Genomic DNA, 70,413 nt, shown 5'->3' on the forward strand with positions numbered 1-70,413 from the left:
CACTTGTTTATGTCTTCCCAGAAAGTGTTCCCCACAGCAGATGGTGACAACATCCTCTCTGCCTGCATGTAGTCAACTCAGATCCAAATCTTTATCCAGCCCTATTCTCGCCATCCGTGATGCAATCTCACAGGCTCTCAGCAAGAGAAACATACCTTAGTAGAAGGGCGTGGCTCTGAGTTTCCTTTCTACAGTATTCATTTAAAAATCACCCCCAACGTTTACAGAACCAGAGTTATTTTCCCCCCTCCCACCCACCTCCAGACAGGATTTCTCTGTATAACGGTGCTGGCTGTCCTGGAATTCACTTTGGAGACTAGGCTGCCCTGGAACTCAGAGATCCACTTGCCTCTGTTCCCAAGTGCTGGGATTAAAGGTGTGTGCCACCACTGCCTGTCCATCTTCATTTTTTTTTTTTTAAGATTTACTTATTTATTATGTGTACAGTGTTCAGCACCAAATCTCATTACAGATGGTTGTGAGCCACCATGTGGTTGCTGGGAATTGAACTCAGGACCTTTGGAAGAGCAGGTAGCAGCCCTCATCTTCATTCTTAAATTTAAACAAATACAACTATGGGATAAATTTAAATATAGTTGTTTAAGTATTTTTATTATTTTTCTGAAATATATGCCCAAGATGGCCTGTAACTCCTCTGCTCAAACTATGATGCTCTCTGAGAGTGAAGCATGGAGACACACCCACCTTACCTGGGGAGGCAGCCTGCCATTGCTGGGATGCATTTTTTTTTTTTTTAAATGAAAGGAAAAAGCAGACACAGAAAGAAATCACAAAAAACAAACAAACAAACAAACCAAAAAAACCCAAATGCATTGCTTTATTGCACCAAGATCTTGGCACTATCTGGGGGCTCCTGAAGAGGAAATGGAGAGTGTGGGGACCCCTGTACACATACAGATGCAGCCACACAAGGATTAGGATGAGAACAGCCCCCTAGCGACAGGCAGGTGAGCGAGAACAGAAACACCAGGGAGGTGGCCCTCTGCACATCTACTGCCAAGCACAGAGTTCAAACTGATGTGATGATCCAACCAAACGGCCACTTTTAGAAAAGCTTCAGTTATTTATGTCAGTACATGTCACCTAGACCTTTGATGATTTCTCCGGGCCCTATTCTACCCCTAGCCTGTTTCTAATGACTTCTAAGGAAGGAAAGGACTTGCCTCCACTGGCAGCAATACATAGAAGTCAGGATGTCAGTTGGGGGAACCATGCTACTCAAGACACAGTGGAAGAGATTTTGCAATGGATACTCTAGTAGACAAAGGAAGAAACCAATGTAGAGGAGACATGAGGGACACATCAGCTTCTACACAACTAGAGAATGTCACAGGAAATAACTGATACAGGAGCAAACGACAATCCCTGCCCATGAAGGTGCCTGCCTCCCTCCAAGACATGGCGCCTGCATATCCAGAACCCGGCCCACCCAACACTGATCACATTCAGCTGGAAGACTCAGCCAGCAGATCCACCATGGAACTGCTGCTCCCTCCCTTTAGAAATGAAGGGAGGGAAACAAACACCCACATGGAAACATGACCTTACCCCTCCACACAGAGAACAAAACTTTTTCCACATCTGCAGCAAGTGAGGCCCTGATTGGGCCCCTGGATAAAATGCTATGTGTGGAATTGACAAGGCAGTCCCTCCCCTCCCAAGAGGCCCAGACTGAGGAGGCCAGCCCAGAGCAGCCTAGACTCTGGGAAACAAGAGAGGCGCCTCATGAGGAAGAACCTTCTGGAACCTTCCATCTCCTGGGTGCTGTTCTGTCTTCCCTTGGAAACACCACCCTCACTAAGGAGTCTTGTTTGTTAAATCCTAAGTCTGCAAGGACAGTTTGAGCAAGACAGGAAAGGACTGTGAGTCGTACAATCATCTCAATTTCAAAGCACTCAGAAAATTGAGCAAATAAAGCCAGTATTTGCATATCAGGGAAACATATTGCTACTGGAAGCCACAGGCCTGGTCAAAAATAAATGCTTTATCATAAGTAGTAAAATAACGGAGAATTCATCTCCAAAGACCACCACCTTGACAGAGACCGGCAGGTTAGTGCAGATGCAGGAGAAGCTCATCAAAGCCACCTGGGCAGGGACAGCAGCCTTAGAAGCAGAGGCACAGAGTTCAAGGCCTCCTGTGTCTGCAGCTGCTGATCTCTAGAAGGTGTGGAGTCCTTTTGAGGAGATGCACTTGGCAGTGGGGGACAACACAGTCACCAGGGGTTCCTCCTCACTGCAGCTGACAGTCAGTCATACAGAGGCCCCTCTGAGGAGAGGCCCACAAGACAGCTCCAGCAGGAGAGCAAAGGAGGGCTCACCAGAAGAGGCACTAACATGCCACCATCCTGAGTGAAGGCCATGCTGGGAGATGCTGGCCCCAGTCTCTTGTCTCTGACAGCCCCAGACCAGTAACAGAGGGGTTTTCCTACCTAGACCCCAGGGTCTATGAGGATGTCTCCTAGGTTACTGTCAGCATGATACCACAGGCCAGGCTTTCTCTTGTGAGGTTCATTATGAATGCCACCAGAGGCCCTGAGCTGAAGCCCCAGGGCTTCTACATTGGATGTCTGTGAACAGTGGCACCAGGAGTCTCTGCCATGGCAGGTTCACAGTGCAGTGGAGCCTACACAAGGCTGCTCCTCAGATCCAAGTGGACAGTTCCCAGGATGTGACGTGACAGCTCTGGGGTGCAGTGGCGCAGGCACACTGGTCTTCCTGGTGAGAAGAGAGACCACGACAATCCTATGACATCCCTGGGTCAGTCACACCTACAGAAAGACACAAGACACACACATCAAACTCATGCACCAGACACACAAGACATTTACAAAACACATCACACATATACATCACATGCATTATACACACACACACCCCAGAACACATACTGAATGGTCACAAACACCAGACATACCACAGGCCACACATACCACATACATACCACAGACAGACAGACACCACAGACATATATATACACATATATATCTCACACTGCAGACACACAGGACAAACACCACAGATAAACACATACAACAGACCAGACTACACATGGTACACACACACACACCAGATAGACATGACAGAGCTACATACCAATGTACACACCAAATACACAGACATACATACCATAGGCAGATGCAGACCACAGACCACCACACACAGCAGACAGACACACAGCCAAGCTGACCTCTGACAAACTCAGCAAGCTCAGCGGCGATAGCTGAGGCTGGCAACTTTAGCAGGATGAGTCACAGACCAGAAGTTCCGTCTACTCTGGAGCTTCTGGAAGGCATTGACGTTTCTCTTCTTTTCTCTCTTGAACTTTTTAATTTTCTTTTCCTACAGGAGGAGTCACAGTGTCACAGTTCCCAGACAGGGCTCCTCCAAGCCTTGCAGGCTTCTTGCTGCCATACATGGCATTTGCCTTCCAGACACTAGTGCAGTTACCATGCATGGACAGCGCCCTCTGCGGGAGCTCCTGTCACCCTCACCTTCCTGAGGAAGAGACCCACACCTGCCCAGGGTACTGGATGCACAGGAGAAACAGACCAGCGGGAGGGAACCCAGGAGGCTGACTCCATCCTGGCCTCAACTGAACTGGGTGAAGCAGCATCACAAAACGCTTTCAAGTGGAGCCGTGCCCACCCATGGTCACAGCCGCACACCATACCTTCCCGCGATCGAACTCCTCATCCCAGTCGTCAAGCACAGTCTGGGTCCGGGCCAAACGGCTGTCTTTGATGGCATCCTGACTGACCGCTGAAGGCTCACCATCCCAGGTCAAAACTGTACAAGAGATGTTCTGTCAGTGCCCATGGGTCCCAGTCACCCTGCAGACTCTCCTCAGGGCTCCTTTACCACCAAGGCCCATCTACTCTAGCCACTGCAGGGTTCTGATGGCCCCTTAACAGAACAAACATGAGGGGGAGGACACATAACTTGTGGGTGTGATCACTGTGAGCTCCAATTCCAACTGCAAACTTCCTCTCTCCAACCTGTGTGCTCACTTCTTGTTCATGCTCCAAGTCTGCCTTGTAAAACACGGTCCAGGTCGGAAGTGCCAACACTAGAGCTGGCGGGCGTCATCCCCTGGCCCTTCTGAACTAGGCCCTGGGACATCCTGCTCAGCTGACCCAGGGTTTGAGCTCCCTACTTTGTCCTGCTCTTGGGCCTCCAATCTTCTGGGTCCATGGACACAATCTGCCTTTCTGCCTCTGCATGGGTCCCCTTAAAGCATATCCAGCAACTGTTTAAGTTTATAAACCTGAGCAGTGTGATCTCCACATCTCAGAGCACACCAGAATCCCCGCCCCCCACAACCTAAATGAGTCAGTCCTTAGGAAGCGACAGCCCTGCTCAGACCCATACCTTTTTTCCCATAAGCCTTATCAGACGAGTCCTGGAGCAACTCCTGAACCACATCGGGTTCTTGATCTCTGTTCCAGGCAACAAGAGGTGCTTGTCCCAGCCCTGCAATCAGAGGACACACTAAAACCAAATCACTGTAATGGCACCACAGAATGTGCTGGCAATAGATGCTCACTTCCCAGTGGTAATGCTACCCCACTGTTCAAGTCCATTCAAACAAAAAGCCAGAACCGAGACCCGATCCTCAGTCTGACAGAATGGGTGGCTAGCTCTAAGTGGAACCTACCTAGCCAGCCACAAAGGGTCTGCTGCAGCTGAGATCTTCAAGCCACTGGGTGCTTGCCCTCCCTGGGAAGAGTAGAACCACACCCACCCTTTCTCTCTCTCTGGCCTTCTGACTATACGTGAGCAGCTCTGCTCTGCCATGAGCCACTGATGACCTGCACTACAGGCCCAGAAGTGCAAGGTGGATGGAGCCTAGACTAGAGCCTGCCCTTCCTCCCTTCCTCCCTCCCTCCCTCCCTCCCTCCCTCCTCCCTCCCTCCTCTCCCTCCCTCCCTCCCTCCCTCCCAGATTGTACACTCATGACACCATGCCCAGCCATGCCCTTTCTCTGAGATGACTGTCTTAGGTATTATCGAGAGACAGAAAGCTGAACTGACATGTGATTAGTGCTCCCAGCAGCCTGACAATGAGGAACAGTACATTGCCACCTCTGTGACTGTCAGCAGGAGTCCTCACCCAGGCGGTCACTAGAAAGATGGCCATTCACTCTCAACTCAGGGGATGACGTGACACTGGGCCTCGGGCTCCTCTGGCCTTCTGGGTGCTCGTTTTCTTCTTCCTCCTGCTGTGACTCGTGTTTTCTTTTCCTCCTCTTCTTCTTCCTCTGCAAGTCTGTCCTGACTTCAGTTTCATAGTGGTCTGCAGGGGAGCAGCTGTGGGGAGCCAGAGGAGGGCGCCAGTCAGCCCTCCAGATACACCACAGGTGAGAGTTATAAGGCTGTGAGACAGCTCAGCTATTAATGGCACTCTGCACCAAGCCTGCAGACCTGAGCCTGATCCCTCACATGTGCCCATCATGGTGTGCCAGCATGCATGCTCACACGCGCACACACAGGTAAACAAACAAACATAATGTTCTGAAAAAGCTGCTGAGATGGCTCAGAGGCTAAACGTGCTTGCCATCATCCTGACAACTTGAGTTTACTCCCCAGAACCTACACGGTGGAAGGAAATAACACCTGCAAGTTGTCTTCTGATCTCTACATGCAGGCAGGCAGGCAGGCACGCAAGCACGCACAAATTAAAACAGAAAAATAAAGGACTTAGAAAGCAAAGCAGGGCTAGAGATGGCTCAGTGTTTAAGAACACTGGTTGCTTCCCAGCACACACATGGCGGATCATACAGCCTGTAACTGCAGTTCCAGGGGATCTGACACCCTCACACCAGTGCACATAAACAAGCAAACAAAGCCCCACCCCACATTCCTGAGACTGCTGGCAGTGTTCTGTGAATGGTGATTCACTCCACGCTGAGCTGAGGGAATCAGCTGCACTGTGAGGCTTGCTGTCCAGAGCGACAGCATGATACTACAGATACCACATGGTCCCTCTTACTCTATCTGGGGTATGTACACTGCACACACCGGATGTTGCTGCAACCTTATCTAAACACACAGGTGTCCCGGTGTGTTTAGCAAGAACCCTGTGTACTTGGCCTTTCTTATGCATGGCCTAGATATGGCTGTCCTCTTTCACTCGGAGGGAAACTGGCATACACTAACACAGGACACATTTTACCCCATGACAAGGCCAACCTGTATTGTTAGCCCACACCACCTGGGAAGGCTATGGGCACATCACAGCCATGCTCTTACCCATGCTGTAGAATGTTCTGGGTCAGGGTGGCTTCTTGGCTAAGTCCCTCTGATCTCTTCCTCTTCCTCCTTTTCTTGCTGCTCACATGGTGACTGTCCAGGATGTGACTCACTTGATGGCCATTTACCTGGGGATGTGTACCCTCTTCCTTCCGGCCCCTGGGACTGGAAGGCTGGTCCTGGGACGGGCCTTCCTGCTGGGGAGCTGTGTGAGCCACATCCTCCAGGCACTTCTTCTTTTTCTTCCTCTTCCTGCGTGCTGCTGCAGGTGCTCCCTCGAGGCACTGTGGGAGGTGTGTATCTATGCCCAGTCTCTGGGAATCTCCATTAGGGGTCTTTTTCCTCTTTCTGGAGGGGCTGTGCAGGGCCTTGATGGCCTCTGGTGGCTGGTGTAAGTGGGACACGACGTGCCCATTGACCTGAGGCAGGGGCATCGAGGCAGAGGAGCGGCAGCTCTGTGGCTCTGATGTCCCTAAGGGCTTGGCGCTACTACTGGACAGTGATGCAGAGTGGGGGTGGATGGAATGCTTCAGGAGAGTAGACGGTCGGGGAGCAGGTGTAACAGCCCTGTAGACAGCCAGCGGGTACAGGAGAGTCACTGTAGACGATCTGCACAAGTCATCCTTCTGCCAAACCACACCCCACCTCCCTTCACACCTTAGAGTTTGGGGGGCAAGGTGGAGTGTAAGGCCAGTTCTCTCTATGTAACTGGGGCTGGTCTAGACCTGGCTATGCAGACCAAGCTGTCCTCGAACTCAGAGATCTAATTGTCTCTGCTTCCTGAGTGCCTGAGTTAAAAGGTGACTACTGCCACACCCGGTTTACCCTAGAAATTTTTTAATTTTTTTTATTCATGAGTGCTCTATTTGCATATATGCCTGCATAACAGAGGAGGACATCAGACAGAACATGGTATCAGATCCCACTATATATGGTTGGGAGCCACCATGTGGTTGCTAGAATTGAATTCAGGACCTCTGGAAAAGCAGTCAGGGCTCTTAACTGCTTAACCATCTCTCCAGTTCTTACCCTAGAATTTTAAAAGGTTATTTTGTCTCTGTAATTCTTAGACACACAAACAAATTCCATGGTTTCTGAAGGCAGGCTAACAAAATTCAGTCCATCTAAAATCAAAGTTAATAAAAACAATACATATCTCAGTTTCTTGTTACAAAGCTTTTTTTGTAGTGCTGAAAACTGAACCTTGGGCATGCCAAGCAAGCACTGTACTACTGGGCTACACCCCCAGCACAGATCTGGGTATTATAAATTCTATTTTTTTTCCTTTTAATCTAGGCATGGTGGTCCGTACCTGCAATCACAGCACTTAGGAGGTAGAGGCAGGAAGATCAAGCAGTCAAGACCAGCCCTTAGCAGTTAGTGAGTTCAAGTGTAGCTGGTAACACTTGACAGACTGTCTTCAAACAGACTGACAGACAATAAAAAGTGTCAACACTTGCTTGTGATCCCAGAACTTAGGAAATAAGAGGCTGGAGGATCAGAAGTTCAAGGTCATCCTCCAATACACATCAAATTTGAGTCCTGCAAGGACTACAACAAAGCAAACAAGACCAGCTGGGCAACCCAACATGAGCCTCAGATAGCACTTGGGAGGCAGAGACAGGCGAGACCTGATCTCAAAACCAAACCCCAACACCCTCCCTTCCAACAATGAAATCTAAAGGCAAAACAAAGGAACCAAATCCCAATGTTTCAAATTTTCAACTCAAATGTGTCAAGAGGTGAAATAAACAAAACATCCTGTCCAGATCAATCCTCCAATCTCCAGAGGCCACAGGGTTCCCCCTTGGGGACTGAGCATTCCAACAACAGCAAAACAAGCCACACACCGTCCACAGTGATGGAGCCTGGGAACCCAATTTCACTGTAAGAAGAGTGAGGAGCGGCTTAGCACATGAGGCATGCATGCCTGTATGGTCACTGCAAAGGGAAGTGGATTTGTGGAGACTGCACTTGCCATCACCCAAACTAGAACAGACCAGCTGTGTCATCCGTACCAGTGTGACTCCAAGTGTCTGCTGGAGCTTTAAACAACATTTACACTGGGGCTGGAGAGATGGCTCAGCAGTTAAGAGCACTTGTTGCTCTTGTAGGTTCAGTTTCCAGCATCCACATGGTAGCTCACACTCCAGTTCCTGTCTTCTGACCTGTGGGCACCTAGTGCACACATGGTCAGACATACATGCAGACAAAACATTCATACACATAAATCTAAAAAGTAATTAAGACTGTTTATGCCAAGTGTGGTGGTGCACGGCTTTCACCCCAGCACTCAGGAGGCAGATGGAGGAGGATTCCCAAGTCTCAGGCCAGCCTGATCTATACAGAAAAACTATGTCTCAAACAAAAACCTGACAAGGAATCAACAATTCCGCCAATGTCTCAACATTTAAGAACATGCCAAAAATGTCATGTTGGAGGTGGAGGCAGCAAAGGAGATGCCACCCTCACAGCACCCTGGGATTGGAGGAGCCCAGCAGTGCCACAGAACCTCACTCTTGCCTCTCCTTCCTTCTTATCTCCCAGCTGCCAAGGCATTTGGGTCCCTATGAGCCCAGCTAACCATGTATCTTCTCTTGCCACTCAGCAGCACTCCCAGGGGACACAAGCACCTCACTGGACCAGGAAGATCATCTCTAGATGAGATTAAAGGGCCCTGAAGAATCCTATGGAGCCTGAGAACCCAGTCTCCCTCCTCTAGGCCTGGCATGAGGCCGGCAGGCAGTCTGGAGCCTCTGGTGCTTTGCAATGGAGCTTTGCAATGGAAGCGCAGTTGGAGACCAAGTCATGACCCTGGCAGGAAGAGGTCCCTGCAGGGGTTCACGAGCCTCTGGGCTCACAGAGCGTCTGACTTCTTGAGGGGTACAAGTCAGAACAGTGCACAGCACTCCAGGGTACCCTGTGCTGTGGCCGGCAGGTGAAAACTCAAAGACTTAGGACTATGAAGACTAAACCAGCTCTGACCAACTGAGCTTCCTTTACCAAACAGGGATGGACAAGGGGACCTCTGCCCTCGATGACCCGTGGCTCTTCACCAGCCAAGTACACCTGGGGGGCCTGTGCCCCAGCTCACCTGGTTTTACTGACAGGCCCAGTGGAGGCAACGACGGGGTGTGTGGCTTTCATGGGGTAGGTGAGGTCGGAGAATGCTGAGGGGGGAGGTGAACGGATGTCATTGCCGGTCGCCCTCCACAGGGTGCTGGCCTGCAGTTATTGACATAAATAAAAACTTGGTGGTCTAAAAAAGGTTTCCGTGAGGGAAGAGGGAAAATAAAATTGAAAAATAAATAAAAATAAAACAAAAGAGCCCAGAAAGATGAACAGGGACAGAAGGAAAAAAACAGGGAGGGGGGAGGTAGGTGGAGAGGGGATGGCAGAAGAAGAACCAGAGAGTGTTGTTGGTTAGAAATAAAGAGAAAGGAAGGACATTTCAACAAGTGTCCCAGCCCCACCCTCATCTCACTCATTGTCCTCCCCACCCTGAGCAGCCTGGTAGCCCGCAGGTCTTCCTCTGTGGCTCAACTAGCAGGCTCCATTTATAGAAAACTGGTTAGTACTCTTAGCTTAGTTTCCACCAGTAGCCTGAGATGCTGAGTAACTGGTGTCCCCTCAGAACCCACCACCTCCACCCTACACAGCCCCTTCTCAACGGACAAATTATGGGGACCCTCAGCAGGCATTCTGGCCCTCTGGACTAAAGGAGCAAAGGAAGCCATGGTCCTCCGTGATTTCCTATCTTCCTATGCTCACATCGAGTCCCAAGGCAATTCCAAAGAGGAGACCCCCACAGACCCACCTTCTTGGCCGACAGGGCCAGTTTTTTGGCTGGTGGGGGAGACATGAGGCTTGTGGGCTCAGTGGCGGTGCTGCTCAGGGCAGGGGACTTCAGCTTCACTATCTTGGGATCTACGCCATTCAGCAGAGCTTTGGAAGGGCCGGCGGTGGGGCAGTCTGTTCCCTGAGAATCACAGAAATGCGCAGCTCTGCCCTCCGTGGTCTGTGGGGCCTTGGCAGGGCCACGGCTGGCAGGGTGCTCAGGGCTCAAGCCACTCGAAGCCCCCTTCTCCAGGCCCACACCATTGCCTTCCCCCGTCAGCCTGGGCCCATTGGCAAAGGCTTTGGCCAGGAGCTTTGGTGAGGTAGAGAAGATGGTATCCCTGCTGGCCCAGGAGCCAGGCCGCTGGTTCCTGGATTCGCTGGTCCCAGGAGAGCCCTGAGAAGTGGTGGGGGGTGTGGTGAGGGACTGCGGGGGAGCTGGCTTCTTCACCTTCTTTCCAGGCTCATCCAGAATGGTGGGCATGTGTGTGGGTGTTGGGGTGAGTCTTGGGGAAGGGGACCCAGCAGGTGCCTTTGCAGGAACACATCCGTTCTGTAGCTTCAGACCTGGCATGGAGCCATTCCTGGACACAGGCGCACCAACCTCCTCAGGGGACTGCAGTCTTCTCATCACAGAGTCTTGTCGCTAAAGAGCAAGAAAGGAAGTCATCAGAGCCCAACGGAGCCCTGACTAGGGAACATGGTCAAGCCAAAGCAGGCAACCAATCAGGGGCAGCTTCTGGGAGCAAACCGGGTTCTGGCTAATGGTAAGGACTTTTGGTGCCTCAGGATTTGTATACAAAACAGGTCACACTTTATGAAAGCAACAGGGCTTCACCAAGATTTGAGAGAATGTTACAAAGCCCCATCTTGTAAGCACTGTGCTCCCCTGGGTCTCCCCGCACCCATTGCATCATGGTGCTCAAGCTAACCCTTCCTCACAGGGGACACCCTCAAAGTCTTCAGTGTCTACTGGCAGCTATGCATCTCTTGACAGCAAACAAAATGTTTGATAGTTTAGAGCCATTTTTCAAAGTTCAAGATGTCAATCTAAAACTCCTGGAAATCAAGAAGAGCAAGTTTTGAGGGCTGGAGAGATGGCTCAGTGGTAAAGAGCACTGGCTGCTCTTTTAGAAGCCTGGGTTCAATTCCCAGCATACACAGTTGGCTAACTCTCTGTAACTCCAGTTCAAGGCAGGCAACGCCTTCTGTGGCCTCTGTGTACACTGCGTGTGCATGGTGCACAGGTATGCATGCAAGCAAAACACCCGTGTGTGGAAAATAAAAATCTTTATTTTTAAAAATTAAAAAACAGGAGCCATTTTCTTCTGCTACCCAGAACTAAGGCTCACAATGCACCACAGCACACCGTGCCTCCAGAGGGCTTTCCTTCTCTACCCTTGGTTAAAGATCTAAACAGAGCGCCCCCCACCTCCCTTGCAGCCATGTCCATCACCAGAAACGATCCTGCGCTCTGCAGCAGTTTCCAAATCAAAATCTGCTTTTTGATACGCATTACTCAATGAACTAAAAAAATCCCTGCCACATCCTAAGATCAAGGACATATGAAAGCAATCCACTGTTCATAACCCTGTCATGATAGCCACTTCCTGCCTGAGCAAATACCTACTGCATCTCTCTCCTCTGTCACCACAGTCCTTACAGCTCATGCAAGGACTCACAGTCAGTACATCAAAAATAAACAAATAAATAAATAAATAAATAAGAAAATAAAATCAAGATTGTAGCCCTTTCTGTACTTAACAGCCATGTTAATAATCACCAGAAACAGGATTCCTGGGCCTTGGACCACCTTATGAACTTCAACTTATGTGGAAGGTACACATATCTCTACACACTGACAGGGCGTCCTCGGCTCTTCTCACTCTACCATCCCTACCCTCCACAGCGATCACTACAGACATGAGCTTCCTTGCACCTGTTACAGTTCTTTGAGCATGTGTGTGCTTAGGGGAAGGGGGATACACTGGGGTTGGAACCCAGGGCCTCACACAGCTAAGTAACACTAACCACCAAGCAACACCTCTCCAAGTCCCCTATTGCAAACATTTAAAAAATTTTACTGTTTTTTTTGTTACTTGTTTCGTTTTTTGTTTTTTTTAGTTTATTTATTTATTTATTTATTATGTAAACAACATTCTGCTTCCATGTATATCTGCACACCAGAAGAGGGCACCAGATCTCATAGTGGATGGTTATGAGCCACCATGTGGCTGCTGGGAATTGAACTCAGGACCTCTGGAAGAGCTCTTAACCTCTGAGCCATCTCTCCAGCCCTTGCTTCGTTTTTTTGAGGCAGGGTTTCTCTGTGTAACTGCCCTGGCTGTCCTGGAACTCAATCTGTAGACCAGGCTGGCCTCGAATTTGATCCTCCTGAGTGCTACAACTAAAGGCATGTGCCACTACCACCTTGCAATTTTTATTCTGTTTTATATTTATTTTATTTTACCTACAAAACTTTACGTTACACTTTAGCCAATTGCTACTTTTCTTACCAATTCAAAAGTTCCAAAGCCTTCTTTCAAAGGTTTAGTTACTTCTATATTTTATAATAATTTACTTTTACAAAGACTGTTTCCTGACAGGAACACATCTCTTAGGGAATGATGCTGGGTGTGACAGCTCACATCTATAATCTCTATAATCCCAGCACCCAGCAGGCAGAGGCAGAAGGAGCACTTCAAATTCAAGGCCAGCCTGGGCTATAGAGAACGGATCTGGTCTCTTTCTTCCAAAAGCTGCTTTACGAAAGTGCAGAATGGGAAGATGTGTGCTGAACTGGATCATGCAAGTAAAGCAGTCTTGCCCTCTTGGCTGTACCCGCCATTGCTTCTGCATACCCATGTTTGCCTCCTTCAACCAGGGGCAGCTCTGCAAGTGAGGCTGCTGGCTTCCCAAAGAGCTGTGATGACATCCAAATCTGCGGTTAATCATGAGGGTTAAAATCCACAAGTCCACAGATGACTAAGTTTCATTGTTGTGTATGTATATGTTTGTGTGTGTATATAAATACATCTACATTTCCACTCTGAACCATTTGAATAAACTGCAGACATGGCATCCCTTTACCCATGGGTATGTCTGTGTCTAGCACCAAAGAACTGTAAAAAACACAAGGTTGTGACTAACAACAGGACACCGGCTTTAACAGAAAACACAGTGGTTGTTTCTCTGGGAGCCAATCCAGCACTCCTGGGCAGCAACTGAGCCCTACAGTCCCATCTTTCCATTCCCAAGGCAGCTGATAACCAACGAGGCAAGGTCCCCCAGAGAAGACCCCCGAACCTCTGAAATACTAGAAGCAGAGCAGCTCTTCCACTTACACAGTACCTTTGCCATCAGCGGGGAGGAAACGACCCCATTGCCAGGGTTCTTCTTGGAGTGATCTGGAATGACACTAGGACGACTAGGAAGAGTGGAACCCACCCTGCAGACAGGGCCCTCAGGACTTTTCTTAGAGCCTGGAATTCTGCAGAGGGGAAAAAAAAGGATTGGGATTTCCCCACTCGTGCCAAGAATGCAAAACCCAGAAGAGCACTAGTGTCCCAAGGGCTTCTAGAGGCTGCCTTGCCCATCTACATCCTAAAGCCTTGGACATATGCCTGTGAGGGCACAGAGCCCTTCTGGAGCAGATCCTCAAGGAGCCAGAAAACCAAAGAGCCCCAAATCTGTCACCCAAACTCAGCAGGGTGGCATCAAGTGACAAGAACACCTCAGGGACAACAGCCTCTGCTAGTGGCTTCCCAAGGTCTGATGCATGCCCACCCCCAATGTGAGGTGGCTCTCTTCACCAGAGAAGTTGCCACACCAGGGCAAAGGCCTCATGAGGCAACAGCATAAGTAACAATTACCTGCCCATGGCTGTAGGCAGTCAGAGCCCTCCCCAGGACAGGAGCTCCTTACATGGTCTGCCCAACCATCTCCCCTCCAGCAAATTCCCAGGAGCTTAGAGTCAGGAAAGGGCTGCAGAAACCCCCTGGCCCAGGCAGAGTGTGTTGTAGGGCACAGACAACTCTAGGGAGATGGAGGCTCCTCACCGTAGGTAGAAGAGCACGTAGGCCTGCTGATTCAGAACCACCTTGACGTTGCTGGAATGGACCAAGGAGTCATTCATCTGGTACCACTGTCCATTGCTAGCCTGAGCAGAGCGGGAGACGATGGTTACAGAAAACAGCAGTCAACAGACAGGAACCAGCCACACTCTTCAATTTGGAGGCAGAGGCTCACTAAGTGTTTTCAGCCGAGCTCAAACTTTTGATCTCCCAGAAAACTGGAATTACAAAGGCATGGTTTACCATGCCCACTTGTGGACCTTAAAAAACTCCTAAAATTCACATTTATTTACTTATTTATTGGGGGGGAGGGCATGGGCATGTGCCTCAATGCAAGTGTGGAGGTCAGAGGACAATTTAAAGGGGTCAAATCTGCTCTTCCACTTTGTGGGCCCTGGGATGGAACTGAGGTGACAAGGCTTGCAGTGAGCATTTTCACCTGCTGAGCCATTCTGCTGGCCCTGGGACAATGATGGAAAATACATCTTTTATATACATATGTGGAAAGGAGGAACAAAACACAAATGCAAAGCACTGATGTTTCCCAGAAAAAAACAAAACAAAACAAAAAGTGCAAAGGACTCATTTAGATTTTATGGGTGCAGGCCACTTGCCCCAGAAGGCAGCACAAGCTCACCTCAGCTAAGCCCAGCAGTCAGGTCAACACTCACCTTCACGTAGCAGTAGTAGTGCCCAGCATGGCAGCTGTAGCCCGAGTGCACCAGGACAGCATAGAGCCCATACATGACAGGGTCACCACTGCTCTGAGACATGTATGGGCGTATGTTCAGGAACTCAGGATAGCCAACGTCCTATTTGAAAAAGGAAAGCTAAGTAACATGTTCTCAGGAGAGCAAGGGTCATATACATCCATAACCTCAGAAATGTCTGCTTTGGCCAGTGGTCACTATGTGCCCTAGGATAGACTCCAACTCTCTATGTCATCTTGTAACCTTCCCTTCCCATTTCCATCTCCCAGGTGCTGGGGTCACAGGCGTGTGTCCCAGATCCAGCTTTTCCTATGTCTTTCTATGACAGAATAAATAAAAATCTCATAAACTGATGGGGGGGGGTCCCTTCTATATACACATTTCTCTTACTGGTTGATGAATAACACACTGATTGGCCAATAGCCATGCAGGAAGCATAGGCGAGGCGACCAGATGAGGAGCAGTCTGGGGAGAGGAGGCACAGAGGAGCTACAGAGAGACACCATGCTGCCCAAGGAGTAACATACCAGATTACGAGTAAGCCACAGCCTCGTGGCAATACACAGATTAATAGAAATGGGTTAATAGTTAAGACAGAGCTAGTCAATAAGAAGCCTGAGCCATCAGCCAAACATTTATACTAAAGTAAGTCTTTGTGTGCTTATTTGGGGCAAAGCAGCTGTGGGCCCAGGCGGGACAGAAACCTCCATCTTCAATAAACCAATATATACACAATGGATTCATAGCCCTGATCCAACTTTGTTATAATACATACTCTTCAGAGTCTAACAGACCAGTGGTTCACACACTGGAGTCCTCTGAACTACTGCCCAGAAGACCTAAGCTCCTTAAGATGCTGGCACAGCACTTTCCCCAGTAACTGTGTGCATGTCCAGTTCAGGAGGATTTTGCTTGGTTCTTTTCATTACATTTTATCTACGGGGCTGTGAGCATGTACATGGCATGACACTCCTGTGGAGACCGGAGGACAAATTTCAGAAATCAGTTCTTTTATACCAAGTAGGCTCCAGAGATCGAGCCCAGGTCACTGGGCTTGGTGTAGGTGCCTTTACACACTGGACCATGTCACCACTCTAGACGACGATAATAAATCCTCTGAGAGAGTCAAGACTGGATACAGCTTCTATAGCAGGGAGGTGGTTCTGTGACCCTTTAATTTCAGCACCCAGGAAGCAGAGGGCAGGCAGTCTCTGTGAGTTTATGTCTAAGGGGACTGCAGAGATGGCTCAGCAGTTAAGAGCACTTGCTGCTCTCGCAGAGGACCCAGGTTCAATTCTCAGTACCCACATGACAGCTCACAAATGCCTGTAACTACTGTTCCAGGGAAATCTAACACCACTTCTGGCCTCTGAGGGCACTAGGCCTACAGGTGGTGCACAGATAAACCTGGAGGCAAAACATTCATATACATAAAATAGAAATTTCTAAAGATAGAAATGCAGATTCCCAAGGCCTCTCCCTGTACAGAGCAGCCTGGATGTCAGCAGGGGGCGCACTCACCTTAGTGATCTTGCCCCCACTAAAGTTGGCAAAGCGCTTGAGTGACAGAGTTAGGACATTGGATGTTCTATGGATGGTGAAGCGCTTGCTGGCTGGAACCTTCTTCTTACACCTAAGGGCGAACGGAAAAGCTTCTGGAGTGCTCGGCAGGTGTGACAGGAAAGGCCTGTGCCTACCGGCACCTAAAACCAAAATCCACATGCTGTAACCTAGACAGTCAAAAGTCCCAAAGCAAGAAGACCCCCCCCTCGACCAGGAGCCTAAGTGACAGGTGCAAAAGATTGTGAAACAGGAAAGAAGCACAGGGTCAATGTGGCCACACAGGAGGTGGGAGCACTATGGAGACAAATGAAAAACGGGCAGGAAGCAGACCAGAGCAAGCAAAGGGATAAAGAAAAAAAAAGAAAAAAAAAAATAAACAAAACTCAAAAAGCCCAATGTAGCTGGGCATGGTGGATCTCTGTGAATGAGGCCAGCCTGGTCTACAGAGCACGTTCTAGGACAGCCAGGGCTACATGGTGAGACTTGATCTCAAAACAAAAGCCCAATGCAGTGTTAATCCCGGTACTTAGGAAGTAGGGCAGGTAGCTCTGTGAGTGTGAAGCCAGTCAGGGCTACATAGTGAGACCCTGCCTCAAAACAAAAACACAAATTAAAAAAGCAGTACTGTGACAGGAACCCTGAAAAACAAGAGTGAAGGAACTTTTGGTGGCTGCAGCTTCAGAAAGATGACCCCAATGCCAGCACCCTAGGATGTGCCTCAGAGGACAACTGTTTGCACCAAGACAGAAAGATGACCTGACCCCTAAAAGCAGGAGCTATACACAGGTCTCATTTAAGATGCAAGACAGCAGAGTGGAGGGTTCTCCATTGTGTCATCTGAGGGGAACTACGGGTCAGACCCTCTGCCTCTCCATGACAGTTTCCACCATAGACAATAGGGAAAACAACACACTGCTCTTCAACATGCTAATACATGTGGAGCCTCTGTCCCCAGGACAGGTAAGGGGCAAGCAGCAGTTATGGACAGGTGCTATGGGCCTCAGGCTGCTGGTGGGCCAGTTCCATAAGCCAGATGAAGGACACTGAGGAAGTGTGAGCACTGGCCGTCCCTGAGGGAGGCAACTTTTCATTCAGGTACCCTGAATGGTCACTTTCTTGCAAGCAAACGACACTTACTTAGCACACATATAGGCGTTCTCTCCACTCAGGACATCTGGTTTCACAAAAAGTTCCAGTGCGCGCACGATATTTGCAGCTTGCTGAGGAGGACGAAAATGGAACAGGATGAGCAGCAAAAGAAAAAAGCCTGACTCGAGAAGCCCCAGATTTCAGGTCTCTCCAGGCTGACGGAGCAAGTGATAAAACCTGACTTGCATAAAAATTGGCCTTGCTAACCCAGCCCACCCCCACCCAACTAGCAGGAGCAGACAGTGACCTCTCTAGAGGTGACAGGTGACAGCCATGTGAGATCTTTCGCTGTGACTGCAGCTGGGGTGACTCAGAAACTCAAGGTCCCAGCAAAGGCAAGGATAGGCTGACAGCAAAGGGGAATAATGGGCTGTCTACTCCAAAGACTGTCCCCAGCATGTCACACATTTCTCAAGCCCCACTGTCACTGCTGATGCCCCAGAACACAAAACTCAGTGTTATTTTTTACTTTTTTTTTTTTTGCAGATGTTCTTTTTTATTTGAATTAGAAACAAGATTGTTTTACATGTCAATCCCAGTTCCCTCTCCCTCCCCTCCTTCCCTACCACCCCCCCCAGCTAAAACCCTGCCTATCCCATACCCTTTCTGCTCCCCCTGGAGGGTGTATTTTTTACCCTTTAACTGGAAGGGAAAGGCAAGACATCACAAATGTGGGCTTCTCCGTGCTCTGTGCAGCAGAGGCAAGCACACGGCAGCAAAAAGGCCACAGGAGAGCCCAGCGCCCTTATCCACTCTACTCTGACTCACACCTTTCTTGCTGGTGAGCCCTCTTGCCCCTCTCCCGTCACCCCAGGAACACAGAGCACTGCCCGAGCGTACCCGAATCTCCAGGGCTATGTCCAAGTAGGGGTCGTATGTGTCGGAGACGCTCTTGCACACGGAGCACTTCACTGCAATGGAACACAGAGGCAGTGGGCAGCGTGATCCACGAGAGCACCACCTAGGGCCAGCGCCTACAACATTCAAGTCATCTCTCACAAAAGATGACTGTCCCATCAATTGCAGACACATATGTGGATCAAGCTAGGTTCTTTTATCAGGCCTTGCCTGTCCATCTGTCTGGCCACTGCCACAGGACAGTGAGCAAGCCCTCTGCAGCAGAATACAGGCCTCACCCCAAGAACAGAGGAGAGCTAAGGAAGAGCTACATCATCACTTCACACAATGCGTCTCCAACTCCCTCAGCAGACAGTCCTACAGTAGACAAGGGCAGCCAGGCAGAAAGACAAGGCCTGGGACCTCCAGCCCCCACCACGTGCTCACATTCTCAGTTAGGGGCATGCCTCATCTATCTGGGGACGCTGAGGACTTCCTGGCTCAATGTGCAGATCTGCTTGGCCAGGGTAGAGAATGCATCTGCTTACCTCGGGACCTGAGATAGCCTCCAAAGATCTGATGCACCAGGGTAGTAGCCTGTGTCTGCCGATCCAACCTAAAAGGAAGTCACAGCCGTAGGAGGACGGTACAGCACAGCGAGGCAAGCTATTCATAGCCAGGTCCCCACCCCTCTAGTCTCCACAGATCAGCTGCCCTAAGCCCCCAGAAGCATTCCTAAACTCTTCATAGGACCTCTATCTACTTGGGCCCCCACTCCCACAACCGTCTCAGCAAGCAACTTCGCTTAACCACCCTACCCTCTCTCTTCTATGACACTGCTCACAAGACACTGGGGCAGCCAGCACTAAGCCACACTGACTAGCACCTTCTTTGCCTGGCCAAGACAACAGTAGTTCCTCCTGCTCAGCATTCTACTTGGCTGAACCTGCCACAGTCACTCTCCAGCACTAGTTATAGCCCTGGAGTATTCACTACAAGACTATGGCAACGGGAGGGTGTGGCCAGCTCCCAGCTGACTGCTGACTCCCCCCAGGTGCTACATCCTCAGCCCACACGTGGGGGCCTCCCAAGGCCATCTCCTATGGACAACACCACCCAGCCGGGTCCTAAGCTGAACAGTTCAATGCCCTTGAATGGATGATGGTGCCAGGGTTTACTGTGAACTAAGATGCTCATCACCAAAACATTTGGAGAACAAATTTTTGTTGTGCAATGATAGGTGATGAAGAAATATGAACCACCACTATTAATAAAAGAGCCAATCAACTGCACATCAACAGGTGCAACAGCCCTTTCATACACTGAGACTCATGGCAACTGCTCAGAGACTGGAGCAGAGACTCAAATGCAGCTCCAACCTGGCCCAGGGGCAGGGGCTATGAGAACTGAAGGTGTAGGCAGCAGGCTCTGAAAGCATGCGAAGACGGCAAAGGGACAAACAGACATCCTGACAGACAGGCATCTTGACACTTGGTGGGGAAGGGTAAAAAGGGGACATTCAGGATATCCCCCAAGCCCAAAACTATGAGCAGTGACATATTTGGGACTCTGGAAAAAGCCATCAATGCAAGAAGGCATACTTCACGCTGCCTGGTGCAGGCAAAGGACAAGTGGACTCCAGAGTAAAGACTCAGGCAGCTTCAATCTGTGCACAGGGGTTCTGCACTGAAAATGGCAACAGACGAAAAGGGGAACCCTGTCAGTGAAAACCACCCCCAGGTACAGGGAAAAAGAGTGACAACCAAGTCTAAACCGAACTGAACAGCCAGAGACACTTAGAGCCAGAAGAAAAATCCTGAACAGAAAACTTCAAATAAACCAACACACGCTAAAGACAAAGTAAGATAAAATAAGGATCTCCTTTTGGGTTGGAGAGAAAACTCAGTGGCTAAGGGAGATTGGCTGCTCTTGCAGAGGACCCTGCTTCAGCACCCGTGCCAGGTGGCTCACAACTGCCTGTAACTCCAGTTCCAGGGGCTCTGACAGCCTCCTCTGGACACCATGGGAATCCCCATACACCACATCCACTCACACAGACACACACACACATAAACATGATAAAAATAAATCTTAAAAAAAAAAAAAAGAAAGAAAGAAGAGGCACCAGGCATGATGGTGCACACCATAATCCCAAAAGGATCAAGAATTCAAGGGCTACTCAATACCCTGTCTCAAAGGAAAAAAAAAAAAGGAGCCAGGTGGTGATGGTCATCTTTAATCCCAGCACTGGGGAGGCAGAGATAGGCGGATATGAGTACCAGGCCAACCTGGTCTATAAAAAAATCAAAACAAAAACAAAAAAAAAGAGAAAAGAGCCTGTTCAGGTGAGACTGGACCTAGGCCTACAGACAGGAAAGCCATCAGAGACCAGAACTGTGGTAAAATGTCACAGAACTAACGAAAGAACCTGCAAAAAGTCAGCAACACAGAACAGCAGCCCCAGAGATCACAGCAAAGAGGGTGAGAGCCACTTCGGTCAGTCAGATCACCTTCCAGATACTCCAGAAGGATTCGGTTACAAGGCTGGTCCTTAGACTAATGCCACCTCCTATGAGTGAGCAACAGCCCCGTCCAAGGAGTACCTGCGGCACAGAGTATCCATCTAGGGGAGTGACCATGTGGGCAAACAGTGCCAGGGAGGTGCCATGCTGCTGGACTCCTTCTCTGGGAAATGAGGCAGCAGAATCAAGAGCTGGAGGCCAGGTTAGGCCACACAGACCCTGATACAACACCAAAAATGAAAAGAAAACCACCTAGCATCAAACAGAGTAAGATCTTTAAGAATTATAATTTTTCACATGCTGCTTTCCTCCATCCTTTCATTTTCACAGAAGTGTGAGCCCTCTCCTCCCTTCTCTAAGTGTGAGCCCCCTCCTTCTCTAAGTGTGAGCCCCCTCCTTCTCTAAGTGTGAGCCCCCTCCTCCCTTCTCTAAGTGTGAGCCCCCTCCTTCTCTAAGTGTGAGCCCCCTCCTTCCTTCTCTAAATGTGAACTCCTACCTCCCTTCTCTAAGTGTGAGCCCCTTCCTTCCTTCCTTCCTTCCTTCCTTCCTTCCTTCCTTCCTTCCTTCCGTGTGAGTCCTCTCCCTTCTCTAAGTGTGAACTCCTACCTCCCTTCTCTAAGTGTGAGCCCCCTCCTTCTCTAAGTGTGAGCCCCCTCCTCCCTTCTCTAAGTGTGAACCCCCTCCTTCTCTAAGTGTGAGCCCCCTCCTTCTCTAAGTGTGAACCCCCTCCTTCTCTAAGTGTGAGCCCCCTCCTTCTCTAAGTGTGAACCCCCTCCTCCCTTCTCTAAGTGTGAGCCCCCTCCTCCCTTCTCTATGTGTGAGCCCCCTCCTTCCTTCTCTAAGTGTGAACTCCTTCCTTCCTTCCCTAAGTGTGAGTCCCCACTTATTTCTCTATTTCAAAGTAATGAGTGGTTTTGGAGAGACTGGATGAGTTCACAGGTGAACTTAGCCCTTCCTCTCTGCAGAGCTTAACGGCCCAGGCTACAGGGCACCAGCTAGTCAGGTGCTTGAGCGCCAATGCCTTCTCAGAAGATGGCCTAGAGGGGAGGTGAGATACATACTTAGCACAGCCGTTCAGGCAGGCTTTCTGCATGGCATCGATGGTATACCGCAGGAATTCGTGCGCATCCTCCTGGTTCCCGAAGCGGAAGTGCCGGGCGATCTCTGGAGGAAGCAGGGAAGGATGGACGCTAGGTCAACTGCTTGAGGTCACCTTCCCAAGAGCCAGCACACCATGTCAGGGCGTTACAACCTTTCTGCCATGTGACTGGAAGGCAGGGTCTCCACAGCACTTACAGCAGCTCTGCTGTCAGCACATAGCTGCCCCCACCCCACCCCACCCCCAGCTTTCATGCTCACCTGCTCTCCACCTGGCTAAAACCCAACTAACTACTCTTCCAAGTAGTGCCCAGAAGAAAGCCTTCCTTCAGTAACAACATGGAGCCCATGTGTCTGCACCAACTACCTGCATCGCTGTATGGGACTTTCCACAAGCAAGGATTCCTGACACTTCATTCATGGCTTTCCTCCTTCCTGCAACCACAGAGCTAGCACCTGGCAGATACTTGACCGAAAAGACCCAAAACCCATGCTTACTTTTCAGGTCTCTGATGAAGGACACAGGCTTGATGGCGTTGCCGCTGTTGGCAAAGGCCTGGACCATGTGGTTTTGCATGACGCACAGCATGCAGAAGCTCCCTTGGTGACCTGTAGTGGGCAAGAGGCAGCGTGAGGGTGAGACACCCCTACTCCACGTGCAGAGTCAAAACAACCCAGGATTCGTATGACAGCAAAGACAAGTTCAACAGAAGCTTAGACTAGCACGCCACGGACCAGATGGCCTGCCTCCTGCTCTATACCCATGGCTCGGTTCTCATTAGACACTACAATGGAACAGGATACATTCCTGCCTTTGAAACTGTGACTTTAAAATAGAGAAGCTGCAACTGGCTCTGGGAGTCTCTTAAGTGAAACACTGATTATCACAATTCAACTCCCCACAATCCTTCACCCATGGGGGCCCTGACCTTGAATGAGGCGTGACTGATCCAATCTGTGTGCTTACTGCAACACACGAACAATACCATCACAGTCGGAGGTTAACACACTCAGCAAGGCATGCTGGCTATATCACACGCTTGCAATTTGCTTTCCTCGGGTCCATACTGCCCACCCAGCTCTTCCCCTGGCCCTACAGCTCAAACATCCCACAAATCGACAGACAGATCTGCTTACGGCGCCCACCCCTAGCAAACTGCCGTCTCACTTCTGCTGCCGCCACTGCTCTCCTTATGCGCTAAAAATAGATCTCAGGACCAAAAGAATCTGTCAACTTTGTGAGAACTCAAGTTACAACTCGGAATCTCGGTTACCTGGCACAGGTTAGCTGCCAGTTGCCCTGGTGGGCATACCTTCAACTCTGAGACAGCCCCCAAACATGATGTTTCAAGCCAATCTTGTCACACAAAATCCAACCCAAACCAATGAGTCCCCTCTCAGGAACTGAGACCAGTGTATTAGCCCCTCACCCCCAGCACTGGCTGTCCCTGGGTGGGCAGGTGCTGTTCTCAGGACAGGTGGCCCACACAGAGGACACGGACCACAGCTGTGGTATGCCCCGCTTGCCAACACCACAGTGCAGCTCATGAGGCAAACCAAGATGCAGTTATTCCACCATTTAACTAACTAAATCAACCCACAAAGTTGACAAATGGCTGGAAAAGACTCCTGTGGAACAATCAGAAATGGAGGAAGACTCTACAGGAAAAGAATGGATAAGAAAAGAACAGAAAAAAGCACTTAAGTAAGGCTTGGGTAGGAGGATCTTACCACCAAGACCATGAGGTCAAGACAACAGTCTGAAAACAATTACAGCACCTCCGTCCTTCCTTTCTGAGCTGCTAATATTTTTAGCAACGCTAGAGGTTGAACCATAGACCCCACACGTGATGGACAAGGACACAGTCACTCTTTTAAGTAACAGAACGTCCTTGAACTCATCATGCAACCCAACACCATGTTAACACCATTCCTATCCCCTGTCCACTCGCCTCTGGATCCAGCCTGACCTGACTCCTAACTGTTTAACCACCACCCTCCACCCGTGACTGCCTGCCTGCCTTCCTTTCTCTTTCTTCTTTTTATTTTCCTGAGACATGACTTCTCTGTGTAGCTCTGGCTGTCCTGGAACTCACTGTGTAGACCAGGCTGGCCTTGAAATCACAGAGATCCACCTGCCTCTGCCATTCTTTTCTTTTTCTTTAAAGTTTCATTATCTATGGCCTGGGGACATGCTTAGTGGGTCTGGGTGCTTGCTGTGAAAGCTAGAAGACCTGATTTCAAAGCTCCAACACTCATGCTGGGCATGGCCACCTATGCCAGAAATCCCAGCCTTGCGGGCACTGAGACAGGCAGACTGATCCCAGGAGCTTGCCAACCCATCATCCCAGCCTAGTGAGATCCTGGTTCAGTGAGCAATCCTGCCTCAAAAAACAAGCTAGAAAGTGACAAACATTCAGTGTACGCCTCTGTTCCTCTGCACGTGCTTACATCATCTGCTTGTGCATGTGAACACACACACACACACACACACACACACACACCTTGTGTGTTTTCTGCAACTTTCTTGCCCACTGGACATTATGTTACTAAGATTCACTGGGAAGCAGAAATATACTTACATGCACTGTTTTTTGGGTTTTTTAAAAAGATTTATTTATTTTTATTTTATGTGTAATGGGTATTTGACCTGCACGAGTCTTTATGTATCATGTGTATTCTGGCTGCCCTTGGATGTCAAAAGGGAGTGTCAGATCCCCTGTAACTGGAGTTACAGATGGTTGTGAGCCACCATGTAGGTGCTGGGAATTGAACCCAGGTTCTCCATAAGAGCAGTCCATGAGCCACTTTATGAGACTAATTCAGCTCCAGCTGAGGATGGGCTCTTGGTTGTTTTTCAATACAAAAATCTTTCTCCAAAAAAAAAAAAAAAAAAAAAAAGAACTTAAGTATTTGGGTTTAGTGATTTATGCAGGAATACTGTTTTTCTTTCTTTTTTGCTTGTTTTTCAACACAGAATTTTACTATGTAGCCCTGGCTGGCCAGGAATGCACTATGTAGACCAGGCTGGCCTTGAATTCACGAGATCTGCCTCTGCCTACCAAGAGCTGGGATTAAAGGCATGTGCCACCGTGCCTGGGTAGAACACTGTTTTGAGAGCACTCTCCTCCCCTAGCACAGTCTTACACAGAGGTGGTCACTCGGCCACCCACGCTACACTGTCCATTACAGCATACACTGTAGAGGATACCAAGTGGGCGTGGCTAGAGTACCCCTTATAATACACTTACAAGGTCACCATCTAGAATAACGCTTCACTGCTTTGTGTGCATTATCAGAAGGGAAAGGCCCTTCTCCTGCTACTCTAAGAGGTTCTGCTGTCATCACCATCCATTTTTCAGGTGAGCATCCTCTTTTACTCTTCCACTACAGTGACTTCTTGACCACCTAGATAGGAAAACTCACAGCCATCCCGTGCCAGGTGACATCACACCAGGCCTTTGACAGAATCCATTTCACCCTTAGAGCTATGTGCGGAAGTTGGTATTAGTCTGTAAAATAGGGACAGGAGGCAGAAGAAAGCCCTAGAACATTCTAGAGACACAGCTGTTTTGCAGCAGAACTGGGGCACAGGCAGGTGGGAGGCTCTCTCAGCACGCAGAGCCCACAGCATCTGTGGGAGGATTTCCTACACTGTGCCTGTGCTCTCAGGAGGAACCCAAGTTTCTCCATATGATTTCCACAGCTGCCCAAGGTGCTTTCGTTTTAGGTAACAAGTTCAGACCATCTCATTAGTAAGGCAGGATGGTGACAAGCTAGTGAGTATCACCTTTCTGCTCACTAGGAGAGCTACTGAAGGAATAACAAGAGCTACCTCTGGTAAGTCTCAGCGCTCCAGTTACTTCACCCAATTTTAATTTCTACTTTGGGGCATGTTTTGCCATGTATATGAAACATACCGGTTCAGTATACACATAAAATAGTTGGAACAGACACTGTGTGGAGGTATCTTTCAAAAACCCTTCTCTCTAGAGAACATAACCCTGCCTCAGTGAGACCCCAGGTGAACTTTCCCTCGCTGTGTCTGTCAATCACCAGGTTCCAATAGCTTCAACTGTCAGACAGATAGACTGACAGCCCCTTAGGCACAGGGTTTATCTAGCTGGTGTTAAAGTGAGGAAAGTGCTTGTTTCAGCTGACTCACAGCAAAGTCCCCCAGTAAGGCCCACTCACAGCTCCGGGCGTGCTCCTTGGAGAGCAGGTAGTTGGCCAGAGGCGGCGTGTAGGTTAAGCACTGAATGGTGGAGTTCAGGAAGCAGGTGTTACCCAGGTTGTGCAGCCCTGCACCAACACGGAAGACACGCTCCCACCTTAGCGATAGTCTTTCCATAGGGAAGAGCACTTTCTGTGGGGCAGGGACTCCATCGCCTCCACTTCCAGACACACGCTCGGTGCCTAGAAGAGAAAGATGAGACCAGGTCATCCCAGGGACCTTCCATGCTCAGTCCAGAGCTCAATGAAGCCCCCCTGTGGTCCCAGCTCTGTGACATACTGCGTACCAAGGAATCCACCCACTTCTGTATTTTCACCCCTCACTTTCTCGCCCCCACCCCAAATTAACTGTGCATAGGTGTACTCGAGAGTAAAATGGCATGTGTGTCGGGGTCAGAGGACAACTTTTAGGAGTCAATTCTTCACTCCTCACAGTGCTGAGGCAGAGTGTCTCCTACTCCAGGCTATCTGTCCCTGAGCTTCCTTCTGGTCCTCTTGTCTCCTCCCCCATCTCACTGAAGGTGTGCTAGCGTTACAGGTACACTGGAGCACCCAAATCTGCCATTTGTGTGGGTTTGAGTTGCAGGCTCCCGTAGCTAATGCTTTCAATGGCTGAGCTACTTCCTTAGACCCCAGGGCCTGCTTTCTGACCTCATTAAAGAAGGGGGTCACAGTCAAGGAATGTTCAAGTGTAGATACCCTTCCTACTCACCCTGTATGTTTCATGACATCTATTACCATAGCCCATTGACTCCTGGAAGCCCAAAGCTACTGCAGCTGCCAGCTCAGGGCTACCCACCTGTCCAAACACAGCCCCAGTACCTGGTTTCCTGGCCTGCAGCTCATCTCTGCTCTTGTGGTGACTAGCTCCCTCGGCCCTGGAGTTCAACAGCACGTATTTGCTCTTCAAGGACTCCAGCTGGAAGGAAAAGCTCTTGCTGGCAGGTTCAAACTCAATCCTCTGCAGAAGGACCTTCTTGGCAGAGGCAGCCAGCAGCTTGCCCAGGTCCCCATCCTCTGCTGAGTCCTTGCGGCCAGGCTTGAGAGCCTCCTTCAGCTTATCGACTATGGGCATGGTGCATTCCTGTAAGGGCGGGAAGAACCCCAGACCCACAAAACAGCTACATTCCACAACAAGCACACGGCTTCTGCTTGCTCACTATACACAGCAGCCACCAGGACAGCTACCCAAAAAGTACAGGAGCAGCTAAAGGCAGAACAAGCAACGCTGTCTGTGGCAATGGTCATTATTTCCTGAAACTATTTAAAAAATAGTGGATGGCTAATTCTCACACATTCTGGTTACAAGCAACAAATGTGAACAATGAGTTGCAGAGGGCCCAGTGCAGTTGCCAGCACTCCTGTCAACAGCTCACAACCACTATAGCCAGATCCAGGGAATCCAATACCCTCTTCTAAAACTCATAGGCACTTGCACTCATGTGTACATAAACACACATATGTACACTGAAAAACAAACATTAAAAAAGGGAATCTTGAGCTGGGTGTTGGTGGCACACGCCTTTAATCCCAGCACTCCGGTGGCAGAGGCAGGCAGATCTCTGTGAGTTCGAGGCCAGTCTGGTCTCCAGAGCAAGTGCCAGGATAGGCTCCAAAGCTACACAGAGAAACCCTGTCTTGAAAAAAAAAAAAAAAAAAAAAAAAGAAACCAAAAAAAAAAAAAAATCAATGTTACCTTTCCATTGTTTTAATGTAGCTACTGTGAACTTTGACCTTGCATTTTTGGCTATTCTGTTTCCACTGGCAGTACACATACAGACTGTCTCTCTTAGTTGGGCACAGCTTCTCAATGCTGGCATACTCCCAGCACTTGAGAGGTTGAGGCAGGCCTACTGAGAATTCCAGGCCAGTCTGGGCTACAGAGTATGACCATGTCTTAATCGGACAGACAGTCTCTCTCTCTCTCTCTCTCTCTCTCTCTCTCTCTCTCTCTATATATATATATATTATATATATATATATATTCTCTCTCTCTAATATCGCTGAGTGACAGCAGGGACCCAGGCTCCACGGGACAGATCTGTGTTCTCCATATTTACACAGCCCCAAGCTTGGATTCTAACTGGGAAGGTGGCTGCAGGGATTAGCCAGGGAGCCTGCTGCGCATAAGTCCCTAACAGAGGCACAGTTTGCCAGGACAACAGCAGACACTGTAAGGAAGAAGAGCCCCTCCATCACCATCATCAACTGGCACACGTGTCCCTCGCCCTGCCCACTGCCTCCCACCTCTCCACCCACCTGGCCACTGTTAGCTGTTTGAGTCACACTTAGAAAATTCCATCTCTGAAACTGCTCACTCACATGAGACAAATGGTACCAGCTACCCTGACTGTCCAAGAACCAGCTACACAGGTTTGAGGTACACAGGCACCCCAAAACAAATAAAATTAAAACCTAAACCCAAACCAGCAAGCACCAGTCCCCTGACACAAGAATCACAAAGCCTTCTGTGGTGGGGGCTCACGGAGCCACTGCCAGGCTCTGGTCACTGGAGGAACAGAGACAAGGGAAGCTCCGGGGCTTACCTGGGCTGTCTGAGCCTGGCTGCTGCTTTTCTCTGCAGCAGGGAATCAGGTTCTCAGGGGAGGGCCGGCACTGACCCAGCAGGTGCTCCCCAAGACTCCAGTCACCAACAATGCCCAAGTATAGAGTCCAGAAAAGGTACCAGTACCTGGAGGATGAACAGCAAGATTGTCACCCATGACAGGTTTCTCCTGCTGCCCCCTAAGTGGCTTTCTTGTGTGGCCTGTGACCTTCTACCAGGAAAACAGCACCACTAAGGTGAAAAGGAGCCAGGCACAGACAGATGCATGCCCGTAATCCCCAAAAAAAAAAAAAAAAAAAAAAAAAAAAAAAAAAAAAGGCATCTCTGTGCTGAATTCACAGTGATCCAGAGGACAACTGTGCTAACAGATTACTAAATTTATGTCATGAACATGCTGCCCTCTGCTCTGTGTGACTACCCTCTCACACTTCTCACACCCGTGGGGCAAAGCCATTCTGAGTATCATGTCCAAGGGCTACGGAGGCAATAAGAACAATGGATAAAAATCTCAAACTCTTTTGATTTCATTAGCCAGTTTTTTCTAAGAAAATAATCAAGAATTTTTTACTCTCATAACTATAAACCCTGTCTTCGGTTCCCACCTACAGTCAACTTGATCACATAAAGGTATTTTCCAACTACTCAAACACACACATCAAAAGGATGGCACGGTCAGCACAACGCACCACTGATGGGCTTAATAACCGTCTGTCCAATCTTGGCTCACCTCCCCATACCCAGGTTCTCTAGCAGAGTGCCTAGAAACATTTGTCCACTCCATCTAACCAATGCCCCCACCCCAACAGAGTGTTCTCACACTGCAGAAGGGAGATAGCCTGTCTTCTGAAACTCCATCAACATCACTTCCAAAATCACTCATAGGAAGCTTCCCAAAAGGAAGTGAGAACGTTGTCCTGGCATAACACAGTCCAAGGAAGACCAAATGGGAACGTTAACCCAAAGTCATCTGACATTAGCACCTTACACTTAAGTCAGGTTCATTCAGTCAGGATAGTTTTTGAAGTTATGGCAGGAAAGTCTCTACAATTCTACCTGAAAGATACAGCTACATGATGTAGGAAGCAGAAAAAAAAAGATCTTGTGATTCCCGGCAAGCCTCCTGATGTGCACACGCACGCAGCATGTGTGACTCGGAGGCTGAGCCATTCGTTCGCCTACCCAGGTCTCTTAAGGTCTAGGATACTCTGTGCCCTCAATTTACATACCTAATTCTCATTCAGACAGACACCATTCACACAAGGCATTTCCCTCTTCTCTTCAAAGGGTTTTCCAAGAAAACCTCACTTAAGACTTACGGGGTCAGTTACATGCTGGGGGAGAAGACGGGCAGGGCTGGGGGCCTCCAAGGCTGCCCACAGCAGAGCGTTCCGACCCAGGAACAGCTGAACTACACACACGTCTCTTTGGCATCCATCGCTAAGCCAGGCTATGCGGACGCCGGCCTCCCCCCTCCCCGTTTCAGGTGGCTGTTCTAACCATCTCCATCCCTAAGGGCGGCAGGGGCGCAGGCAGGCGCGCGCGCACACCAGAAGCAATGGGCATCGGGCTAGAATGCCGCCTCCCATTACGACCCGGTGCGGATGCGCGTTAAGGATCCGTCCCCGCCCTAGACCACAAGCTGGACTACAGACAGCTCGGCCTGGCCACCGTGAGGTCCGCAGCCCCGGGGACCTTCTGAGGAACAGCCCGCTCCCAGAGTGCAGCCCCGGGGTCACGCAGATCCCTGGAGCCGCAGGTTCCGGAAGAACCGGGATGCAGCGCGCCTGATGCAACGCCCCGGCCTCGCCGGTGTTCGCGGGCGCCCCTCGCTTCACCTGTCCCTTCCTCGGCCTCCCGCGCCTCTGTCCCTCCTCAGCGGTCCCGGCGCCGCCCGCTGTCCCCCTGTCCTCCCCGGGCACCCACGCCGGCCACGCACCTGTCAGCCTTCTCCGGAGTCCCCGAACCCCGCGGGTGGGAGCGCGCACCTCCCGGCCTCTCTCGTCCCAAGCCCCGCGGAAGCACCTGCGCTCGCCGTGCTCGCCCTCCACCTCACAGGCCTCTCAGCGGCCCGCCGAAGGCCCGCGCAGCACCAGCGTCCGCTCCGGGCCGGGCCGCACGCGCACCATCCGGGCCTCGGGAGCCTCACACACGTGTCACCACGGCCTTTAAAGGAGCCGCACTGCCGGGCGCGTCCGGAGGCCGCGCGCAGAGGTCCGGGTACCTTTAAGAGGCGGGACTTAGCGCCGAAACCTTTTCCCTGGACCCGCCCCCCGCCTCTGCTACTCGCGACGCGCACGTCACCCTCCCCTCCGGCCGCCCAGCCAGTCTACGCGATGACGCAAGCGCGCAGAGCCACAAGCTCCGGAAGCACCCGGGAGTCCAGAGACCCTGCCGCGGCCTGGCGTGGTTCCCGCGGAGTCGGTAGGGTGGCGTCACTTCCGCCCGCGTGCCTGACGCCGCGAGTGCGCAGGCCCGGTGAGCTGGTCGGTGAGGGGCGGAAGCTGGGTGCCGGGTGCGCGAGGTGCCGGTGGCTCTGGAGGGTGACGCTGCTAGGGAGGGAAGCAGAGCCGCGATGGATGCCGCAGGCTCAGTGCAAGCCTGGCTGGCCTCCGGGGATCGAGTCTCTGGGGACTGCGCCATTTGCTAATCTCTTGGCTGCCGGTGCCCTCTGGGAAAGACTGGCAAGCGGGGCCTGGCGACGAGGCCCGGGGTTCCACCCATCACTGCGTGCACCAGGCGCGGTGGCCCAAGAGTGCCCTTGCTGCAGTTCTGAGGGGTGGAGGCGGGGATGCACGATATTCTGTCTGTAGCTAATAAATATATCAATAAATAAAGCCAAAGTTAACCCATTCGCTGAGTGGCTGAGATTGTTTGATCATGCAGAATGTGTTATCCTGAACCACATAGGGGAATCACCTTGTTTTTTAAAAAAAAGTCCCGTTAGCCTCTGCCTATGTCTAGCTATAAAAACGCCCCTTTTAGAGTGCGCCACCAATGCCCGGCTAAATATCTTTTACAAAAGAAAAGTCCTGTCTGGTGGTGAAGGCACAAGCTTTTAATCCCAGGCAGATCTCTGTGAGTTCAAGGCCAAACTAGTCTACAGAACGAGTTCCAGGACAGCCACAACAACAACAAAAAAGTCCCTCACATTCTTCATCAATATTAGTGGAACAGCCAAATAGGTACCAAATAGAATCACATATTTAAGCAGGGTGTAGTGGTAGCACACACGTTAATCCCAGCACTAGGAGGTAGAGGCAAAAGGATCAGGAGTTCGGGGTCATCCTCAGCTACATAGCTAATCTGAGGTCAGCCTGGTCTACAGGAAGCCCAATCTAAAATAATAATACCATTCATAGCTCACCCTTGAATGCATGCATAGAGCCGCTTCCTGCCTTTCAAATTGACATTGGCCTCAAGACACTTCCAGTTCCAGATTCTTCACAGCCAAATCCAAGTTCTCCATCTCCACCCTAATCAGATAGATGTGCCTGCTCATCCTAGTCTTTGGCCTGGAGTTCCCTTTCCCACCTGCCTCTCAGCCTTGGCTTAGGCACTACCTACCTTTTGTTGTTGTTCAGTTGTTTTTTTTTCTTGTTTTTGTTTTTGTTTTGTTTTTTTGAGACAGGGTTTCTCTGTGTAACAGCCCTGGCTGTCCTGGAGCTGACTCTGTAGACCAGGCTGTCCTTGAACTCACAGAGATCCGCCTGCCTCTGCCTCCCCAGCGCTGGGTTTAAAGGCGTGCACCACCAATACCCTGCAGGACTGCCCACTTCTAGAAGTCTCCCTGGGTTCCCTCCTCCCCTGCTATTCTTTTGGAGTACTCTGTGAATTTCTCTGTCCCTGCCACGACTCCCAAGAGCCAGAGACCACTGCATCTCTGGAACTAGTGTGTTGCAGGCTCACTGTGGACAAATGTTTTGGAAGAGACAAAAATGCAAAGCAAGATGCTTTAGATGAGACAACTGAACAATCTCAGAGTCCTAAAAAGAGAAACCAAGAGAGAGGTTGAAAAGGAAGGACAGCTTTGCTGTTTCTCTCCATCTATAGGTTACACTGACATGGCAGGCCAGAAAAGGGCACCAGATCTCATTACAGATGGTTGTGAGCCACTATGTGGTTGCTCCCATTTCAAACTCAGGACCTTTGGAAAGAACAGCCAGTGCTCTTAACCTCTGAGCCATCTCTCCAGCCCGGGACAAGTTTGTTTTAAAGCTTTGGGGAAAAGATGTGTTGACAGAATAGTAATGTTGTTGCTCAAAAGTTACTTGGTCAGCTCCCTGCCTTGGAGGGATTCAGTTCCTCCCCAGCTTCACGCCCTGGTTGTTGGAAGAGGTCTCCAAATGTCAAAACAGGAACTGGGGAAATGGTTCAGGGGATAGGTACCTGCTGAGAACCTGATTGCAGCTCTCCAAGCACCCACGTAAAAGCTGCATGAGGTGGTGTGTTCCTGGAGTTTCTTGTCCTGCCAGGTCCTGCCACTTCAGCCCCAAATGAACACACAGAGACGCCTTACTTATTATAAAACTGTTGGCCGATGACTAAGGCTTCTTATTGGCTAGCTCTGTCTTAATTATTAACCCATAACTACTAATCTACATATTTCTACATGGCCTTATCTTACCAGAGAATGCCTGGCACATCTATCCTCCTGGTCTCCACATGGTGTCTCCTCGAGGTCTCCCTTTGCCTACCTTTCCCAGAATTCTCCTCTTCTCCTAGTCCCGTCTATCTTCCTGCCTCTATGGGCCAAACAGTGTTTTATTCATCAACCAAGAAGAGAAACAGATAGATATACAGAGGGACATCCCCAGCAGTGGTGGTACATCTATACCCAGCATGGTGGGAGGGCAGGCAGATCCCAGGGCCTCCCTGCTGTCAACCAGTCAAACTGAAATGCAACCACCAGGCTCAGAGAGCACCCTGGTCTCAAATATAAGCAACTGTGGAAGACCCTGATGTCAACCTCTGACCTTCACAGGTGAGTGCTCACCCATGCCTTTTGCAATGAGGCCTCTCTGCCTCCTGCTTGTGGATTGGATGGAAGCTCTCGGCTACAGTTCCAGCACAGTGCTTGCTGGACTGCTGCCATACAATGGTAATGGACTATAACCCTCTGGAACCACGAGTCCCCAAATTAAATTCTTTTCCAAATTGCCCTCGTTGTGATGTCTCTTCACGACAGCGGAAAAGTAACTAAGACCGCCCCCCCCCCACACACACACACGCCCATCCTGATCACTGCTGGTGCCTCTGCGTTCCAAATTACATTAAGTCTGCCAGCTTAGTTATAGGCCCCCTGCAGCTCCAGCAAGCTAAGGGGGCACCTTGTCCCTGAGTTGCCATAGCAACAGACTTTTCCAGCAAGCACAAAGCATCGTTTGACCTTCCATTGCCCTGCGGTTGTCATTCAGGGACAGAGTGACCCAGGCACAGGCTGCCGTATGCTAAGGGTGGAAGTCACCTCTGCTGAGCTTGTGCTCCATCCATGAGTGCCACTCAAGCCCCACACCCATCCAGATGATGTCAGCCCAGAGCCTGCTCCCTATAGCACCCTGGTGTGACAGCCTTGGCCACTGGCCTCTGACACAGAGTCCTCACTTTGTTTGCACAGTCCCCAGAGCCCAGGTCCTCAGGGACAACAATGGTACATGCCATCCTCACCAACCATGCAGACAGGACCAGGGATCAAGGTGGTTGTTGCCTATTTAGTGTTCCAGAAACCTGACTGTACTGCTGGGCTCAGCCACTTAGGGAAAGTGTTTCTTATGTCATTGTCACTTACTGGTTTCTGAAGTGAATATGTCACTCAGGCATTCAGCAGTCTTGTAACAACACCACCACCACAAATGCAGGAAAGTGACTTTCCTTTTTTTTTTTTTTTTTTTGGTTTTTCAAGACAGGGTTTCTCTGTGCAGCTTTGGAGCCTATCCTGGCACTTGCTCTGGAGACCAGGCTGGCCTCGAACTCACAGAGATCCACCTGCCTCTGCCTCCCAAGGGCTGGGATTAAAGGCGTGCGCCAACGCCCGGCCAGGAAACTGACTTTCCTAAATGATCTTATCTCTCGGCAAGGCAGGCAGAGGCCAGGACAGGGTCCCCAAGGACATGGGTGAGTTCAGGGATTGCTGTGGGACTCTTCCACACAGCCAAGACAAAGTTGTTCATAGTTTTACATTTTGTTTTGTGTCCTTCCCACAGGACGGTTAGGAATCCTAGCTTCAGTCATTTGGGGCTCCCTTTCTCTTTGGGATACATCAGTGTATCCCAAGGCTTAACGAGACTCCAAGTTGCCAGTTTTTAAAACAGGAAACTCCTAGGCTCCTATCTGTCCCTTGGGGCTGCCCTGGGGCCCTGGCTAGATTGTGCCCAGGCAGGCAGAGTCCTTCCCTGAAGGAAGCTGGGCAGGATCCACTCTCTCCATCAGTATGTAGTCATCCAGGGATTGCCACTGCCCAGACCAACACATGTACACTCCCTGTCATACTTCTGTTATACAGACCACACAACATTCATAGCCACGTGCTCTGAGCGCTCATTGCTCCCCCCACACATAGCCGCATGAGCTCCTGTACCACGCTCTTGCCTACTGCTACCTTCACAACACTGTGGCCTCATACACTCAACCACCCTCAGACGCCCACCTCACAAGTGGCTGCCACCTTGGCTGCGACCTTGCCTTTTTGTTTTACTCTTTGCTAAGTTGTACAGGCCAGTTTTGAATTTTCTATCCTCCTGTCTTAGCCTCCCAAGTAACTAGGGTTATAGTCCTGTGCCAAGCCCTATGCTCTTTTGCCTTTATATAGCTCTTCCCTGAAACCCAGTATTTATCCTCAGGAGGAAGTATAAGTGCTATGGGAAACTTGCTAACAGGATCCCCAACCCTGAGCTCAGGAGCCTCTTCCTTCATCAGAAGGTCCCAGTCCTTTGACACACAGCCTTCCCACTGTCCTAGGGTCATACCCCTTCCCAATGGCCCCACCCACAGCAATAAGCCACACCCCTTCCCAATGGCCCCACCCACAGCAATAAGCCACACCCCTTCCCAATGGCCCCACCCATGGACCTAAGCACAACCTTTCACATTCCATGATTGGTTTTTCACATTCCATGACTGGTCACGCCTACATCCTCCCCACAGGACCGAACTGCATTCCAGTAACATAATGAGGCTTACAGGTGACATCCACACCTCAGCCTAACGAGTGTGACACTTACTGTGAGAACCTGAGCCAGGAATGAGAACAGGAAGAAAGTTTCAGAGGGAGGGCCCCATAGAGGCCCAGGTCCAGGACAGGAGGGGTGAGCACTTTCCGGAACTCCAAGAGACGGTCATCTGGACAGAGAGCAGGTTAAGCAGGTGTGTCCCCACAACTTGCTTGAGGTTCTCCCTTAATCCTTCACAAACCTGTAAGCAAAGCCACACAGTGGTGGCACACACATTAAATCCTAGCTCTTAAGGAGACAGAGGCAGGCAGATCTCATTAGTTTGAGGCCAGCCTGGTCCACAAAAGAGTTCCAGGACAATCAAGGCTACACAGAGAAACCCTGTCCCGAGCTCCCACACCCCCACCGCAAAAACAAAAATAATGTGTATGCAGATGGGTCATGATTCATGATTTTTAATCTGATTTGGATATCTTGTATGTGTGTGTAGTATATACATGTGGGCACTCACACCTCTACACATGCAAAGGCCAAAGGAAGGCATCAAGTCTCCTCTATTGCTCTCCACTGTCTTTCTTCAAAAAGTATCTTATTTTTTAATTTTACAAGTGTGTGTGTGTGTGTGTGTGTGTGTGTGTGTGTGTGTGTGTAAGTGTGCATGCAGGTGTCCATGGAATCAGAAGAAGGTGTCCAACCCCCCGGAACTGAAGTTACATGTGGGTGCTGGGAATTGAACCCAGATCCTCTGAGAGAGCAGCCAGTGCTCTTAACCACTGAACCATCTCTCCAGCCCCAGCATATACCATATTCTTTGAGGCAGGGTCTCCCTTTTATCTGGAAGGAGAGATATTTTTTGGTAGCCTGGCAGCTGGCAAGCTACAGAGAGCATCCTGTCCCTTTCCTGAATAGCACGGGGGTCACAGGCACACACAAAAAACCTCATCAGGTTTGTTAATGAGTGCTGGGATTTGAACTCATGTCCTTATGGTTACACAGCAAGCACTTTCAACCTGAGCCATTCTCTGTCTGATGTTTTTGAGACAGGATCTCACTATGTAGTCTTGGCTACCTGGAACTCACTACACACATGAAGCTGGCCTCAAACTCAGAAATCCACCTGCTCCTGCCTCCTGAGTGCTGGGATTAAAGCGTGGGCCACCACCACCCAGTGGGTTTACTTTCTTAATATAACTTCAAGATGACATTATAAGTGAATTTAGAAAGTAGGAAATACTTGCTGGGCAGAGGGAAGACTTTCAAGACTGAACACCACATTTCCTGGATGATTTCTTGCCTGCCAGGGTTTTGCAGGGATGGGGCGGGACTGTATTTACGAGCTCGTTGCTGGGCATTAGGAATATCCCACTGGCTGTATAGCTATTTCCTCTGAGCTGACATGTTCCCTCCTGGAACTAGGAGGAGGATCAGAAGCCTCAGTCACAAGATTCACAAGACCCCTCCCTCTCGGGTTATGTAAGCAATAGATGAGAGAGAATTGGGTGGTGCTGCCTTCAAGCTGAGCAGGAGTTTCTAGGGATATAGCATCAGCTATGATAGGGCGCTCCTTTCTGGTGATGCGGCTGCCTTTGAGTCACCCTTGCCCCTGTAAATAACCCCCAAACTCATTGGGTCATCAAGGAAGACTATTGGGTTTTAGTTGTTGTTTTGAGACAGTTTTGTGTAGCCCGGGGCTATCCTGGAACTCACTATGTAGCTGAGGATGGCTTTGAACTCCTGGTCTTCATGCCTTTACCCCCTGAACACCAGGATTACAGTCTTGTACCACCACAGACAGCGTATTCCATGCTGGAGATCCAATCTAGGGGTTCATGCATGCAGGGTAGGGCAAGCCATGCCCCCAGTGTATCTCATGGTAGATTTGGGTAGACTGCTTCCCCGGTTTGTCACTGTTTCCTATCCAGAGTGAATAAACATTTGTTCACATGCACCTAGAAAAGTCCCACAACACACTGGTCTGGGACAGCACTTTTGGAACATTGTGCCTGGCTTCCCTGTGACTTCCCTTAAAAGGGGCTAAATGAGACACAGTGTGATTGACCTGGAAACAGTGTAGCAGCCACTTTTATTTCTAGGCAGTGCCTGTGGAAATGCTTCTGTACCCACAACCACACTCCACCTTTCTGCAGGCTCAGATTTGAGTTTACCCCCCTTTTGTTTTTGAGATAGTCTGGCTATGTAATCCAATTTACCCTCAAATTCATGATCCTTCTACCTCTACCTCTCAAGAACCAGAATTTTATATGCGTGTCACCATGCCTAGCTGCTTTACATTTTAAAAATTAAAGTCATGTTTATTTATTTGTGTGCATGCATACTCACTCGTGTGCACATATGGAGGTCAGAGGACAGCTTCTTCTTCTGTTTTTTTTGTTTGTTTGTTTGTTTTTTGTTTTGTTTTGTTTTTTTCCGAGACAGGGTTTCTCTGTGTAGCTTTGGAGCCTATCCTGGCACTCGCTCTGGAGATCAGGCTGGCCTCGAACTCACAGAGATCTGCCTGCAGAGGACAACTTCTAGCAGTAGGTTTTTGCCTTCCACCATGTGGGTTCCAGCAGCCTGGCTTGGGTCACCAGGCTTGGCAGCAAATGCTTTACCTGCTGAGCTATTTCTTCAGCCCTGCTAGACTTTTTTTTTGTCTTTGTTTTTGTTTTGTTTGACTATTTTTTATCAGGCAGGAATGTTCCCCTCGGTTATTAAAGAATGGACGTGTAGGGGCTGAAGAGACAGCTTGGCAGTTAAGAGCACTGCCTGCTCTTGTGCAGCACCCAGGTTTGGTTCCCAGAACTTTCATGATGGCTCACAACTGCCTCTACTTCCAGCTGCCCCTGGGACTCCCGTTCCCTCTAGCTGGTGGAGGTTTGGCCCCCATCCCACAGCTAAAAAACAGCAGAAACAGCCACACAGGGAGTCAACCTTCTCTTTGATAATATGGTTTATTGTCCATTGACAGAGCAATCACTCAAAAATAAAAATAAAAACTGATACAAAGCATCAGAGACACGTGCAGCCGGCTTGTTGACTTTTAACAACCCTCAGGTGTTGCCAGCATGGAGTGCAGGGGGTTCGTCTCAGATTTCATATTCCAGCATGAACACGTGCTTCCCCCCCCCAACAACCAAGAGTTCAAACGGAAACAAAATCAACAAAGCTTTAAATTACATGGCAAGCTCACAGATATGTCTTAATATTTGTCAAGCAGAGATTTGGGAATATATACGTGTAAACGTCATCTGAAAGACTTCGAGTTTGCTGGCATGATGGGAGTAGAGAGAGGAAAGCCCAGTGCTCAGAACACAACAGTGCCAAGTTAACCAATGCCAAGTGGACGCGTTCCTTAAACTACACATTTCGGTTGATTTGCTGCAAAGGCATCTGAATGGCTGTTGCTTAGCTGCCATCTGGCACTTTGTCCCAGTAGCTTGTGTGTTTGTTTGCCTGTCTCTCGTCTGCCTGGTGTGGCCACAAAGATCAAGGCAAGTAGGAAATATAAAGAGCATCTTTTAGAACCAATCTACTCAGAGATTCCTTCCTCTCAATGGTTCGAACCAGGCACAAAAAAACAGCGGGCTGGAAAATCAGATATTCAGAAAACTCAAAGATCAGAAGAAGGATTCCTCGGTCCCAGGCCAGCTGTCATGCCAGGCTTTTCCACTCTGGGTCAAGTGCTTCCTCGATGCCGAAACATTTTTGTTTTTAAAAAGTGCAAAGTTCTGATGCTATCAAGGGCATAAACACAGCACAAGAATGCTCACAGCGAACGTCAGAAACAAACCAGAACATGTCAAGAAGTCAGCAGAAATGGGCATTGTTACGTATGATACCACTGCACAGGAAGCAAACAGGCTGGGTGGGATAGACCGCAGGGTCTCGTGGGCTGGTCCATGACAGCATCCTGGGAAGAGCATCACTGCACAACATGAAAATGTCCTCAGGTGGGGCAGGCCGACTCCCCGGGGAAACACCCCTTCCCCCTGCAAGTCTGTCTTAAAAGGGAATAGAATTCTGAGCTGCTGGGTCCTGGTGTGGGGGCGTGGCTAGTGGGGGGCGGATCTTAAGAGTTGCTTTGGGGTTTCTGATGATTAGGACAGGGTAAGGACCACTCACAGGCTGCCAGACTTCAGAGTCTGTTTTTGTGTGAGCATATGTGTACATGTTTGGATAACATACCAGTGTGTCCTCGGGACAGCTTATTTTTAAGACTTAGGTAGGAGGAAGAGCTACTATCTGTATTGTTAGTGACAAAGTTCTGCCTGTCTTAACCCCTATCTTATTGCCATCAGAAAATCTTTTTTTTTTTTTTTCAGGGAGCAAGTAGGTGCCCCAGTTCCCTATAAGGGCCTTAAATGGGTAGCCTCTGCGACATTAAGAGACAGACGCAGAATTGAGTGTGCTTGCCTCTCAGCCTCATAAGGTATCTTAGGAGAATGAGATCTCTCTAAGAGCAAGCCACGGCACCCTGGGAGCTTAATAAGACAAGATGCTCTCAGGCTCCTTCACTGCATAGGTTCACGGGCTTGGTTAATAACACTACAGAAATCCACACACAGTAATGATGGCCAGTCTAGCAGGGAAATTTCACTAGAATTTTTCTGTTGAGGCCTTACAGGACTGGCCTCTTAGCCTTCAGTTTGTGGGAAAAAGAAGGGAATGCCACCAGCATTCCACCAGTGGGGTGTGATGCTACAGAGAGCTGTGTGGCTCAACCCAGATACCTGAAGCCACTCAGAAAGGGGTTGACAATAGCTCAAGAGGCCTAAGAGCCACTGCAAGGACAGCCAAGCATCCCTCACCTCAGATTCTTGCCCCCAGCATGAGACCTCACAGATTCCCCAATAGGGGATGGGTGGAGACGGGGAAGGGTAGGACAGAAATTATTTGGCTGAAGCCAGAAACACGGCTCCTGTTCCCACGAGCGCAAGGGGCACCACTAAAAGTCTGTGGGTTCATGGGTGCAACTGGGCCTCCTAGACAAAGGAATCACTGGTTGGAGGGCTACTCTTGGACTCTGGTGCTCAGAGTCCATACCAGGTGCAGAGGAGATGGGGGGTACTTGCAAGGGGTGAGAGACTTAGACCTTGGGCCAGAGGGGTGGCCACTGCAGAAAACGAGGGACATGTCTCTCTCAGGATGAAAAGGACCTGGTAGGCCAGCTACACAGTCTCACAACAACCGTCAAGTGTTTCTGCAAAATGCGCATTCCCAGGCTCTGCCCCAGCAGGGCCAGGGGACCCTTAAATATTGCCTGTCAGCTGTATGTGACAGTGCCCACGAGACCTGGTAAAAAGTCTGTTTTCCACTCCTGCCTGGTACCCAAGGATCAAAGACTGAGACACACAGTGCTCAGCCTGGCACATGGAGGGGGTTTGGCAGGGACTCTGGCCTGCCTGCCCCTCCAGACCCACAACCATGTTTAGGGAAAATGGGGGGTGCAGAATCACACTAGCGTGAACCCACTTGGATGATTGATGTTTTATTCATGCTGTTTCCAGGAAGGGATGTCAGAGCTGGACCAGTCTAAACCCTCAGAGGCTTTTCAGTTGGCCGCAGGGGCTCCATCAGCCTGCTTATGGGTCCTCGATGTCAAGAAACTCCTGCTTAGGGGGTGCCGCTCCGCGGTACCATGCGCAAGAGCCGTCACTTCTCTTGATGCAGGCAAAGAACTTGGCCTGGTGCCCGTTGATGCTCTTCTCTGTGACCCAGTCCATCCAGAGACACTCATCCGGGGAGGAGATGTAGCATGGGATCATGGGGCAGCGTGTGATCTGGGGGATACATGCAGGCACATTTAGTTGGAACCAAGGAACAGTTGGGGCCAAGGGCACTTGGTTCATCTCCAGGACACAACCTGCTGAAGGTGTTCAAGAACCGTAGTCCTACTGAGTCCTTGGTCCCCACACTGTAGCTGAGGACAGGCCTGGAGGGAACTTGTGCATACACTGACCTCTGCACCCACCCACTTAGGTAATCCTGGTGTGACAGTGCACTTCTGCTTTGGGCCATCTGGTCTACCTTTTTTAAGGGAGGGTTTCAGCTTAGGCCCTTTTGCAGCTGCAGCTACCACAAGGGACTTACACTGGAGACAGATTAGAGCCAAATAAGAATTCCCATGCTTGTTCTTAATTACCTGCTTTGATCAATGGGTCAATAACTTTTTGACAAAAGAAATTATGAAGCTACAAGAGTGTCCACTTCTGGCCACACAGAGATGGAGAAAGGAGCTTGGGTTTTTGTTTGCTCTTGAGTCTCATGTATCCGAGGCTAGCCTAGAAATTTCTAGGCAGCATAGGACAACCTTGAACTTGTGACCAGACCACCTGCTCCCAACTCCTGAATGATGACATTACACACTTAGTTTATGTGGTGCTTTGCGTGTCCCAGCAAGCACTCCACCAACTGAACCACTTTCCAGCCTGCTTTTCCTTGTTTTCTGAGACAGAATCTCACTCTAGCCCAGGCTGGCAAGGACCTCACTGTACAGCACAGGTTGATTCCAAACTCGGCAGCCCTCCCATCTCACCCTCCCAAGTGAGGTGTATAAGCAGGCCCAACTAGAGTTTGCTTTGATATGCTAGGCACAGAGGAGCCATGCTCAGCCTGTATTTGGCTGGACACCTGGCATGGGATGATGCCTTTGATAGCCAAGTTATGGGAGCACCAGTCAGAAGGGGAGCAGGCATCATGAAAAAAAAGTGTCAGTTGGCACAGGCCATGGGACACGACTCTGCCGGCAACTCTCAGCCCCAGATTCACTCCTGGTATCACGAAGGAATGCTGGCTACCGGTACCGGTGAGGGAGAAAGCATCTGGGTCATGGTCATGGTTCCCAAATCTGGGAATAGCGCTCACCCTTTTCTGTCACATGTAGGCACGAGTGCATCTACAACTCTGCTTGTCGCCATCTCTAGGCAGACTCATGGAGACCCGTGCACAGAGGTCTAGAATGTTGGGAGTAGTACCTAGGCTCTTGAACACACAATGCTTACACCTATACATGGGTAGGAAAATATTTAGAGGACCGTATTCTCCCCACAAAATCTCCTTTCCTGGGAGCTTTTCTCCTTAGAAAGCTGACAGTCATGTGAACTGATTTGTGAGCTTTGTCCCACCCCATATCCTCTTATCTTCCAAATATTCCTTGCCAAGGACACAACTCAAGGTTCTCTGGGGATCTGGGAACCAAAGGCTTTGTCTCTAGCTAGACAGTCTCACTCCCTTATCTTCCCAGAGTTTATTCCAAATCAGGACTCACTGTCCTGAGGGTCTGGGAAGTCAAGGGCATGTCCCCAGCTGTCCACCTGGAGACCTCGTGATGGCAAAGCCAGGGAGGGGATGAGGACACACATCCTGCTCACCTTGCACTCGCAGCCCATCTGGTACCTGTGGTTCAGGCTCTTCTTCTGGGTGGTGCTCAGTGTGTCCCAGGGCACAATGAAGTCACAGAGGGTAATGTGCATCTTGCCATCCCCTTCTGCCTTTCCTGTGTGGAGAGTCACCAGGCTCAGTGGGAGGCTCAAGTCTCCTCCTCCTGCCTTCGTTCTGCATCTGGGTGCAGCTCTGGGTTTTGAAGGTCAGCTCTAACAACACCATGGTTGGACTACTCTGAGTTTTAAAATAGCTCATGTTGGGGCTAGAGAGATGCTGATCTTCCAGAGGACCAAAGTTCAGTTCCAAGTGCCTATGTCATAATCAGGCAGATTATAACAACTGCCTGTAACTCCAGCTTCCTGGGATGACGCCCTCTTCTAGCCTCGGTGGGCACTGTACCCCCTAGAATAAATCTCCCCCTCACGTAAAATAAAACAAAACATGCTCCCAATTTTTTGGTTATTGAGACAGGGTTTCTCTGTGTAATAGCCCTTAACTGAACTAGAGCTCATTTTGTAGACCACACTGGCCTTAAATTCACTGGGATCCATCTGCCTCTGCCTCCCGAGTGCTGGGATTAAGGGCAGGCCGAGGACTCTGGCTTGTCAGGTGTTGGCCACCAGTCCAAATCCAAACAGGTGTGTTTTCAGGGGTGACACCTGGGCACACACGGACCACTTGCACCTTTTCACTGTACTAGTTTGTTCTCTTTGCATCTTTAGTTGCCCCCCATTGAGCCAATGAGATAGCTCAGTGTGTAAAGGCACTTGCTGCCAAAACTGTCAGTCTGAGTTCAATCCCAGGGACCTCATTGTAGGAGAGTGCTGACTCCCTCAAACTGTCCTGACTTCCACTCATAGGCCATCATATGTGTGCATGTGTATAAAAACAGGAAATCACCTGTCAGATTCAGTGGAAAAGAATATCACATTAAAAATTGATACTAATCTGAGCAGGGGGTGAGTATAAAACTCAGTACTAGAGCCCTGCCATAGCATGTCTAAGGCCTTGATTCCATCCTTAGCACCACCAAATATGTGTATGTATGTGTGTATGCATGTGTATGTGTCTATATGTGTGTATGTATGCATGTATATATGTGTGTGTGTGTATGTGCACGTGTGTGTGCATGTGTGTGTATGTATGTGCATGCGTGTGTGCGCATATGTATGTATGTGAGTGCATGTGTGTGCATGTGTATGTATGTATGTGTGTATATGTATGTATGTGCACGTGTGTGTGCATGTGTGTATGTGTGTGAGTGCATGTGTATGTATGTATGCATGTGTGTATGTATGCATGTATGTATGTATGTGTGTGTGCACATATACACAAAAAGAGAAGCAATTCTTCTACCTGCTATAACATGGACAGACCCTGACAGCATGCTCAGTAAAATAAGCCACCACAAAGGCATATCTACCTTGCTACAGCCATGAGCTCCCTACAATAGACAAGGTCACAGAAAGTGAAAGCAGAAGGTGGGGGATGGGGCCCAGGAAAAGACAAGAAGTGAGATGCTCTTGGCCAGTGGACAGAGATATAGTTTGGGAAGATGGCACAGTCCTGGAATAGATAGTCATAGTTACATGCTATTGTAGCTATATTTAGTGTCACCGAATCCTATGCCCAGGCATAGATATAAAGGCAACCCTATAATATGTGTTTTCTGCAGGTTTTGTTACATTCACTTATGTTGTGTGTGTATAGGTGACTGGGTACATGGATGGGTGTGTACGTGTGGAGGTCAGAGGACAACTTAGTGTTATTTTTTCTTCTTCTATCATACAGATTCTGAGGATCAAACTCAGATTGCCAGGCTTAGTGGCCAGTGCCTTTACCCACTGAGCTATCTAGCTGGCCTAGATACTAGGTTTGTGGGGTTTTGTTTCTCAAAAACAAGGTCTCACTGTGTAGGCTCACAGAAATCCACCTGTCTCTGCCTTCCAAGTGCTAGGATTAAAGACGTGTGCCACCATGCCCAACTACACTAGTGCAGTTTTTAAAACAGCACGCAGTGTATTTAAAAGTGTCTTTTATTGATGTAATTCTCTGGGGCCGGTCAGGGCACTAAAATGTGCCCAAACGTCTGGGGCAGTGTGTGTGTGATGTAGTCTAAGTGACAGGCACATGGTACCTTCAATCTTCATCACACCTGGAGCTACAGTGGAGTCTTCTCGGGCCTAGGAAACTTGCGCTGTGCTATTTGTGTGGCTTTCTCCTTACTTAGAGGAGGAGGAGCGGCCACACATGGGTGTAGAGGGACAGTACAAAACAGATGCTACATGTGGGAGCCCTCCGATGGCCAGTGTGGAAGACAGGCATTCGGCACGACAGAAAGCGCTGTCCACATACACAGTCACTGAAGTAATCTGGTCTCCCATGGGGATTGACTTCCCAGGCTTTGTGTGGACCCAGAGCCTCGCTTGTGCAGAAGACGGGCAGAGCCAGAGAGAATGCCCTAACGTGGCTCCCAAGTATACAAAACAGAGCAGCCCCCAGCTGTGCTCATCACCCTGCTGCCTTGTAGGACTCCACCCTCCCCTTTGCTCAGGCATCCACAGCCTCCTGGTAGCATCAGGGCAAGAAGTCTGGGGCAGGAATTTGAGCCTGGTTGTAGCAGTCACTGTGTGTCAGGGCTCCTGATAGTAAGGCATGGCTTACCTATCTGTAAATCACCTGCCCAGAAAGAAGCCCCTTATTGGTGTGGTAGGCTGGTTTCCATCTCATGGACCAGAAAGCAGTGTCCATGCTTGAGATGACCAAGTGGTCAGCAGGGCTGACTGACAGGTCTGGCCCCAGGGGTTGAAAATAGAGTCCGTGTGCATGGCTACCGAGGCATATCCCTCCCAGGGGGCACTAGCCTGGAGAGACGGCTAATACAGACAGTTTCGGTATAGATGAGCACCTGGGGTGTCTCTGGAAGTAGGTGCTGGCCAGCAGTCCTTGTGCCCGTGCAGCTGGGCTGGCTCGCCCCTAGAGGGCAGTGTGGGAAGCTTGTTCCTCAGGGACCAGATGACAGGACCGCAGAGGAATTCTGCTAGGGTACCATGACCCAGTACTAAGGCTGAGCTCCTACACACCTGCAATTAGATACTCCTTCTTTCCTCCAACGTCCAGCGAGACCCCGCACACTGCTGAGGAGGGGGCTGTGTAGATAAACTCGATGTCTTTGTCAGGGCCTTTGAACATCTGCAAAACACAGGGGGGCAGGAGTAAGCCGCCATGGGGTTCCCAACCAAAGCATGATGGGAACAGGGGTACATGGCTGCACCCAGGTATGCCCCCCCCCCCGTACTCCCCATCCCAAGGTGCATAGAGGGTAAACAGGGGATTCAAAAGCCACCACTGTTTTCGAGATGTGTTCAGAGTCACACATCAGCTTAGGGATATAGGCAGATCTCAGTTGGCAAACACAGCCTGCCAAGGCTTTGTCCAAGGTAATTTCTGAGCACAAGGTCATCATTTCCAAACCTCCGTATAAATTCTAGGAGATTCTCACTTGCCACAGAGGGTCACGTCTCTGTCTTCTTCCCAGGAACCGGGTTCATTTGCTTGCTTGAAAAACAAAACCAACCAACCAACCAAAGTGTATGTGTGTGTGTGGGGGGGGGGGCGGTCTTTAATCCCAGCACTCAGGAAGCAGAGGCAATCAGAACTGTATAAATTCTAGGACAACCAAGGCTACACAGAGAACCCTGTCTCCAAAAACCAAAAAGCTAAAAACAAATAAACAAAAAACCACACACTCACAAAAAGATTGTTTTTAAATTTTTTTCCTTTTCTTTTGATTTTCTCTTTTTCCCTTACCCCCATCCCTATCTTTTGGGTCAAACCTGGAGCCTTGAGCCCAATAATTTACACCCCAGCCCTACTTCCACAATTTTTCTTTTTCTGAAACTAAATTCTCACTTTGTAGCCAGACCTGGATTCGAACTCTCCATTCTCTTTGCCTCAGCCAGGATGCTGGGTTTATAGGGTTTTACTACAGCAGGCTGTTTATTTCCAGGGATCTTGGCGAAGCACTGACTACCTGATGAGAACAAGGGGAGAAGGGCTCCCCCTGGAGCCAGAACATAACCCCAGAGTCACTGGAGGGTTTCATTTATTTCTCAGCATCTGACTCATTTCAGGGGTATGCCTGCTCTTCAGGGGTATGCCTGCTGCCCCTCAGAGGAAGACACCTAGATGTGTGTGGGGGTTTCACCCCGCTCCCCTTTTACTCACACCCTTCCCGACACCCCAGAAGAGGGTTTTCGTTTGCCTCTTCCTTCCTTCCTTCCTTCCTTCCTTCCTTCCTTCCTTCCTTCCTTCCTTCCTTCTTTCCTTCCTTCGAGTTTTAAATATTTATTTTTATTTCTACTTCCATGGTGTGTTTGTGTCTGTGTGTCTGCTACCATGAGGTGCCCTCAGAAGCCAGATTCCCCTCAAGCAGGGCCGGCAGGCAGTTGTGAGCTGCCTGACATGGGTGCTGGGATCCTAATTCTGGAGGAGTAGTCAGTGCTCTTACCCACTGAGCCTTCAGGCTGCAGTCCCTCTCCAGGACAAAACGGCTTTGGGGAGCTCAGTTCTAACGCTGTAGGAAGGAAGGTTGCCAGGGCAACAGAGTCACTTCCTGGTATTAAGCCACGAGGAGGTGATGAGGTTACGCAAGCCCACCTGCTTCTCTGCCTCAGAAGGAGACTTTGGTATTGAGAGTTAGTCGTTCCTGAGGTGACACATGGGATGAGGAAGTGCTCGCTCCTCTGGCCTGTTGATAATATTTATTTTCAATTTTGGTAAATAAGGATGTCTACAACCACTACTGCATGACAAAGCTGTCCCTAACACTGGAGGAGCCAGCTGTCTTTCTTTGAATACCAAGTTAGTAAATGTCAACTACCAGAGCAGGCATGTACCACCCTACCTAGTTTTGTAATTCCAGGGATCAAACTCAGGGCTTCATGTGTGCTCGGTAAGCATGCTACCAACTGAGCCATATCCCCTGCCTCTCCCTTAACATCTCTCTCTCTCTCTCTCTCTCTCTCTCTCTCTCTCTCTCTCTCTCTTCGTGTGTGTGTGTGTGTCTGTCTGTCTGTCTGTCTGTCTGTTTCTCTCTCTCTCTCTCTCTCTGTCTGCCTCTCTCTGAGTATCTCTGTCTCTCTCTGTCTGTCTCTCTCTCTAACACTGGTTCTTCCCATTTGTCTCTGACACACAAAGTACTCTGAATATACTAGCAGACACCACCACAGCCACGACTGGGGCCATCTGCAGTTCCCCGACCACAGCCCTGTCCGCTCAATGGGCTACCTTCTCAGTAAATGGCCCACCACAGTCAGGAAGCTGCCCTCAAGTACAACTGACTGCCAGACTCTTCCTCTTATGACATGCTACCCCCAGGTTTATCACCTGGTAAAATCAAGCTAGTCTGTTTCTGGAATTAGGGTGACATGGTGGTTTGAATGAGAACGGGCCCATGGGGTCAAATATGCAAATGCTTGGTCCCCTAGTAGGTAGAACTGTGTGGGAAGGATTAGGAGGTATGGCTTTATTGAAGGAGGTCTGTCACTGAGGGTGGGCTTTGAGGTTTCAAAAGCTCATGCCAGGCCCAATGTCCCTCACTCCACCTGCTGCCTTAGGGTCAGGTTGCAAAGCTCTCAGCTACTGCTCCAGAACCATCCACGTCTGCCTGCCTCCCACCATGATGACCACGGACTCATCTTCTGAAACTGTAAGCAGGCCCCTGTTTAATATGCTTTCTTTACAAGACTTGCTTTGGTTCCTGTGCCAAGCATAGGACAGTGACTGAGGCAGCTGAAAACCTCACATTTCTGCCAGCCTTTCATGTTCTTGTGGCTTAAGGAGAACTGGGCTTCTTTGTGGCTTGACAGCTCAGCTTTCTGGCTTACGGTGGCTGGGAGGCGTTCCAGGACCCCATCCCTGCTTCCCCCACCAAACCAGGGGCTACCTTTATCTGCTTGATCTCATATTGGATCCTCTTGATGGGGTTGCCGTAGATGTCGTTCCCGGAATCCACCTCCTTCTCGCTTACTGCTTTGGCCCTGATCACTGCAAAATACAGAGACACAGATGAGGAGAGTCCCGGAGGACCAGGATTCAGGCTCTGCCCAGGGGAGGAAGGTGTCCCTCCCTACTGGAGGTACAAAGGGAGGTGGGTCTATTGCCCAAACACTGTAACCTGAGGGGGTCAGAGGAGTTGGGTTGGCACAGGAAGGAGAGGAGACTCTGTAGCTTGTTGTCCTGGGTTGGTTAGCAAGAGTTCTTTGCTGTGGCTGGGATGTGATTCAATTGGCCGAGTGCTTGACTAGTATGCACAAAGACCTGTGTTCAGTCTCTAGCACCAAGTAAAAGTGGGCGCAGTGACACACACTTTTAACCCCAGTCCTTAGGACATGGAGTCAGGAGGGTCAGAACTTCAAGGACAGCCTGGGCTAATAAAACCCTGCCTTACCAGGTGGTGTGTATATGTGTGGTGGGGGACACGCCTTTAAGCCCAACACTCAGGTAGATCTCTGAGTTAGAAGCCAGCCTGTTCTACAGAGTGAGTTTCAGGGCAGTCAGGGCTACACAGAGAAACCTCTTGTCAAAAACAAAAATAAAAAAAAACAAAACAAAACAACAACCACAAACCTGACTCAAAGACAAAATCAAAAACCAAAAAGCTGGCCAGGCATTGGTGGCACAGGCCTTTGATCCCAGAACTTGGGAGGCAGAGGCAGGTGGATCTCTGTGAGTTCGAGACCAGCCTGGTCTTCAAGAGCTAGTTCCAGGACAGCCTCCTAAGCCACAGAGAAACCCTGCCAGGAAAAACAAAACAAAATAAAACAAAATACCAAAAAGCTGGGTGTGATGACTCACACCTTTAACTCCTGCACTTGGAGCAGAGGCAGGTGGATCTCTGCGAGTTCAAGGCCAGCCTGGCCTACATAGTGAATTCCAGGACAGCAAGGGCTACAAAGTGAGACCCTGTCTCAAACAAAACCACCCCAAACAAAACCCAAACCAATGTATCCCAAATGAATCATTTGTTGACTAGGGCCATAGGCGGCTCTGTACAGCGGTAGGCTGTGGCCATGGGTCAGGTTCTTCCTACCTACTGGTGACTAGAGAAACAGTAAACAAATGGCCTAGCATATAGTCCTGCCCCTGCAGGTAGGGCTGGTGGAGAGGTGACTCTGTCATGCCAGCATCTCATCCTCAAACAGACTTTGGAGGCTCAAGAAGATGGGCAGCCATCCACCGCAAAGGAGCCTGGTTATTCAGATTTGGGGTCTCCACAGGGGTGGGGGGGTCCTGGAGCACAGCCCAGAGCAAAGCACCGGCCTAGCATTCAAGAGGTTCAGAGATCCCTCTCTAGAAGTTTCCGTGTGAGATGTCGTATGGGACAAGCGTGTGAAGGTCATGTATCATTTCTCAGGCGCCACCTGCCTTGGTTTTTGGGTGTTTTTTTTTTTTTTCTCCATTTTTATTTGTTGGGGGTGGGCAGGGTTTGCACATTGCCGGATACAGCCAACATGTCAAAGTCAGAGGACGCCTTATGGGAGTCTCTCCACCGAGTGGGTTCCAGGGATGGAACTGAGGTGAACAGGCTGTGGCAAGCAAGCGCCTTTACACACTGAATCCTGTCACTGAATTCCCCACCTTATTTTTTGAGACAGGATGTCTCATTGGCCTGGAGCTCACTGGCTGGCTTGCCAGCAAGCCTCTGCGTTCAACTGTGTCTTCCTTCCCAGTGCTGGGATTATAATCACAGGCCACCAGCCATGGCTTTGTGAGACATTCTTTAAAGTAACATGTATTCTGAGAAGCGTGACAGGCGTGGAGTCGGAATGCATATCATGCAGGCTATGGATCTGGTCAGTAGTGCTGTCAAACCTTAGACACAAATGGTAAGGAAGCAGGACATGCTCGAAGAATATCTAGGACAACAATCAAAAGAAGTGATGGGAAGGGATATACCAGGAAAGTTCCAGAATGTTCTGGAGCCTGGTCGTGCCTAGCATGGGTTTTTCTATCAGTAATTAAGCCCCTGGGCCCTCCCTGGAAACTCTACCACCAAAGCTTAGCAGATCCTCCCACAAGCGGGGCACTCCCTTTCATTACTTGGAGGTCATTAGCTGGGCCAGGGTCTGTTTTAATGGCTTTAAAAGCTTTGTCCTTCAAATGGCAGTGGCATAGGGTCACTCTGGGCACGCGTTCTGTCACTGTGCACATGAGCTAGATGGAGACAGGGGAGCAGACAGTGCCGGCTCATAGTCTCCAGCGGTCAGCTTGAGTCTTGGAAACTTCTGGCCAGGACTGTTTACCACAGAGGCAGGGAGGTCCAGGCACGTGGGAGTGCCATCTGCTGCTCAGACCCCAGCAATGTTCTCTGGATCCCTCCCCACTGAGTCTCACACCACAGCCCAGGCCCCACCCAGCTCGAGGCCCATTTACATTGGTCCTTCTGTGAGGCTGAGTCACTACTGGCCTGGCCACAGGTTCCTGTTTCCCAGCCCAAAGCAGGCTTCACTTCAAACAGCTACAACCTGGTAAAAGCTACCTGGCAGGTCACTCTAGAACAGAGGGCTCGTTTTTGGTTCTATGCCTTCCCCATAAACATTTCTTGCAAAATGCTTTCACTTAGTCGGGCGTTGGTGGCATATGCCTTTAATTCCAGCACTCGGGAGGCAGAGGCAGGCGGATCTCTGTGAGTTCGAGACCAGCCTGGTCTACAAGAGCTAGTTCCAGGACAGCCTCCAAAGCCACAGAGAAACCCTGTCTCAAAAAACAAAAACAAAAATGCTTTCACTTAAAATTCAAGCCAGGAGTGGTGGCACACACCTTTAATCTAACCACCAGGGAGGCAGAAGCAGAAGGAGCTCTGAGTTTGAGACCAGCCTGGTCTGTAGAGCAAGCCAGGGTTATACCTGCAACCCCACTTTTCCCTTGTTCTTTCCTAATCCACCCTGTTTCCCTGTCCCCCACATGCTGGGATATCTAGATATGTGCCATCTCTGAACAGGAAAGCTCTTCTCCCCAAATGTCACCTCCAGGCCCCTGCCTGGAGAACTTCCATTCATCCTGAGAAACCCTTCCTGTTTTCTTCCTGCAGCGACAGGTGTATTGCTCATCTCTAACATACTCTGCTGTAAATGTTTGTTCACCTGTCATCTGAGAGGTCATGACAAGTAGAGGCCATGTTACAGAAGACCCGGGGCTCAGAAAACAACTACCAGATGGAACTGGGCTGACTATGACGGCCTTGGGTTGACAGCATAGGCGTGCTGGCCCTTGGTCCCTCCTGTGTAATCTATACAACCATCAGCATTGCAATGTTTATGCAAATGTGTAAGCATGCCAGGTAAACTTTGGAGGCCAGGTAAACACTGTCATGTGTTTTTCTTTGAATAGCACTGTCACCTGCTCAGAAACAAGAGGGGACAGGGGTTCCAAAGGAATGGTCCATCTCCCTCTACTGGCCTAGAGAACTTGCTAGCCTTGCTTCAAGTAGTGGCCCACTATACTGTACAATGCTTCAATGTGTCTGCTAAGCACTGGGACTACAGCTCAGCTGGAGAAGGACTTATATAGCAAACATGAAGTCCTTAGCTTAAGTCCCAACACATACAACTGGACATGGCCCATGTTTGGAATCTCAGCATTCCCTAAACTATTATGGAGTTTGAGGCTAGCCTGAGCTACTTGAGACCATGTCTCAACACAAAACAACAACAAAAAGTTCAGTAAAAAAACAGCAGCATCGATCTGTTGAAGACTGGAGTTCCTGCTGATCACCAGGGCTTATCTGTAGGTCAGACAGACTCCTTGTGGTCTACATTCAAGGTTGGCCTTAGAAACCCCTGATCCATTGCTCATGGCTGCCGGAGCAAGGATTGGCTGCTGCATGGGTGCACGATTGTCAGACTTCAAGACAGGCATTGATTGGTGTGGACATGCCTCCGGGGCATGGCAAGTGTCTGCAAAATAGCTGCCTGCTTGGCTGCTGGGCCCTGGTAGTGACCAGGCAGAGGGAACAGTAAGGTGCAAGGCGAAGGTGCTTGACTCCTGACAAGAGAATTCCCCAGAAAATGGCCACTTCATGGACAAGCCTGTCCAGTATTCAAAACATAGCCCTGGTACTTGGAATCCCAGCAAGTGCAGCAACTGTCCACATCCTTTACCACCGACACAGGGAAAGCAGAGAAGAACGAATGACATTTCTTGGAGAAGATGATATTGAGCTAATGATGTGAGTTCCCCAGGAGGCTGTGAAGAGGTTCATTGGTTGACAAGGAGCATAAATACAAAGGTCTCCTGGGGAGGGAACTGCTGCCTCTCACCCTCCACTGCTGAGGTTGCTGAAGATAAGATTTCTCAAACAGTCCTTCGGTATTTCTTTATGAACTTTAGTTTAATACAAGTAGAAGAAATGGAGAGTCATCTTAGGAAATGTAAAATTTCTTGTATGTGTCTGTATGACACAAGAAATAAATATAATACAAGAAATAAAAAGAATGTACTTCTGAAAAAAAAAAGTTCAGTAAAATGCACCATCCACTTGGCAATCAGAAAATAAGCCCAGTGACTTCCAAATTCTCTCCCATGGCACTGAGGACCCAATACTACTGTCTTATGGAAGTCCCCGAGTTCCCACACACGCCCAAGTCCCTGATTCGATCTAAGACAAATGGCAGGTAAGGAATCTGGTGTAAGAATGTGTGTTAAAGGCATGGCGGAGAGGAGCGCTAACCTCGGCCGTCATCAGAGATCACTTGATGGCACATCAGACACAGATGTCGCCACACAGTGTCATAAGGTGGGGAGGGTTAGTGAGGCCCTGGGAGGGCACTCCGTGCAAGGAACACATCGTGGAAGAGTGAATGGGGCAGATCTCTCCACTCCTACATGACAAGGACCCAGAAAGCCAGCTCTGGTCTGGTGGCACAGCTGTGTACTCACTTGGCCTCAGGGCTGTGGGCCATATGCTTTCTTTTTTGAAATTTTCAGAAGGTCAGGGATGTTTGTAGGGAGTGGGGGCGGGGCAGGCTGCTTCTGGCCCTCAGACCCAGGCTACAGATACTTTAGAGTAGAAGCCTGGATGGTTTCCTCTCTGAGAGAGAGAGAGAGAGAGAGAGAGAGAGAGAGAGAGAGAGAGAGAGAGAGAGAGAGAGACACGGGGTTAGGGACTATCGACCTTGGCTGCAGCAGACACCTGTCTTAGCTGTAGCTGTCACCTGGTGAGATCAGTGGGTGGAGAAGGGGAAGGGGGGATGTCTTGCCAGTAAAAGCTTCTGCAGGCCTGGCCTTAGAGGGATGTCTGATCTAGAGAACCAGGTAGACAGATGGACAGGAAATCCCGGGTGGCAGACAGGAAAGGAAAGTAAATAAAGAATCCTCCAGAAGCATAACCCCACACACGGCAGTGGTCAGCAGTGTGACCTCCAGAGTGACTGTGAGGGCTATACAGGAAAATAGGCCATGTCACAGAATGGATAGCCTCTCTTTATCCCAGGCCATCCGAAGGACAGGGAAATCTAGACTCAAAGAATTTGGGATGAACTAGAAGCAAGGCATGAGTGCCTGTTGACTGGATACTTACATGCTAGGTTGGGGGCAGACACCAGGGTAGGACCAGCCACATTAGGCCCTGTCCCATTACCTATCCAAGGAGCTGGACAAGGCAGCAGGGGAGTCCTGCTTAACTGTTTTTGTTGTAACCCCCACCCCATGCAGCTCAAAATTTGCTTTTTCCTCTTTTCCTTTTGCTAACCCAACATCTGGGTTTGCCATCAAGAGTGCTACACTGGCTGATGAATTCACTGCCAGATGCTGGCTACTGGAATGCACAAGCGTTGACTTTAACTCAGAGCACACACAACCGCAGAGCCCCTACCCCCATCCCTCCGGCTGAGGACACCACATGATGTCACTTCCCCCTAGAGGAGCCTGCAAAAACAATCCCAGTGCACCCAGCCAGAAAGGGATGGGAAAGAGCTAGGTGTCTGGAAAGTCAAGGGCACTGACGATGAGCCAAAGATGACGGGCAGTGTTTGAACCTTGAGAAACACAACTGCCCCAGGACGCCAACAGAAGTAGGGCTGTCCTGCTATTATCCTATGAGGAACTTTCTAGAAACCTTGATGCCATGGTCGTGGCAAAGGGAAGCCGGAAGATTCAACACACTCCACAGATCCCAACCATGGCAAGCACAGCCTCGGTTCTCCCTCCCAGGGAGCTCCTGTCTGTCTCCTGGGCCACCATCACATGGTCCACTGAGTCCTAAAGACATGTTCATAAATTCAACAACTGTATGTATGTGTGTGTGGAGACAGGGAGAGGGGGAGAGAGGGAGAAAAGAGAGGGAGGAGGAAGGGAAGGAGAAAGAGGAAAGGGGAGAGAGAGAGAGAGAGAGAGAGAGAGAGAGAGAGAGAGAGAGAGAGAGAGGGAGGGAGGGAGGGAGGGAGAGGGAGAGGGAGAGGGAGAGGGAGAGGGAGGGAGAGACTCTCACTATGTAGTTTTGGCTGACTTGAAACTTACTGTGTAAACTTGAATTTGGAGATCCACCTGCTTCTGCCTCCCAAGTGCCGGGATTAAAGGTGTGCATCACCACACCCAGCTCAACAAGTTTTTAACTTTATGGTATCCATAGTAACATCGTGGAAGTTTCTTGAGGATCTAAAGACACACCATGCCCATAGTCCACAGAAAGGTCATAACCTGAAGGAGAGCTACCTGCAAGATTCCTCCTAGCTGTGGGCCAGCTACGCACGGGACAATCCCATATGCCCAGGGAATATTTACATACCATGGATGGATTCCACTTAGCTCCCTCTCTAAAGTGTGGGCTTCCCATTTTGAGCACAAATGAACCTAGAGGCATCAGCGTCTATTTTCTGAGGCTAAAATTTTTACTCAGGATTACCAGAGGATCACAACCAGGCCACCCTGTCCTTCAGGGTTCTGCAATGACCTGGGCCCAGCAAGGTCCTAGAGAAAATATGGGAAGTTAATTTGGGGGTGGTTCCTCCCTCTTGGAACTACGAGATAGAATGGGAGCCTTTGCCAAGACACTGTCAGCAACGATCGCCAAGGGATGGCAGTGCTCTGATGCTGTAGCTAGATTGGGGTCAAGCAAAGACACAGGGAGCTGCACCACTTTAAGGCCACTAACATCAAGGTGGGGGAGCCCCCCAGAGAGACCCCCGTCTCACAGATGCACGTCAGTAGCTTCAGGCCTAGTTGTAACCCTCCTAAGGTTATCTGCCCCATTTCTTCTTTTCGTGGAAGAGTTACATGCCAATCAGTTAAAAAAGAAACATCATTCTCTCCCAGAATCAACCCAACCTGTGAGGCCCCGGTGTCTTCTTCCAGTCTGTTGTGGGGCACATAAACTCTATTAAGCCCCCAGAAAACAGCATGACAATACTTTGCCATTCACACCCTCAACTCAGGTGGCAAAGTTCCAATTCCATCCATAACTAGACCCTGTGACTGCGAGTGGGGTCAGTTTCTTGTCCCCTTAGAGTGGACAGCAAACACCCACAGCTGGTCATCCCGGCCAGCAAAGACTACCTGACTTTAGGAGGTGTAACCCCCCACACTGCTGCCCTAATTCTACACCCTCAGCTGGGGACATAAGACCAGCCACACACAGTTCCTGGCTTTGTCCTAGGCAACTGCCACCACATGGTTACATTGTCCAGGATGCTGTCCTTGAAGAGCAGTGAAAGGGCCTGGGGAAGACTTGGATGGACCTCCTTTGTTCCTCAGAACTGGTCAGAGCCAGAGGCACCGCCATGGATGGTGATGGTGATGAACATTGGGGCTTAGCCCTGGGGCACTAAAACCTGCTCTGGCTCCCAGGCTTGAGGCCACACCTTAGCTTGTGGGGTACAGGCATGGGTGAGCAGCCTGGTGTCCCAAGGAACCAAAGGCAGGTTTGGTGTCCATAAGTCCTCGGGTACCAAGGACACCAGCTCTACCTTCTGTCTCTGGTCTCATGGTGCCGACCCCTCCCTCTGTATATGGGTGAGGTCATCCACTGAGCTCTGCCCTGCCTTGTCCCTTCCATGCCCAGCCACTCTGGGTTAGTGAAAAAGACCTTCTCCAAATCCCTTTTCTCTCATTTCCATAAAAAGGAAAGGGGCGGGGAAGGGGGGCCGCTGCCATTTGGTAATTAAAAGCAGTCCCGTGCTGGGTGCTGGTGAGCGGGATTTGGCTTCCTTGCACCAGCAGCTGAGACCAGCCCCTCCCACAGAAACTCCCAAATCCGATCATCGATCCCATCACAGGCAGCAACGGGGCTTTTGGGGGAGTGTGAAACCAAACAGGGCCCCAGCCTTAGGGTAGGGCTGAGCCTACTCAGGATGAGGTCAAGACCTGCTCATCTCTAACAACTCAGGCCAAGGCGAGCAGATGGGTGTGGCTGAGGGTGAGGCAGAGGGAAATGGGGTTGCAAGGCTATGACCAGGGGACTGCAGGGCGTTCAGCTCTAGGCCACACCACCCATGGACTGGTGCCTGGGAACGTGCCAGGCCTGCCTAGCAGCAGGCTTCCTGCCCACCGCTCAGATTCTAGCATGCTAGCAGGCACAGGAGGGCGGCTGTCCGCTAGATGCCCGTCTCCATGGAGACCAGCTTTCCCATCTCCATTTCCTGCCCATTGCTTTGGCTCTTCTCAGGGAGGGCGATGGCACATCTTCATGAGTAAGCAGGAGGCTGCAGCATTCTTGGTTCAGCTGCCTTGTGCCCCGGGACCCTGGCTCTTCGCTCTAGGCCCGGTGGGACTGAGCCCACGCCCTGCCACCCTCCCTCTCCAGCTGTGGACCAGCAGGAGCTCATGCCAGGGCTTTAAGCTCAGCCCTTCCCGTTCATGTTCACGTGCTGCTGAATCATTTGAAAAAAATGCATCCCGCTCCTGGGAGGGTTTGCTGAGAACAGTGTGGCTTTGTGGAGGAGGCTGCTGCTCGGCAGTTTCTCCGCCAAGGAGCCAAAGGCCTCGAGAAAGCTAAGCTCAGCCCTGTAAATCCCAAACCCGGGTAAGCTGGGCAGTGGCCTGATAGGGCTGGAGGCAGAGAAAGCCTAGAGAGGTCCCTGGGGTACTCTGCCAATCCCGAAAGCCGTCTCCACACAGCCCTGAGGAAGGGGCTGGGGGACAAGACAGCAGAGATGCATCAGGATTCTTTCTGCTCAGCAGCTATTGCTGCAGAGGGCCAGCAGCACCCTCCTTCATCCACTGGTTCCCAGAGCAAACCTATGGTGACTGGCCCTTTGGACCTAGGCTTCAGTGCTGAGTACTCACGCCCTGCCCACGAGTGGGACACGAAGGCACGGGGCTGTGAGCAGAGTCAATAAACCATGTCTGAAGGGAGATGGCAGGACATGGCTTCCTACTCCCTGTCCCCTCATTAGTCCAGTGTCCCCCTGCCATGCCATGGAGTATGGAGGACATTCAGGACAGTTCTCAAGTCCCAGCCAGATGGTTCAGGGCCTGCAGCTTCCCCAACCGGGCTCCTCTGGACTGACTGAAGGCCAGACCCTGTTGGGTCTCAGAGGTCTGAACTGACCTGGTGTCATGTTCTACTTGTTGGAGGGACACGGCAGGTTAGAGGGGGTCCCTGCCCCACTCCCAACTCCACACCCCATTTCTAAACCCATCTTCTCACAGACATGGCGTCTTGGGTGCTGCCTGTGCCTGGGGTTAGGTGGGGAGAGGTGACTGAACCAAACGTCTGACTCAATGGAATCACCATGGTTATAGCTGACTGGCTCAGCCAGTGTGGCAGTGAGCAGGGCAGGCAAGGGGATCCACCACACCTGCGCCTCTCGCCTGTTGGACACTCTGGGCATGCCCCAACCTGTGGGCAAACATGGTGCCTATCTGCCACTTGGTGAGCCCCAGATTTGAGTCCATGTAGTTGGGAGACTCTGATAAATGCAGTCCACAGTAGGAATAAAGATCCAGCACACCCCGCTAGGGTTCACAGTGCTCTGAGGTGGTACATGGAAAGAGCCTGGGTTCTCCTGCTTCCGGGTTGAAGCTGCACACACCTTTCAGTGGTGCTGTCCTGCCCCCGCCCCCATCTCAGTCAACTGGCAGCTTATAGGACTGGAGTGTGAATAGGGACCATCCCCTGACCCTGGCCAGCATGGCCGTCTCTGTGAACCAATGCTTCAGGAAGGATTTGAATGGTACCACAGGAGCCAAAAGTGTCTCCCGATGAATACTCGCATCAAGAACGAGAGAGCTGGTGACAGAGATGGCTGGAAGTTGGGCATGAGGGGAGGAGATAGTGTCAAGGCTGGGGCAGTCAAAGCGTTGACCCCTTGCCTGGCACCCAGAGTGGCAGAGCCTTACTTAGTTCCTGTCACTACGGAACACTGCTCCCTGTGGAGGCTGACAGGTGAGAGGAATGGAGAGGACTAGGGAGGCTCCAGGTTGCACCCAAAGACTTTGCATTGCCACTCAGAAGTTGCAATTGGAAGAGTGAAAATGGGGTCTACACAGACTCCTGAACCTCTGAGGATGAGGTGGGAGGCAGCCATGGCAGCTCCTTAGGGAATCATTGGGAAACTTTTTTTTTGTGGGGGGAGATTCTAGCGATTGGATTTACCACCCCCACCACTGGCCTGGGTCAAGGCTAGACAATCTCCCTTTAGCCTTCAATAAGACAGTAGGAGAGGACAGGGCATCTTCTCATGCTTGCTGCCAAGGGACAGTGTAGGTGTTACTGTCCGGGCAGAGATGAGTCACCTTCCAGCATGTCTCAACACCCATCCCTACACCTACTTTTAGCTCAGTGTAGCCAGGAAGGAGGGACTCCTTACTCAGAACATGGGCCACAAATACCATCTTTGTAAATGGAAACAAAAACAATGTGTCTGCTCATTGGGCTGTGGCTTCCAACTAAGTTGGGAGGTGAGGTCCAGTTGTGACTGCAGCTTTAAGCCAAGGGATGCCACAAGAGCTGCTCTACTCTTCGGGACAGAGGTGATGCTGTAGGGTGTTCATGCAACACTGAGCATCACCTGACAGGCACCAGCTGAGAACAAGGTATGATGATGATTGAGAAGCAAAAGGCAAATCTCAACACCCTGTGGGAAGCTATTAGAGTCCAGCCAGATGAGCAGTGGGCAGAAGGGCAGGCTTGGGTTGCTCAGAAACCCACAAAGGGTCGGTATCTCCCATCTTGCTGTAGGCCTAGCCCCTGGCCAGCACTCCTCACACAGGCTACTCATTGCTTGTGTTTCCAACTAGCCACAAGTTGCATGGCCTTCGTGTGCCGTTCACAGCTTAGCTCCTGGGACAGAGTTGGGTCAGTGGCGGGGACAGAGTTTGGCACTCGGTATAAATGAAAGAAAATATCAGGCAAGCAGATGGACCTCTTTCGGGAGAGATGGTGCAAACGGGAAGCAGAGGGGTGGTAAACGGAGCCCTCCCGCCCACACCCCAGCTGCACGTTTTCATTCGCAGCTTCCAAAAGCGCTCTAAACAAGAGCTGGTGCCAAAGCTGGGGTTAGACTATGAAAGCACTTCTCAGCGCCAGACCTGATCCACAGGCACTGGCTGCGTAGCTCTCTTTTCAGAAAGGGGCACAAACACAGCTGGGACCCTGCCAGGCAGGCTCTGAAAGCCCACAAGAATACGCCACGGTGAACAGGAGCAAGCAGAGGTTCTGTACTCCTGGCTGAACATCAGGAGCTAGGCTAAGACCTCAACCCCATGGGAAACCACCCACGACCCGCTGCCCGCCGTGGTCAACAACATCTATACGCTGCAGGGTTCAGCAGGAGCGTGTCTGAGGAGGACACACGGATGAAGAAAGAAAATCGACACACGGCAGCGGACCCTGCTTTTAGCTCCCCCTACCACCTGGGTCATGGATTTGGCTGATACACTTACAGTTGTTCATTCTATTATCTACAAAACACATAGGAGATAAATATGGCCATTTATGGACCAATATTCCCAATTTGTCATGATCAAATATGATCAATCAAGGTTTTTGGAAGAGGGCCATGAAAGGAAGATGAGAGGAAGAAGGGAAGAGATGAGAAGACCCTCAGAAACTAACAAGGAGCCACAGCCAGCAGTCTCTGCCTTAGCCAATCAAGTCTCATCCTACTTGGTATGCCTACTCATGACCACATCCTCTGTGGCAGACCCCACTCCCACCCCACCAATGCCCCAACTGTAGTGTTGGGGATTGAACCCTAAGCCTCATGCACCCTCCTCTACCCTGCTCTAAGCCTAGATTTCCCACAGCTGCTTTGGGGCTGCAAAAGTAGAGCTGAGCAGTGGCCAGAGGCTGACTGGCAACGCTCACCCTCTAGGCTCTGCAGAGAAAAGTATGTTGGTCACTGCCTACCTGGTATATGCTCCCCAAAGCCAGGTGGCTACTAGTTCAGAGTGATCCCCCATCTACCTGGCACGTGCTCCCCACATCCAGGTGGCTGCTGGTTCAGAGTTTGAAGAAGCTAAGGAGAAGGAAACTGAACACCCAGGTCTCCCCCTCCCACCTTCACCCTCCAGCACTGGCCCCACCATCACTGGGTGATGGAGTCACCCAGCTGGGCTGGGCTAGCTTGCCCCCAGCCATAAAAGTTCTAAGAATGCATAAATTGTGAAACAATGTTGGCTTTGTCTCTTTGTGTGTGTGCCTTCTAAAAGACAGAGGTTTTAGCTAATGGCTCTGACATTGTCTCAGCCAGAGGCCAAGCAAGCCATGATGTATCTCTTGAATCTGTGCCCGTCTGACCTTGAATACCCCTGCAAGCCCAGGGTTTGGGTAAACCATCTGAAGTGACGATTTTTACCTGGGGTTTCCATTAAGTACCCACAGCCCATAAAAACAGACTCTGCAGAACTTGAGCTAGATTCGCTCTCTGGACACCACAGGGATTCTGATTCTGCAGGAAGGAGTTTGCCAAGATGGCAAACAAACAGACTTAAGAGAGGCAGACACACAGGCATAGCAGTCATCAGGAATGTATTGATCTCGGGTGGGTCTGCCTTTAAAATGATTTTTGAAACTCTTGCAAGCGTTTCCTGGCTTTTTCCAAAAACTGCTTGTGTAACTTGTTTTGCTCTAAAATCTGCTGCTGAAGGTCACGGATCATCTCGCTCTGTTTGTCCTCATCGAGAAGGCTGCTGTCCAGGGAAATGGTTCTGCTAGGGGCTGGGACCTGGACCCCAGAGGAATAAGAAGTCTTAAGAAGAGCCAAGCGCAACCTCCTGCGTTCCCTGCGTTCTTCCTCTAGCTCGGCCTTGTAATGAATTTCCAAGCTCATGTCAGGGTGTTCTGTCATCTCCAACAATGTCTTTTGCCTTCTTTGCTCCAACTCTGCCTTCTGCTTTTGCCTCATAGCCATCCAGCTTGCTACAGCTTTTGCCTGTTCCTCCAGGTAAGGCTTAAGGCTTTCTTCGTCCATGGTGGCTGACTTGGGTGGCTCCTGTCCTGACTGTGGGCTTCCTGAGAATGCGTCGTCTTTCAATGCGTCGTCTTGTTTGCTAGAAGTTCCTGCCACAGGGACAGATACCAGGCTCTCACTCTTTGGTAGGTGCTTTGGCATCTGTTGGTACCTAGGGTACTCGGTCTCACCTAGCAACTGTTTCAAATCGGTTTTGGACCACGTTTCATGGGCCACCATGTCTGATGGGCTCCCAGGCTCCTCAGCCATCGTTTCTGCCTCCTCTGCATTCGCCTCTCTTGGGGTGTCGCTGCGCACAACCTGAGTCTCTGCTGGGCTCTGTAGCTTGTCTGGACCGGGGTCCACCTTGAGCTTCTGTTCGAGGTGCAAATTCAGGTGATTCTTCAGCTTTCTATTTGTGTTAAACAATTCTTCGAAAGCAGACTCAATGTCTTTGTGCCACTGATTCTTATCGCTGTACTTGGACGGCGCCCCCTGGGATGTGGCCTCCTGTCTGAAGGTGGAGCTGAGAGGCGATGTGGCCTCCTGTCTGAAGGTGGAGCTGAGAGGCGATGTGGCCTCCTGTCTGAAGGAGGAGCTGAGAGGCGATGTGGCCTCCTGTCTGAAGGAGGAGATGACAGGCGATGTGGCCTCCTGTCTGAAGGAGGAGGTGACAGGCGATGTGGCCTCCTGTCTGAAGGAGGAGATGACAGGCGATGTGGCCTCCTGTCTGAAGGTGGAGGTGAGAGGCGATGGCTTTTCCAAGTCAGCTGTTTTGCCCTGCAGACTCTGGTCTCTGGAGTTCTGATTTATGTTCTGAACAAAGTATGATGTCCCTCTTCTCATCCGTCGCCGCCCCTCCCTGGGTATTTCCTTCTGTACTTCCTCCACCCACTTAGTTTCCCCAGCACCAGCTAAGAGTGGATTGATGTCTGGCCCTCTGCTCACCCGTTGGTAGCCACCAGTGCTCTTACTTGAAGACACACGCTTCCCTTTCCCCTTCTCACTGGGGTTTGGGCCCCGGGCTTTGGTAGTACCTCGTCTCTCTGAGCACGTTGCTTTTTTCCGGGATTTGGGTTGTTGCCTGGGGTGCTCCTCCCGGCGACTCTTCTCTCTAAAGGGTGCTCTGTTTCTCTCCTTAGTCCTCATGTGTTTTGCTGAGCCTTTCCGGTTGTGTTCCTCCACAATGAAGTCATTTCCCATGGCCTGCCCTGTTGCCTCATCCAACAGATGGGCTAAATAGAGGTGTTCCATGTCTTTGAACTGCTGCAGCCGGGCCTCCTGCCACTCTGCCTTCAGCTCCTTAGCCAGGCGCTGCAGCTGCTGGGCTTTCCACTGTTGCAGTGTTACATCAGCCTTGTCTTGGACTTGCATCAGTTCAGGCTTCTGTCTCAAAAATAAGGCTTCCTCATCACAAGAGGTGCTTAGCTCAGTTGACTGCTCCATGTCTCTCTGCATTTCTGTTAGTTTTGCAGACATGCTTGCAAGCAAAGGTGGCTGTAGCCAAGGAGCAGAGGTCGCAGGGTCTGGGGCAACCGGAGAAGCGATGAGAGAGTCACAGAAAACCTACAAGGCCAGGAGGGCACAGGCCGCTCTGGACAGCTGGAGAAAAGTGTTCAAAGCCCTGGAGACAAGTGTACATGGGATTCTCAATGCAGGGTACACTCAAAAACACATCCACCAGGTCTCCCCTCTGCCCCTGCCTACTAGCACCCATTCCCTGACTCTTGACTTCTGTCCCAAACACCTTGGATAAGAGCCTGTGGGTACATCTGTGTCATAAGGTGTGTCTGCAGAGGACTTCTGTAGTGTCTGGAGATGACTTTTGTCATCACAACTGGAGGGAGGAGGTACTATCAATCAGGCTGGGGACAAGCCAGGACCGTTACTACATCCTGAAAGGCACAGGGTGGCCTCAGGACAAAAAAAAAATGACAGCCATACTGAAAGTGAGAACCCTCTACCTCAGGGGGAGGCTGCCAGAAGGGGCAGGTGAGAACAACCCTGAGGAAGGGGGTGGGAGCTATGGCTATGTAGCCTGCAACGAGAGAGCTGCTTATGTGTGAAGAGAGGAAGGGGCAAGAGAGGGAGCACCTGCAAGCAGTGTGTGTGCAGGGGCCTGTGTGTAAGGATGCGTGCTCAAGCATCTGTGTTACACACCTGTATGCACAAGAGCAGGGGTGTGTGTGAAAGGGATATGTAGAGACAGGCATGCTTGTTACTTGGGTCCAATACAACAGAGGTGCAGGCACACAGTCTAAGTACCTGTCTTTGAGGAGGAGGGAGGGACATATGCAGGCGTGTGTGGGGATGAGTGCATACTTGCTGCATGGCTCCAAAGCAAACCAAACAGAGGAGACATGTATGTTATGTTGCATCACGATGCCCAGCTTGTCACCGTGAGGTTATCAGAGGACTGTTGTGTGTCCCTGTGGCATCAGAAAGAAGCCCATGCCTTTCTAGAGAAGTTGTGCTTCCTAAGGGGGACAGAGTCCCGTGGCCTCTTGGACACTATGGTCTGTATCAAGAGCCCCTGCCTTCCCTTTCTTTTAGTCCCCATAGATGCAGGCTGACCAGCTTAAGCCAATGTCCATCATGGCAACCAGGAAACAGTTCCTCGTGTCCATCACAGATAATGCCATAGTTCAGGCTCCTCTGAGCACTGGGCAGCCATCATGCGGGGCTCCTTGTTGACTCCTCCCTATAGAGTCCAGGTTGACCTGGAACTCGTAATGGTCCTGTCCCCCAATCCCCACCCCCACCAAGTGCTGAGCTTTTAGGCATGTACCGCCACACATGGCATAGACCATTTTTTGTCTAGTAGCCTTGGGAGGTAAAGAGCTATTATCATCCACATTTCACAGATGGGGAAACTAAGGCAAGGCGCAAGGGGAAGAGCCAGATTACATAGCTGGAAAGAAGCTAACAGGCCCTCTCTGACTGGGTAGATCAAAAGGCCTTTGGCCAGCCATGGCCAGTCACACAATCACTGACATGGACACATATAACTTTGTGAAAGCGCCTTGCTCCAGACCAGGCAATTAGAAACAGTTTCTTAAAACAGCCACTGATATTATACCCACCAGTCAGCCAACAACCATGGTGGCCAAAAGAGAATGAAAGGAAGCCGGGACCCTCAACTCAGGGCCCAGTGTGGGGAAAAGTTGTCTCCTTCTTCTTCTTCTCCTTCTTCTCCTTCTTCTTAACAAATGGTTAACAAATGGTATTCACACTCAAAGGAGAGAGACCCACACCTTTTCCACACACCGTATAAAAAAACCAAACTCACAGTCAATCCTGCAGAGACCTAATGCCAGGTCTAAAAATATAAATGTTTAGAAGAAAAACAAGTGTACACACACATGCGCGCACACACACACACACACACACACACACACACACACACACACACACACACACGGCCCTGGCTGAGGCCAAGATTTCTTAGATGTACCAGGAAAAAACCAGGCAGTTAAAGATGCTGATGACGCCACGAGAAGGAAAGCAGCGTGTTAGGAGACACCTTCTTCTGCAGAAGCCGAGGTTTTCAAGGCCACAGATCCAGGAAGAGACTCTCGTCCACAACACTTGAACAGCTCCGTAAGAAGACAACCTAACTGTAAAGGAAGCTGCAGCAAGATGGCTCTGCAGCTAAAAGAGCTCGATATGTAAGCCTGACAGCTTGAGTTCAATCCCCAGGGTCCCAGGAAGAAAAGCACCAAAGCCGCGAGTCGTCCTCTCACTCTGCATACACGCCGAGGCATATGCCCATTCATAGACCCACAAAAATAACACAAGAAATATTTTTAAGAGATACAAATAGAACTGGAGAGATGGTTTAGCACCAAGACCGCTCTTCCAGAGGACCTGGGTTCGATTCCCAGCACGCATGTTGGGGTGGCTCACAATAGCTGTAACTCCAGCTCCAAAGATCTGACACCTCTGGCCTCCATGGGTCACGTGCACATCTCGCCACCTTACCCCTACTCCCCACCCACCCTATCTTCCATCCTCCACCATCCCCCACCCAGCCCCCTTCCCACACGTCCCCATCCCACTCCTGCCACAACATAATTAAAAATAATCTTTTTGAAAGAAAAAGATACAGATAGGCACTTCACCAAAGAAGACAGATGCGTGGCTAAGACAGCGCGCATGAAAAGATGGCCAAGAGCGGCATGCACCAGAGAAAAGCAGGCTGTTACTGCTTTACGCCCTGGAGGGTGGCTACAATCAGGAGGAGACAGGGAAATGGGAACCCTGCACCCTGGTGGGGGTGAGGTCTGGCAGTTCCTCTGAGTCTGTCTAGGTCGGTTGAGTGACCTGGAATTACCACTCTTCAGCCAGGAGAAATGGGAGCTCAGAGGGGCTGGATGACTCAGATCCCAGAGCAGCTGGGTGTAAATATGCATTGCATACCAAATCCGGAGCTTTACCTACACAGGGAATAGCCGCAGGGGTGTTGCAGTGGGCGGGGAGGGTCTGTGTTGCTGTTACTGTCTCTTGGATGGCACCAATCCCACCTAAGGTTTGAAGTCTGTTTCTGAGCCTGGAGCTTCTGGCTCCCATACATTCGAACAGGTGACAATCACTGAGACATGCCATGTCTCTGCCAATCAGTGGTGCCCCCCCCACCTCACCGTCTCAGTCAGTGACCCTCATCCTCATGGAGAAACCTTTGGGATAAGCTTTGAAACGTTAGAGCTAGCTCCATAGTTCATGAATCCATGGGCCATGACAACTGCCCACCACATATTCAGTGCCTTTCTGCTCTTTCCCAAGCTCCTCTCCCATCCTATCCTGTGAACAGAAGATAGGACTCCCCCTGGATTCATGGAGGGTCCTTGCTGAGCCTGAGATGGCTGGAGAGAAGCTCCTGTTGTTCACCTGTTGCCCCCACCAATAAGTTCCCAAGTGTCATCTATGGTCACCAGCAGCGCACACCTGAGCCAAGGGGGTTCAGCCACAGCTGCATGGAAGAGAACACAATGCCTTTGGGCAGTTGGGTAGAGGAACGCCCCATGCTGGCCCCAATGAAATCAGAACCAAAGTAATATAATGAGAAACCACATAAGGAGCCTTAAGATGGCCTCATGCCTGCCAGCCTGATCCTGGTAGCAGGACATGGGGTCCTGCAACTGACCTGTGTAAGGTCTGTCTCACTATGCAGAATTATCATATTGCCCGCACCATGTGGATGCCCAGGTCTGCCTACTCCACATCTACAAGAACAGTCACACAGTTAAATAGTGGCCATCAGGCCCTCTACTTGCTGGGGTCTGTTGTGACAATGCTGACACACCTTCCTACTTGGAGCTACACAGTGGCTACAGGGATAAACCCTCCCATTGTAGGTGACAATTAACATGACATGAACACTCACTAAATAGTGAGCACAGCATATACCACTGCCTTCCACAGACACAAGTCAACAACAGCCGAGAGCTACTACCTCTAGGGATGCCGGGGGACCATGGACGCATGTGCCATGGTCCCCTTTTAGAGATGCTTACTCAGGCCAGGTGATGCTTGTGAAGACAGGGCCAAGGGGAACTAGCTGGGTGAACTCAGCGTCAATAATCACAAAGCCATAAAGTGGGATGACTTCCTGTCACTCCCAGGCTTCACACATATCTCCTCATCTGTCTGGAGACGCACTTTGGGGGAGCTGAGACCCAGAGAGGTTAAGTAACTTGCCTAAGGCCATCCAGTCCAGATCTCAGCAGACAGACTCAGGTCCAGGTCCCTAACCTGCAGGAGCAGGAGCTACCTCCAAGATGAACATCAGCTTTCATCTGGGCTGCATCTGTTTCCTGGTTGCTGAGGCCTGAGACGAGCTTGTGAGCTTTCTGGGTGTTTCTATGAGACACAGCAGTGCCTCTGAGTTGACCCAATGTTCCACCTGCTGTCTTTCAACAGGCGGCCTTGGCTCTCTCCCTCCCCCCAAAGCAGCTGAGCCCCTAGGATTTCTTACAAGCCTTTCTGTCTCCCACCCACCTCTCTGCCTGCACCCTCCCCAACTACAGCACACCGAGCCAGCCTACACTGGTCCCCTGTTGTCCTGACCATCAAGTCTCCATATACCATCCACAGCCAACAGGCTCTACCCTAGGGAGATTGCTACCCCAGCCTGTAGGACAGCAGCAGGGTCACGTCATGCGTCCCACCAGCTCCAGCCCCAATGTCCACTGCTGCCCAGAACCTTAACTGTGCCCGTGTGTGTTCTTGAGCTAGACATGCCCTCGCCTTCTCCATCTGTATTGCAAACTCCTGCAACTCCCCTCCCTGGGACACCCAGCAACGGTAGCTCTTCAACAGCCTGCACACTCAGGACTCAGACATCAACATTTTTTGGAAACATAGAGACAGTTATAGGTTACTGACATCAGCTGGGGGGAACATTTCTATGCAGCTCAGCCTTGCAATCTCATGCATGCAATCTGACAGTGCTGGGTCACGTGTGAGTGATTGGCACACAGCATGCACAGCTCACTCTTTGCAAAGCAACACTGTTTTCTTTGGTTCCTTGGGACAACACAGGGGACCCTGAAGAATTCTTAAGACACAAAGAACAGGGTTTTCTTAAACTAAGTGACCCCCAACATAATGTGGCCTTAGTAAGTCAGTTTTTTGTAGCTGCTGCAACCCTATCTAAATGCTGGCTATAACTTCCCCCCTACCTCTTTTTTTTTTAATTTTTATTTTATGTGCATTGGTGTTTTGCCTGCATGCATGTCTGTATGAAGATTTCAGATACCGTGGAACTGGAGTTACAGATAGTTGTGAGTTGCCATGTGGGTGCTAGGAGTTGGATCTGGGTCCTCTAGAAGAGCAGCCAGTGCTCCCAACCACCAAGCCATCTCTCCAGATGCCCACCCTCTACCTCTTTTACAGAAGCCTAGCACTACAGGAACAAACATCTAGCAGTTGAATCTGACATAAAAGCAAACAGTATAGGGACCAGTGGGCCTAGCTGGTGTCAGCAACCCAAGCTTTTGACTGTAAGCTCACAGTCCTAAAACACACCACCTATGGGGTGCTGATGACCCACAAGTAAGACAGAAAATCAGCTGCCAGGCTCCAGCTTAGACGGCTCTTGTGTGGTTTTGTTGAGACTGGGTCTCACCACAGGCTAGTCTGTAATTTGTGATCCTCCTGCCTCCACCTCTCCAGGGCTAGGTCTTGTGCCACCAGGCCCATATCCCAACATTTTTCAACAGATTGTATTCCTAGCCAAATCTGACAGGACCAGATGCAACAGGAATGCATCCAAATCTCACCAAATTCAGCAATCAGAGTGTAGAGGTTTGGAAAGCCAAAGCACTGCCTGTGGCTGGGAGCCACACAGCCACCCAAAGAACCGGTATGATGTCTATCTGCAGTCAGAGAAGAATCTAACTCTGTGATGGACAGCCTAGACAGACAGGCAGCCCTGGACAGCCTTGGACACAGAGGGAAAGACGGGGACAACGTGGTGGTAGTGCTTCTGTGTCCTGTGTCTGCAGCCAGGACACCTCAGCAGCAAAAGAGATGGCCTCTGCCCCTGATGATGGCCCCTGGATCAACTCAGCCAACATCTAAGATTAGAAACAACAGTCAAGGTATAGGAAGATG

General features: G+C 50.3%; 3 protein-coding genes across 6 annotated transcripts in view; all 3 read right to left on the reverse strand.

The window, feature by feature from the left end:
* Window positions 1-818: 818 nt before the first annotated feature.
* On the reverse strand, window positions 819-30,933 carry Usp36 (ubiquitin specific peptidase 36). Of its 4 annotated transcripts, XM_035447408.1 has the most exons (22): window positions 30,796-30,933; window positions 28,840-28,985; window positions 27,116-27,377; window positions 26,255-26,476; window positions 22,559-22,669; window positions 22,024-22,126; window positions 18,989-19,056; window positions 18,444-18,514; window positions 17,592-17,674; window positions 16,413-16,524; window positions 14,853-14,993; window positions 14,167-14,267; window positions 13,460-13,598; window positions 10,560-10,754; window positions 10,089-10,250; window positions 9,366-9,496; window positions 6,272-6,838; window positions 5,133-5,329; window positions 4,392-4,493; window positions 3,694-3,809; window positions 3,211-3,362; window positions 819-2,791 (listed from the first exon to the last, which is right to left on the reverse strand). In XM_035447408.1, exons 3-21 carry the CDS (start codon window positions 27,366-27,368, stop codon window positions 3,231-3,233), a joined length of 3,006 nt encoding a protein of 1,001 aa, XP_035303299.1. In that variant the 5' UTR covers window positions 27,369-27,377; window positions 28,840-28,985; window positions 30,796-30,933; the 3' UTR covers window positions 819-2,791; window positions 3,211-3,230. The 4 variants fall into 4 exon arrangements, with proteins under 4 accessions (XP_035303299.1, XP_027281323.1, XP_027281321.1 ...); XM_027425522.2 differs by having other exon boundaries at window positions 819-2,738; window positions 10,089-10,754; XM_027425520.2 differs by having other exon boundaries at window positions 10,089-10,754.
* Window positions 30,934-38,957: 8,024 nt separating this feature from the next.
* Window positions 38,958-70,413, reverse strand: part of Timp2 (TIMP metallopeptidase inhibitor 2) — a 46,704-nt gene continuing 15,248 nt past the window's right edge. Inside the window, exons 2-5 of the mRNA XM_027425519.2 lie at window positions 49,356-49,456; window positions 46,492-46,600; window positions 43,396-43,520; window positions 38,958-41,805 (exon numbers count right to left, since the gene is read on the reverse strand). Coding sequence (XP_027281320.1) covers window positions 41,608-41,805; window positions 43,396-43,520; window positions 46,492-46,600; window positions 49,356-49,456 — 533 coding nt within the window. The 3' untranslated portion in view covers window positions 38,958-41,607. The remainder of the gene's footprint in view (window positions 41,806-43,395; window positions 43,521-46,491; window positions 46,601-49,355; window positions 49,457-70,413) is intronic.
* Window positions 62,362-70,413, reverse strand: part of Cep295nl (CEP295 N-terminal like) — a 15,166-nt gene continuing 7,114 nt past the window's right edge. Inside the window, exon 2 of the mRNA XM_027425518.2 lies at window positions 62,362-64,423. Within this exon, the coding sequence (XP_027281319.1) occupies window positions 62,404-64,278 (1,875 nt within the window). The 5' untranslated portion in view covers window positions 64,279-64,423 and the 3' untranslated portion in view covers window positions 62,362-62,403. The remainder of the gene's footprint in view (window positions 64,424-70,413) is intronic.

This window comes from Cricetulus griseus, chromosome 7 (assembly GCF_003668045.3).
Source record: "Cricetulus griseus strain 17A/GY chromosome 7, alternate assembly CriGri-PICRH-1.0, whole genome shotgun sequence".
Classification (NCBI taxonomy): Eukaryota; Metazoa; Chordata; class Mammalia; order Rodentia; family Cricetidae; genus Cricetulus; species Cricetulus griseus.

What these genes read in the sequence shown, in the direction of transcription:
- Usp36 (XM_027425521.2), bottom strand. Translation starts at nt 27,368, where the DNA reads ATGCCCATAGTCGATAAGCTGAAGGAGGCTCTCAAGCCTGGCCGCAAG. An exon ending in AACGCCTATATGTGTGCTAA is followed by an intron (nt 16,525 to 17,591) that starts GTAAGTGTCGTT and finishes GTTCGCCCTTAG; the next exon opens with GTGTAAGAAGAAGGTTCCAG. An exon ending in TAAGGCTTATGGGAAAAAAG is followed by an intron (nt 3,810 to 4,391) that starts GTATGGGTCTGA and finishes TCTCTTGTACAG; the next exon opens with TTTTGACCTGGGATGGTGAG.